General features: G+C 41.2%; 1 protein-coding gene across 4 annotated transcripts; it reads right to left on the bottom strand.

Annotated features, from left to right (window-relative positions):
- Positions 1 to 19034: 19034 nt before the first annotated feature.
- On the bottom strand, positions 19035 to 59088 carry nek8 (NIMA-related kinase 8). Of its 4 annotated transcripts, none has more exons than XM_012956775.3 (15): positions 58970 to 59088; positions 52860 to 53065; positions 49407 to 49639; positions 47984 to 48115; positions 46520 to 46725; positions 45002 to 45084; positions 42588 to 42775; positions 38648 to 38795; positions 37792 to 37868; positions 35139 to 35256; positions 32774 to 32924; positions 27052 to 27215; positions 24666 to 24824; positions 22671 to 22829; positions 19035 to 21023 (listed from the first exon to the last, which is right to left on the bottom strand). In XM_012956775.3, exons 1-15 carry the CDS (start codon positions 59014 to 59016, stop codon positions 20998 to 21000), a joined length of 2097 nt encoding a protein of 698 aa, XP_012812229.1. In that variant the 5' UTR covers positions 59017 to 59088; the 3' UTR covers positions 19035 to 20997. The 4 variants fall into 4 exon arrangements, with proteins under 4 accessions (XP_012812229.1, XP_031751735.1, XP_031751736.1 ...); XM_031895875.1 differs by lacking the exon at positions 58970 to 59088 and adding an exon at positions 58663 to 58765; XM_031895876.1 differs by lacking the exon at positions 58970 to 59088 and adding an exon at positions 58663 to 58764 and having other exon boundaries at positions 45002 to 45081.
- Between the last annotated feature and the right edge of the window lie 12314 nt (positions 59089 to 71402).

Here is a 71402-nt window from a genome sequence, read left to right on the forward strand (position 1 = left end):
AAAAAATAAGCATATAGCAGCAGTAAAGAGGGTCATATAAGGGCCAGAAAAAGGCCCCCATTCCTTCAAGCCCAGCTATGTGGTTTTTAGCATTTCATTTTATAATCAAGTGCACAAGCACCATGTAATTAAATGTGATTACCTGGGAGATTCTGTCTTGCCCATAACATTTTATTATTATCACACAAATTATGTGCCAGCAATTAATTATCTCAGAGTGTAAATTAATTTTAAAGGGAAGTCAAAAGTGGCTACAGGATGTTGCTCCCAGCAGGAAGGCTGTTGGGGGCTGCTGGGACTTGGGGAGCTCAGCACCAGCTGCACCACTGCCCCGGGCGGACAAACAAGAGAGGGACAGAGGAATGGCATACTGTAGTTAATGATGGCAGTGATTACAAAGTATAATTTAAATGGGGCCTCCACTAAATTTTACAGAATTTCCCTCGAAAATTTTGCGGTTGTGGCAAAAAAAGGCGTACACGTCAAAAAAAGCGCAGCATATGTTTCCCCGTTTTGAGAATTTTTTCATAGTTTCGCTAATTTTTCGCCAAAGCCAAATGGGACTGATCTCATCACTAGCCTCCACTCCTATTTTGTTATAGTGAAAGAAAATGTCATTCTAGACAATTTTAAATGATACATTAATTACCAATTTTCAATTTGACTTTAAAAGTATCTGTTATGTAATTGCTGTTAAAAGTAGTATCCGCCTGGTTATTCTCTGCACTGCTGTCTCTGACTCCTGAAACAACGTGGTATGCTGCTGATTAACAGACCTAGAGGAGACCTGTTACATTGTTTTAAAGGGGTGGGTAACCTTCAGGTTAACTTTAAGTATGCTATGGAATGGCCTGTTCTTAGCAACTTTTTAATTAAATATTTTTTATGGTTTTTGATTTTTGAATCGAAATTTCATCTCCTCTAGTACAGTCCCCCCTCGCCCCCCCTCCAACACAAAAAAAACTGTGGAGGGGCAAGGGGGTGGCATTCCCTAGGCCACCTCAGAGCAGCACTAGGGGCCAAAAAGCCCCTGCTAGCAGATAGATAGAGAGATAGATAGATAGATAGATAGATAGATAGATGATAGATAGATAGATAGAGAGAGAGAGAGAGAGATAGATAGATAGATAGATAGATAGATAGATAGATGATAGACTCTGAATGGAGAATGGCAGTCCCATTTCCTGCTTTATTAGAATCTGGGTCAAAAATACATTTTCACATGATGTAAGAGATTTTCTTGACATCCATAACCATGTCATTAGAACCACACACTACCCTTTCACTCCCCATTGCTATATTTGCTTTGTACATTCACAGATCTATTCTCCCAGGCTTATTCACACATCTGTGTATCATGAATTCATGTCTGTGCTGTATGCCAAGCACGGTTTCTTTCTCAGGTTGACTGCATTTTACCTCCTTCCCACAGATCTGGCAACAAAGGGTGGAGAAAATATCTTACCCGTAACGCCAAGCAGGTTGTTTCTTTCATCACATTCACTACTATGCGCTGACCATCCCGCTTCCCATCCTGTTTGTTATAGTGTTGTGCGATACGATAACTGGTTTGTGTGTCAGTCCATTAGTCATCTACACAAAGCCAATTCACCATGGCAGCCTTCTATGGCTTCTAATCAAAAAGCAATTGAATAAAGTGTAATCACTAAAGCTAACATAAACCCAGCCTACGCCATAGTAGTGACACAAAGTTATGTGTCTTTGTTATGTGTGGTGTGTATTATTCTTGTCCTGTAATGTGTAAAAGGAAAATGTATTTATAGCTAAAGCACATTTTATTGATTAGGAGTGAAGCAATGACAAATGGGGGAATCCCTGAATGCTGTGCGCCCGTATCATACTACTAAATAAAGTTGGTTCCCTTGCAAAGGAGCAGAATCATTTCTGTGGATATGCACTGGCCCCTTCCTTGTAAACATGGCACTTTGGCACCACAATTTTCCACAAATCTGAAAAATAAAGGGCCTGATCTAAGAACAACTTCCTGTGGTTTATTGCTAGACTCCATTAAATCCATGGAGAAATATGGGACTGAATTTGGAGTTAAGCTCTCTTTGTGGCCCAAAATGCAGATGTCAGTGTCTAGGGAGATGGCCGTAGGAAAGTGGCTCTTACTTGGTGGTTTTTAATATAGTTTGGTGAGAGACAGCTCCTGGCAACATAATTACTGATGCTAAATGATGTTACAAACTGAAATTATACACTGGCACTATCAGTGTCTCCTATGCAGTGGCATTACTATTGAGAAAGCAGACCCCCAGTTGCAGGGGGGCCCAGGGGACAGGGGGCCTTGAACCACAGGGTCAGCTTCTTCTATAGTTGTAGAAATCCCCTTCCCCCAGCCATGCTCCCCCCTAAAAGTGAGTGGTTGGCATGAGCTGGTGGGGAGTGGGGGACATGAACAGAGTGGGTGGCGTAGTGGGTGGTGTTGTGGGGGGGGAGAGGTTGCAGTGTGTGCGTCAGCATATATGACTGGCAAGCCCCATTTTCTGCTTGATGATTTGCCATGACCCCCTTAAGCTCAGCTTCTCAACTGCTGCCCAGAACTCACTGAGCATGTGCAGTGTCACTGACACTCCTGTGGCTCATGTAAGACCTTTGGCCTGGATCATTACTACTATAGTGGTGCTAAACCTTTAGGCTGGTGCAATAAGTTCAGTATATCAAATATGGCATTTCTTTATATATTGATTTTTAGGGTTTAGTTCTCCTTTAAAGACTTTGCTGGCATAATCAAACTGGATTAATTATAGCTGTTCACAGTGGGTGCATGAAGGCCCTACCTACAAACCAACAACAATCTAATTGTTTAAATAATTAAATTAATTAAATATTATTATATCAGTGAGTCAGTGAACTCTCCCATGTGTACATCCTGGGTGTCTGTGCCATGTGCACTGCCATTATGCTACCAAAGTACTCACCTGGTACACAGACAGCTTTAGACAACAGTCTTTCTCTCTACTTAAAGGGACAGTGACATGTTCCACATAACCCCTAGCGCCGCTATTGCTTCCTAATTAATGTGCTGCCCTGCCTCCCCCCAGCTCACCCCATACTAACCTGTCTCTGACATGGCTTGAAATTGAGCAGCTTTTTGAGTGACACTGCGCTTGGGGGCGGGGCAACATTCTGATAGGCTGGAGGATAAATGTAAACAGTGCCCCAACCTATGAGAATATTGTCCCACCCCCAAGCGTGCTGTCACTCAGGAAGCTGTTCAACTTCAAGCTGTGCCAACACAGGTTAGTATGGGGTGAGTTGGGGGGAGGCGGGGGGGCACACCAGTTAGGAAACAAGTAGGCATAGTGACATGTTTCTATTAAAATTGGAACATGTCACTATCCCTTTAAATAATATACCTGCTACATTTCAGGTAATCCTATGTGCCATGTCAGTCTTTGAATGCTTATCCATTATCAGTCTCTCAGTTACAGCATGGCTGTTGGGCATACTGAATGTGACACTGCAAGAGATTTTTAGAGCCCCCAGACTTTACATTGTAATACTCTCACTAATCCCACTCACTCTATGGAAACAGCTAAACAGTGCTGCATTACAACCCACACATACACACATATAATACCATAGAAATGTTCTACACTTAAGCTGGCCATACACGCACCGATAATATATTCGGTGCGTGTATGGCATGTCAGCGAGTCGACCGATATCGCAGGAAGCTGCTGAAATCGGTCGACTCGCCGATCGCCAGGTTAGAAAATTTTGATCGGGCGCCATAGAAGGCGCCTGACCAAAATCTGCCGTTAGGGCTGAATCGGCAGAAGGAGGTAGAAATCCTATTGTTTCTACCTCCTTATCTGCTGTTTCAGCCCTGAACGGTGTGTGGCAGATCTGACGATGTTTTGTGCGACTAATGGTCGCACGAAACATCGTCAGATCGCCACGTGTGTGGCCATACATGCTAAGATCCACTCACTTGGCGAGGTCGCCAAATGAGCGGATCTTCTCCCAATATCCCTACCTATGGGTGGGTGATATTGGGCTAATTTGGTCATTTGGGCTGAATTAGAACGACAGGTATAGGCGTCCGTCGGTTCGGGGGCTGCATCAACAAGCCGATGTGGTCCCCGATCCAACTAAAAATCAAACCTGCCCTATAGTCCCCTTCGTGCTCACTAGACTCGAATCTACCCTTCGAAATCCCTCCTCCAAAAAGCTGATCACCACACTATATTCCCTGCTCCTCTCCACCCTCCAGTCTCCCTTCCATACAGCCCAAAAAGCCTGGTACCAAGACATACCGGACCTAAACAGTGAAGATTGGGAGGAAGCGACAGATAGGGCCTATGACTATCTGATCTCCACAAGAGACAGATTAATCCAGTTCAAAATTATACATAAACTCCATCTGACCCCGTTACGACTATATCGAATGGGAATCCGTGACTCGTCTCAGTGCCCCAAATGTAATGCCCCAGAGGCCAATTACTTTCACTTAATGTGGTCATGCCCACAAATAAATAACTTTTGGAACCAGGTCCTAGACCACATCCAAAACACAACATCTCTACCTAAAATAATCAACCCCAAGGTTTGCCTGCTTGGCATTGTGGATGACACTATTCCCACAATAGCACCACGCATCCTCTATAGAACACTGCTGTTTTATGCCAGGAAAACCATCCTCTCTCAATGGATGGCACACACTCCCCCAACAATTGCTCACTGGCTCAATTTACTAAAAACCCTCCTGCCGTTGATACAACTCACCTACATAGCAAGAGGATGCCCTCAAAAGTATGACAAGGTATGGGGAACATGGGCTGAAACCATGGAATGATGTCGCAGGGTCACCCTAGGGAACCTGAACCCCCACCGGCAATCCCAACCCTTCCCTCCTGTAATAAGAAATTGAACACTATTCCGAGTAGGACATCACTGATTATCTAACCTAATGTAACACTGTATCCTGGCATGTAAAGAACGCGTCTGTAGAACCAATGTCAATGTTTTATGATGTTTTATGTTGTTCTATGTTATAAATGCATAAATAAACACCTTTGAAAAAAAAAAAAATCAAACCTGCCCGATCGAGATCTGGCCGATTTCAGGCCAGATGTTGGTCAGGCAGGCCGTCGTTAGTGCCCATACACGGCTGATAAGCTGCTGAATCGGTCTAAGGGTCCAATATCGGCAGCTAGAATCGGCCCGTGTATGGGGACCTTTACATGACATGCTTGATAAAAATTGGATGGGTAGTGTTCATGTCGGGACTGGTACGCATTTAAGTACCTAGAGGCCCGTTGCCATATGCCCTATAAATAGTGACTGTCTATGGCATCAGCATCCACAGATTGCCAGTTCGGGCCTGGTTGTGTCATATACTGAGACTCTCCTCTGTGTTTCGCAATAAATAATATATATAGAGCAAGAGAGTTTAGACCTTTCCGTCTGTTAATAAATATTATAGCTCACGCCTTTCCTCCACTCCCTGTATAAAATAAATATAGCTAATTCTTTTCCCTCGCACCCTGCTCTCTATATGAAATAAATATTACTTACTCCTTTTCTTACTCCCTATATAAAATAATCATAATTCTCTAGTTTGGCATATGCCCAGTATAAAATCAATCACACCAAAAGCCAGTCAAGCTCTAATTGTACACATGTCCCTAGAGCTTAGTTAGCAAGAACACATTATAGCATGAATGGTTCTGTGCTGAGCAGCCCCAGTCTCATATTCCTGGTCTCAAGTGAGCACTGAGAATGCTACGGAAGGGATGAAACCACTGAATGTATAACCACTAGACTGGATGTGGAACTGAACATTGAGGAGAATGTCTCTGTGCCAAGCAACATGGCAGACACATAGAGCACACATGCAAATACCGTAAGCCTGCAAGCCATGCTCTCAACATTTCTAGTATATTTAATGAACAAAATTAACTTTGGAACTTTTTATATAGCATTTTTCTTCCATAGGGCACAAATCACTTTTATAACAAGCAAGGCAGCCATTATAGCCGCACTAAGAATGCCACAGCACCAGGAGTTGCCACAGGGAATCAAACCAGGGTCTCTAGTACAAGATCCCACATTAAAGACTGATCACTTAACCTCTTCTGAAAATAGGCATAGTTTCCCTTTAACTCTTCCCTATAACCAAATCACCTATATTAAAATTGACAAGTTGATTTTATGGACTGTATCTCATGAGAAGAAAAATCGACATGGCCCTCTCTTTGCCTCCCCTACTAGCAACCTTGAAGCTTTACAGCCATAAAGCCAAATGGTATGTACGTTATGCAAAAAAAACCCAAAAACACCACTAAACAGTGTTCACAGAGGAAGCCTTGTGCCTCAGGAATAAGGTGCAGGTCAGATCTTCCAGGCCAAAGATGACAGTGCAGCATTGCAGGAATGAAGCTACACTGACTATATGGCATGTTGGCCATAGCATTTACCTGCTACATGTGGCCCCTGCCCCACTACCCCCAAACCTCACAGCTTATGGCTGCCACACTATCTCTGATACCCACTGAGTGATGCATTGCCACTCTAAAGGCAATATTTACCATTTATGGGATGGGGTTGTCTGTATAAACATTAAATAATGAACTCTTATACCTTCTGCACCCTGCCCTAGGTTCTTAATCAAAACCAAGGTGCACAGCCTGCACAGGCCATTGCTTAATGTACATCTGTTAAGGAGTGCAATGCAGTACCCATCAGTCATGCACCTGGAGCACTGCTACATGAGTCCTTACATATGTAAGGAGTATAGAATAGATAGGGGCATTGTACCTGGGACAGTCTTGTTTAATAAATGCCCATGCTACCTGCATGTCATTGTGACTTTCAAGCTCTGCTGGGCTAGTGATTCTGAATTCTTCTTGGAAATACATAGTAATTATGAAGTGAACAGAAAAGCTTTTACTGAAATTCCACAGTCACTTCACACTCTGTTGCACCCAAGAGCAGAATTATTGCATTTATATGACAGCATGACCACTAACCCAGAGATACTTTATATGGATTATCCCTAAGGCTTTTTTTATATCACAAAATATTGAAAAAGCCCTATTAAATAAAATGTTTGGTGTCTTTTTTAGTGTGATATCAAAGATTCTTGAGTACATAAGTGGTATTTAAGACAGATGGCATGGCCTCTTATTCTGTTTCCCATAATATGCCAAATAATCTAAGGAAATGGCCCTCCCTTTGCAGAATACACTTATTTAGTTATTGCCCATAAGACATTAAGGATCCCTGTAATGTATTATTTTTCTGTTGAACTGTGTTTAGCACAGAATAAACCGGAATAGTATGTAGAGAAATCCAACACTGTATCTCAATATGATGGCTGTGACCAGACTTAGGGGGTTGTTTCTGTATTTTCTGTCCCTGTATTATCCATTACGATCCATTTCTAACTGGTCATCCCAGTTACAGTGGCATTCTTACTGCTGGGTTGGATCTTGTAAGGAAAGTATAGAATTGTGGGTTGGTTGTGTTTAAACCATAACAAAACAGTGGAATCTAATGCAAAGCTGAATCTGTGAGCAGAATGAGCAATAACTTCCCAGAAGCTAAAAAAAGGCAAAACAAAGGGTAAGTGATTATACATTAGCCTACTAATATTTCCATTTGACATATACAAATGGTAAATAAACAAGAAACAAACTTCCTGTCAAGAGCAGAACTAGACAAGGGATTTTGGACAGACAGACAGTAATGCTTTTGTCGGCAGTCTCTACACAAAAACAGCCAAACCATTAATAACATGGAAGTTTGCTTTATGAAAAAGGAATAACATGCAAACCTAAGTAGTTACAGAACACGCCACAGAGAAAGCATTTATTATTAGAATCTTTCTACAAAGAGGTTCTGAAAGGGTTAGAACTGTTATCCCTCCCCTCTAGTTAAAGGTTACGGCCTTGGCACCCAGACCCAATGTCATTACTGGCAATAACACTATAAGACCTGTGCCTCTGGTGAGGCTTCTGTACCAGCCCAAGGCAACCACAGCCCTTTAGCAGGAAGATCTGAGCCCCCACAGATGTCCCAGTAGCCCGCAAGCTTCTTTTCTGCTGATTCACTGCCCATGCTCTGTGCTGCTGTCACTTACTGGGCTTAGGGGCCAATGCACAATATACTGTGTTTATAAAATATAAATGTCATGATAAAAGGTGGAATAGTCATTAATTAAGATTCTCTTTACATAGCAGCTCAGAAACTAGGACAATTTGCATGAGAATTTAATAATCAGCCCTGTAGCATCACGATCTATGGCAGATATGATCTCACTTTCTGCTAAAATTCTGATGATTTCAGGTAAGGCTGATGCTACACGAGGCGTAGGGCTGATATTTTCGGCAAACGGAAAAACGCTTGGCGAAAATACAGCCCTACGCCTGCTACTTGTGTCTGCACCCGAATGAATGAGATACGCTCTGGTGCAGGCACATGTAGCCGATATACGCATGAAAACGCGCGAGAATGCAAAGTCTCGCGTTTTCACGCGTATATCGGCTACGTGTGCCTGCACCTGAGCGTATCCCATTCATTCGGGTGCAGGCACAAGTAGCAGGCGTAGGGCTGTATTTTCTCCAAGCGTTTTTCTGTTTGCCGAAAATATCAGCCCTACGCCTCATGTGGCATCAGCCTAAGCCCTAAACTCAATGGCAGCACAGAGCACACTGAGCAGATGCACAGATTTTGCCAACTAATAAAACAGACCCACTGAGACTAGTGTTGCCACCTCACCCCTTTAATACTGGCCACATATTAAATTCAAATCCTGAATAGCAAATTAGCAAATAGTTAAGATGCATGCTGCAGACTGAACTGATTTATGTGCAGCCATGCAGCATGGATCTAAATGTATTGCTAACTAGCCATGCAGGATGTGGACTCAATATGTGGCTGGTATTAAAGGGGTGAGGTGGCAACCCTAACTGAGGCAGGGACTGATAGGAATGATATATAATTTCTGTAACGCGCTGCAGAATATGTTGGTGCTATATACAGTAATAATAGCAAGATCCATGATAGGGAGTTCCTGTAAACATTTAAAAACATGGATCATTTGTATTATAAGGCTACTGACCCTCTGGGCTACTGCAGTAAATTCAGTATATAACATACAGCATTCTAGCCATATTTGTTTTTAGGTTTAGTTCTCCTTTAAGGCAAAACACTAGAATTGCTGGCATTGCATGTACAGTACAAACAATGTGAGTTACAGCAGCCTCTCTGGGTTTCTGGGCCAGGCTTTGTCCCCTGTAACCCTAACAAGCCCTGACTTGCATTTCTCAGCTCCATCTAAGTGCTCCATTGTTCCTTCCCCTTTGACAAGTTCAATAGAAATATATATTTACAGTAGTGTTGACTTTGGCCAGAGAGAAAGAATGCAGTTATTGAACATCATGTTTCAGCCTCTCCACCATTATACACTGCACAACAAGCCTGTCATTTCAAATCTTAGATAAACCTAAAGAGGGGTAGTCTCCCATGAAAACTGCACTTAGGATGAACGAAAGTTGTTTCTATTTTCGTGCTTGGTCTTTAAACATCAAAAGCCAGGCCTACTGTCAAGGCCAAAAATATTGGCATCTTAGCACCTTTTTCAAGTAATAAATTGATCTGCTGCAAAGTAAGTTCATTTGACCAACCGGATCTACACAATTCCTTGTTTGGCTATGAATAATACAGAACTTCATTACATTCAGAACCTAGCATATCCTTTTATAGAGATACATATCACTGCTAAATGTATTGACACACAGGGCAGATTTATCAAAATGAGAGTTTAGAGCTTCATACATAAAAGCACACCCACATTCTGTTTATTCCTATGGGATTTTTAGAAATGTATTTATCAAGTGGTAAATTCTTTCACCCATTGATAAATAGTTTTATTAAAAAGCTCATAGGAATGAATACAATGTGGTTTAGTTTTTATGTATTATTATTATTTATACAGCGCCATTAATTTACGCAGCGCTTTACAGAATACTGGGGTACAAAAGACATACCAGTTAACATGCAAACATAAACAATGCACAAAAATGGTTTGCAGTTACATAAGGATGAGGATCGGAGACACTAGGGGGAGGGCCTTGCTCGCAAGAGCTTACATTCTAAAAAATAAGCAGTAAACTCACGTGAAAACTCACAATCTGCCCCTTAGTATTTGGTAGTGTGTTCTTTAGAAAGAATAACTAAAATGAAGCACTTCCTTCTCCCTACTGACAGTTTGGGCCACTCTTCTTTTGCAAACTGCTACAGTTCTCCGAGATTTGAAAGGTACCTTCTCACAGATCCACGGGTGGGAATTTAGATCTGGATTCATTGCTGGTCAGTTCAGAAGAGTCCAGCATGTTGTATTTAACCATTTCTGGGTGCTTTCATGTTATTGTTCTCCTGGAAGACCCATGATCTGCCAGGGAGACCCAGATTTCTGACACTGGGTTCAGTATTGAGCGCCAAATGCTATGTTCATCTTTCATGATGCCAAGCACAGACTCTCGGCACCAGTTCCACAATCTGCAAAGAAACCACAAAACATCACTAAATCTTTCCATGTTTGACTGTAGGAATGGTGACCTTTTTTATGAAGGCTTCATTTTTCACCTTCTAAACAAAGAGCTATTGTGTTTTACAAAACAGCTCTACTTTCATCTCATCTGTCCACAGGACATTTTCTCAGCAGGATTTTAGCTCATTCAGGTCAAACTCCATTTGAACTTTCTTATGTCTCTTTCAGCAGTGAGGTCTTCCATGGTCTCTGCCCATAAAGCCCCCTCTCACTGAGTTTGCAACAGATAGTGTTAGTTGAAACTGTCGTACCTTGTGTCTGAAGATCAGCTTGAACCTATCAGCTGATTGTGGTTCTTTCACAGCAATCAAATTCTGCAATCTTCAATCAATGTTTCTCTTCCATCCATATTCAGGAAGATTGGCTAGAGTTCCATGAGCCTCAAACATCTTGCTAACATTGCATGCAATGGATATGAAATTGTAGCCTTGATATTTTTGAACTATAATAACCTACCAACAGCCAATGTTAAACAATATCTGGGTGGCTGGGGGCACTTGCCTTTGCAAAATTATGTGATCCTCAAAAATAAGTAAGTGCTTGGACAGAACATTGATGGTTGGGCAGCTACAAACAGGTTGCTTGCCTCTTATTTGGCTAATCAGGCTACAGACAGACTGGCTGGATATGGCCAGGTTTGACTTTCCACATGTTTGGTTAAACAGCATTTGATAAAAGTGAAAGGGAGCTGCAAAACTTCACCAATGCTTCATCAACACATCGGGCATCAGCAGATGACATTTTCTGTCCAAACAGTCTAACTGCAGTAAAACAGGATCAATCACTGGATGGTCTTGTGAAATTGGCCCAATACATGACCACATATGCCAAGATGATCACGGCTTGCATAGCTGGCAGCACTGGCTATGCTGCAGGACACTGGATGGTCAGACAGATATTAGACTGTTTTGTTTATAGACATGGGTGACCAAACTACTCTTGTCAGACAGGTAGGCCTTTAGACCCATCAGCCATATCAGTGGAAGTGTAAGATTATGCGATTTTAGGTCAGGTGATGATCACCTCTTTCCTCCCCAGTAAACTTTCATTTCATGGCTCATTGGAGTAGGGTTCACAAATATATGCATTTTGATACATTATTTGCTAGCTGGTTGTGCAAGGCTGTAAAACTATAAACTGTTAGCTAAGAAAACATTAGAATGTGAGGAATGTGAGTACACATGTGGGCTGGAGTTGAAACTGTAGCTTGGGGGGGGGGGCTTATTATATCAGCTACTAAGGCAGGGCCTGCTGCAGTTTTAGCCCTGTTTCATTTACAGTGCATGCTTTAATTGTCAATGTGATCCAAAAATAAGTGCTCACAGGTGCATGGCTATCCCCTTTGTCCATATAGTGTTTGCAGGCTTTAGATAGTGGTTATTGAACAATTTGCCTTTATACCCCATCCAATGTGAAACTTCCAACCCTATCTGGTTTCTAGAGTCAGCGGCCTCAGCAGCCATAATGCAAATCTACTGGAAAGATATTACAGGCATGGGACCGGGGATGACTTTGACATAGTTGGCCAGCATGAAGTATATTGCAATATATGGACAAACAATCCCTGTTTTGCTTACAGGATAGGAATTTCTTAGTAGCTTAATGTCCTATATATGTTGAGTGCAGAGGGTCTCTTGTTGTTGTCTATATGTATATATATTTATATCCAGGTTGCAAGCAATTAAGATTATATATGATGAATAATGGAGTGTGTGTGAGTTTTACTGTAAATGTTTCCAGTTGTGTGTGTGCAGTAAGATTTAGAGCATGACAAATACTGCAATATCCTTTACCCCCAGAGCATTAATGATTCAGGCTGGGCATGGGGACACTCTCGGAATGCATAACGAGTAGAGAAATAATGATGTCTCCTATGCCTGCATGACCCAGACATCCTCGGAGACATTCTGTGCTCAGAAACATTATGTCAGTAATAAACGAAGAATCACAAAAAAGAAGGCAAAACTCAAGCAATGCTCAAAATCCATGAAATGAGATTGATGGCGCAGTCATGAGAAGGGGCATTTTATCAAGCTGTTTCCCCAAATAAACATCTGCTACAGGCAAAGGCACTAAACATAAGAGCTCTTGCCATTCTGAGTGACAGCCCAATGTTTGGAAGGATCAGGCCAAACAAGCTGAGTGTTTAGTCATTACAAGGGGTTCACCTGTGGGACTTTACGCTATAGGAAGTGTGTGCTGGATTTTTCTATAGAATTTCTTATTTTGCATTGTTTTCTGTAAAGCGACAAGGATAAACAAGACACTTCTATGTATTTATCCTGCTCCTGTTGTCCATCGGCAGATATTGTTCCTTTAGGGAAAACTTTCCCACCACAGAACAACTAAATTATGAATTCTTGTCTTAGTTTGTCCCAGTTCTGAAGATTTTGCTTTGTTGAAACTATTTACATTCTGTACAATTACACAAAAGCCGCCACGGCTCAGTTTACATGCGAGAAGCTCTTTGAGGTATTACTGTTGCTAGGCAAGGCTGCTAGAGGTCAAGTTGCACCTGAAGGTGACCGAGTAGGTGTCAGGAAAATGAAATGTTTGAGTAACACAGGAGCTGTCAGGAGTCTGTATTGTTTTCACAAGCTGCATAAACTGAATTGTTGTTGAGAGGGTCCTCACACATTGATTCATTTTTCTCTGTTATTTGTATATTGCTTGATGTATATCCCCTTCTATAGTACTGCACTGTGGTTTATGTTGTCTCTTCATGAATAGGTGTTGATAATAAAGTGTTTTAGCAAATCTCTGTAGTAAATACCTGAGGGACAGGGGGATGGTGGGCAGGGGACCAGGCCAAGTCGAGTTGCCTTGGGCACTAATGCTGTTAGGCCCAGCTCTGCATCTAAAGGCCATCTTTATATGTGCTACCTCACCTTGGCTACCAGATCAGGGACACTTTTAATCAATACAGATGTTTGGGTGGTACTGACTGCAAACTGATCTGCCCCTTATGCTTTGTGGTTCTGTACCAGCCCAAGGCGACCACAGCCTTTATCTGCCATATCTAATGGTTTAGATCTCCTTTAAATGATTTGAAGTAAGTACTGCCATCCTAATTGGATTCTTTAGAAGTGCACATAATCTAGTAACCATAACTCATAAGCGAGCCACAGGCCCAGACTGGCAATCTGTGGGTTCTGGCAAATGCCAGAGGGGCTGCTGTAAGATGCCATAGACACTCACTGTTTATTGGGCTGGTGGGGGCTGTTTGGGCCTCTGTGAACTTGAGGCCTGGGCCTATTTTGCATGCCATAATGTTATCCTTTTTCATACTCTGTTGCCAAAATAAATGGGTTAAACACCATTTAAGAGCAAAAGTATGCGTGGCTCCTAATTCACACTCACAGTGTGCAAAGTGCAAAAATGAGCCACAAGCAGGCATTTTTTTTCACTTTGGCCACTTTGTGGGGCTTTGTGCAAGTAGCTGCAGGCCTTTGCGCTCCATGTCGGAGGGCAGATTGAATTGAGTAATTCTAGGTTCTAGGTTATTCTAGGATGGGGTTAAAAAGTGGGCTGATAAATAACAAGTGTACCCATAAGGTGGGCATATTGAGGAAAAGCCTAGCCAAACGAGCCGCTCTTTAAGTGTATGGCCATGATGAGAATATACACTAAGGGGAACATTTATTATAGTGTGTAAGCCAACATAACTAGTGATGCTGCCCATAGCAGTCAATCAGATCTTTGCTTTTGTTTGCTAACTAGATGACAGTTCAAATCTAATTGCTAATTGGTTGCTATGGGCAACATTACAGGTGATGTTGGCTTACACACTACAATAAATATGCCCCTAACTCAATTGCCTTCAGTGAAGAGGTATAGAGATTCTGTATGTATCATGCTAATTTATGTATGTGAATATATCCTTGACATGTCTACCAATGTTATGTAGTTATGTTTCCATGGTTAACACTCCCCCCATCCTTGTTTGTCTTGCTATTTATCATTTCCTCTTAGATCCAGTGGTTTGAATGAATTCAGGATTTTCACAGTATGTTTGGCATGGAATATCTGTGACAACACCTCTTAATTTATGTGTATTTATGTAGGGTGTTACTAACCTGAATATTCATTGGAATGTGAAGATTTTTCTTCTTTACTTTGTATTAAGGCTTGAATTTTGTTCGGTACAAATAATAGATTTAATACAGCATTCTCATTCTTTTTTTTTGAGACAATATCCCCTTTTTAACACTCTGGTGCATATTTATAAAGCTGTGTAAAAATACAGTGTTGAAATACAATAAACCTTGTCACCTTAACCCCATAATATGCCATGCTAATGGAACAGCAAACCAGCCAGTTCTCAGGGCCGGAATCAACCACAATGATGGTTGCGCCTTGGGATTTGTAGTATTTTTCTGTAATACAGAATCCTCTGGTTTGGATAAAATCCTAATTTGCAAAGGAAAATCTGAAAAAAAACTGTAAACCAAAAATATCCCACCATCTTATTGTACAGCGCTGTGGAATATGTTGGCACTTTATAAATAAATGTTAATAATAATAATAATAGTCCAGAGCTCTTGTGTTTAGGGCTGCACAGAATCCCAGATTTGTTTCAGGATTTGGCAAAATCCAAGTGTTTCTCTTTTTTGAGGGATTTATTAGTCCTGGATAACCTGAAACCAAACCCTAAATATCATGTGATTTTTAACCACGTGACAACTAAAGGCGATCATTTTTTGTTGCTGCTATTTTTGGGGATGAGTTTGCTTATTTGTCTATGCAGATTTGGTATTTAGTCGATTTGGTTTGTAGTCTAAACTAAAATTCTGGAATCAATGTGTCCCTACTAAAGGTATAAAATACAGGGGTTCAGACAAACAGAGTGCTTGACATAGTGCATCCCTAGTTACATAGTGCACCCTCTTTAAATCTCCTGTGTTCCAGAGGGGTATAATCAGTTTCTGCTCTACTTTTGTAGAACAGTTTGGGGGCTTAAGGTGATGATACAAGGGCAGATTTAAGCTTCCAATTCATGTCCTTCAGGCAAATTCATCAGCTTATCTGCCCAAGTATGGGGACTCCCGAAGGGCCTACTTGACTGACATCTAGCCTAAAATTAGTCAGATGTCGATTGGGCAGGTTTAAATTTTTCCATCAGATCGTGGAGCACATCAGCACATTGATGTGGTCCTTTCTCCGACAGGTTCTATTCCCGTCACTGGATTACTTCAATATCAGCCACCTTAGGTGGGCATATTGGTGGAAAGATCTTATTATATTGTACGACCACCTTTAGCCAGGCTCTGTCTCACAGACTGGAATATCACTATGTAGAGACTGTGCCCATCTCCAAGTACTAGGGACCCAACAGAGCTCAGTTACAGCCTGCCCTGTTAGAGTAAGAATTATCACTAATGCCATAATAAAAACTATAAAATGTTTTAGTGAGAGATCCTGAATTGCCTTTTGCAATTTGAGTCTCAGTCTGTAAAATATCTATTCTTCTGATAGCAATTTTTTGGCCCACTCTTCAATTATATAGATTCATTTCTTTTGAAGTTACTGTGTTCTTGGATATTTCCCAGCAAAGGTAAATGTATATGAGGGTTAATTTCTGTTGAATGCAGCAGCCACCCTTTCCCCCAGGGTAGAACCTGAACTGAATATTGTGTTCATCTGCCAAAATAAATCACTGACCTACTTCTGTTTTATATGCGCCTTTCATCTCGGGATTATAAAACAATTCCATTTCCAATGCTTCAGTGGCCATGACCTTTTGTATATAAAAATAAAAAGTATTTTCTCCATTCCTCCCACTCGTTTGTTCGCTACATAAAGAGTGAAAAGAACCAAGATTTAATTTGGGAGATGAAGATTTAGCCCATCAGTAAATGTACAAAAACCTGCAATATGTACTGTTTGGTTATCAGGAGATAAACCCCTGGCAAGTACCAGTAGGCCCAGACCAGCAATCTGTAGATACTGGCAAATGCCAGAGGGGCTCCTGTAAGATGCCATAGACCAGTGATCCCCAACCAGTGGCTCGTGAGCAACATGTTGCTCCCCAACCCCTTGGATGTTGCTCTCAGTGCCCCCAAACCAGGGAGTTATTTTTGAATTCCTGACTTGGGGGCAAGTTTTGGCTGAATAAAAACAAGATTTACTACCAAATAAAGCCTCCTGTAAGCTGATAGTGTGCATAGAGGCTGCCTAATAGCCAATCACAGCCCTTATTTGGCACCTCCATTAACTTTTATGGTGCTTGTGTTGCTCTCAAAGGCTTTTTACATTTGACTGTGTCTCACAAGTAAGAAAGGTTGGGGGTCCCTGCCATAAACTGCGGGGGACTGTGTTGGTCTCTGATCTTAAAATCCCAGTCAATACCAGAGTGCCTCCATGGGTGCCTTCAATCCCCGGTGTGGATATGAAGAACAATTATGGGCCTGATGAGTAACAAACTGGCAGTAAAACAGTAGAACCAGACTGCCCAAACTGTCTAAAAGAGAAAATGATGAGCACTATGCAAGTCTGACGGAGATAAACACGAGGATTAAGCCAAACTGAGTCAACAGGAATTAGGATAAGAAGTAGGAATTACAGGTGGAAGGTACAGACAAGTGGGAATAATTTTTGAAATTATTATGTTCACTGAATCACTTTGTATACAAGCTGCAGAACCTGTACCTTGGGCAGTGAGGTCAGATGACTGAGGGTACATTAGCCTTATAACCTCCACCTTAGACAGCAAGGTCAGATGACTGAGGGCTAAAAGCAGCCTTTACTCTTTGCCAATTAACTGCAACCCAGGAATAGCAGAGTTAAAGCAGAGAATGGAACCCCTATATCCACTACTTTATTAGGATCCAGTCTGTCTGTGTGTTTTTGTACCATCAAGGAATCCTGAGCACCCAGAGAAGACAAACACACATTTTGGAAAAAAAAATACGCTGAGGCAGCAAGTTTAGGCACCCTACACCAATTTCTATGTAAGAACAGGCACAGTAGCTTCCAACAATAGTCGCCTCGGCCTACAGTTATACAAAGCAATGTGAGGTCACTAACCTGCGCTTCTTTGGGAGGTACAATCACAACAGGCAATTAGTGAGTCTGGGTGAGGCCAGATTATATAATATCTGATCAACCGGCCCATCTGTGGCCACTGAAAGATGGATATATTCAGGGGAAATGAGTATGTAAAATGAATAGAGAAAGTTATTGGTATAATACTATCTATATATTAGTACTGACAGCTAATTTACCCCATTATATATTTGGCTCCAAGAGATGATTTATCAAAGTTCAAATTTGAGTTTATGCAGTGATTCAAGCTTTTTTTGCGCTTCAACGTATGAATTTGAACAAGGGTTCCCAAAACTCAAATGTTCAATATTTATTAACCGCAAAATATTAGAAAAACTCAAAAGTAAAACTTTGGTATCTTCATGCATTAGCCCAGGGGTCCCCAACCTTTCTTACTCGTGAGCAACAGTCAATTGTAAAAAGACTTGGAGAGGAACACAAGAACCATAAAAGTTCATGAAGGTGCCAAATAAGGGCTAAGATTGGCTATTAGGGGCCTTTATTCACACTATCAGCTTACAGGAGGCTTTATTTGTTAGTACCGAGAGCAACATCCAAGGATTTGGTGAGCAACACAAGCCACTGGTTGGGGATTACTGGGCTAGACGGATTCATCCTCCAGCCTATCCATTCGCTGTGCAGCTGTACTGGGTGAGCAACATGTTGCCCCCGAGCCACTGGTTGGGGATCACTGCATTAGCCAATGGGAGTTGTTCTACGCAAAATTTATGTGTTTTCAATTCTATTTTTTTTCGAATTTTTCAAGAGTTTGTAGACCCATTAAAAATGATGATTCACAAATCAGAATGCTGATAAATAAGCCTCTAAATGTACTAAACTAACTAAAGGGACTGAAAAAACTTACATCTCTAGATTACATAAATAATTCTGTATCTGAGAATACAAGGATTGGATGTCATGAGCGCAGTGATTTTTTTTAATCTATACTGAACTGTAGAATTGCTTTTCTTTCCTAAAATCTCATACAATCAGGCTTTATAGCAGCAGCGTATGAGCTAATCCATACAGACGTCTGAGCAAATACAAAGAGAAACAAGCCGAACCTGCAGGCACAGAACTACAGACGTGGCGCAGATCATTGCCCATTACGGTCAGAAGGACGTGCGCGAGTTACGACACAGGGGCGCAGCGGAGTGACTGTACCATCCGTATGTCATGATGGTGGGTTGCTTTTGCCAGAGACAGAGGCCAGATATCAGCTCCGATATTCAGAAATACTGATTTTTATCAAGTTTTCCATAAATGACGCGCTATAAACTGTCAGATTAGGGAAACACGTTTCTACCTTCATAATGTAATGGTTTCTTCAGTGTAAGAACAGTCAGTGGAAACTGTACCTTTAAAGGGAAAGTCCAAATGATGCAAAAAGAGAAGAGCTGTTTTGCTGCTGGATTTCAGCATATAAATGGTATTTATTCATACTTTTTCAATGAACACATTACAGGGATTTTGGTTCAGAAGCCAGAGTTCTCCTTTAATAAAAATAGACAAGCAACTTATCCAGTCAACTACTAACTAACTAATTAGAAAGTGGGTAACCAACTAAACAACAGCTTTTTAAATGAACCTGATGGGTCTTTGGACCAACAATCAGCCAGGCAGACTTTGAAAAGTGCACCCGATTTGCCACAAAGTAAAGGTGCATCCTGGCAAATTGGAAGCAATTGTGGTGGGCACAGGACTCTGAATTCTGGGGGGGAAAAATGGCAATTGTGCTCAAAATTGCACTTATACTGCATCTAGCTAAGTGACAGTGCCCGAGAATGCAATCAGGGTAATGGCTCTTCCTATAGTGGTGTAAGACCTGCTACCCCCCTGGCCTCAGGTTCAAAATATCAACCCACTGAACTGATCAATCAGGTGCCAATTCATATTTACAAAGGGCTGATGTGCACACCAGCCTCAGGACTCTTCCTGTCTTTTATTTCACCTGAAGAAATGCCCAAAACAGCATCATTCCTTAATGAATAATTGGCACAACAGCCTATTGAGCTCTTCAATGGATTAGTTCTATGTATATGGGAATTTGCACAGGGATGGGCTGGTATACTAGGGTACGAGAAGATCCCCAGCTTAGGAGTGGTATGAAAGGGAGGCCATCAGATTCTGTGTTGGGACCAAGTCCAACACTGAGGATGCTTTCATGGAAAACAAATAACCCAAAAATAAGGATTGTGCTTATAGGTGAAAGTCAGCCTTGAGTCAATAGAATTGGTCAAATGTATTTTTTGACCAGTGTCCACAATTTTTCTCTGCATCTTTTCATACCAAAGTAGTTGATTCAGTAAAGTCTGAGGCCCATGTCGGTGCCTATCCATAAAAGATGGCTTGATTATAATATTGTATGAGGCCTGGTCATTCAGCCCGAGACATGATCCAAGATGGATTTGTGCATTTTAGTAATTACCTGTGTTGATAAATACCACATATCCAGTTGCTCAGTTATCACCTATAATGGCTGAATCAGCAAGTTGCTCAGTTATCACCTATAATGGCTGAATCAGCATATTAGGGGCTAAATGTTGGGGGCTGTAGTGGCCCTTTAATCAAACACTGATACAATAGAAAGGGTTTGGTAGGCAAGTTTCCATTATAGAAAATACTAAATTTCGCACAAGTACAATACTGCCTGGCATTTTCAAATAAAAGATACACAATAAATAGATGGACAATTGAAATAAATTCAAATATGTACATAACGTATAAAACATACAGTATTAGAATAAGAAAAAAACTAAATGCAAATGTCCTTTTGGCTGGTAGATTTGGCTAAAATCTTGGCGCCCAAAATACTGATGCAGAACAGAAAGCATGCTGGGATACCTGGCAGTGCAGGAACATTTTGGTATTGAATTTTATAAAAATATTAACTCCATAAAGCCCAACCTGTGACCCTCCAGCTTTTACTGAACTCCCATACCTTCCCATAGCAAATGCACTTTGTGCCCTGCATTATGTACAATGGCAGAAAGGTATTGCTGGCTCCCATACCATGGTGGGGGTGTGTATTATGTGTTAGATGTATATAATCATTCTGCACCCAGCAACACAGTATATTTTACTGAGAACAGATGCATTTCAGTCTGGTTTCAGCCAGGTTACCTTCAGTACACTAAAGAAGGTAACAGCTTTTCATGGCTTTGCTCTCTCTGGTGGCACCAATTGTGAGGCTATGATGCCCCGGTCTGTCAGAGATAAGATCTAGTTACACTCTCTCTCTCTATCTTGCAGGGAAAAGCAGCGCTGCTCCAGAAGATCAGTCATAAGGAGGGCTCATTTGAATGTGACTTGTCAATGCTGCCTTCCCACACAGACGTGTGTCCTGACATCTATCTGAAATCCTTGCTTCACACAGAAATATCTTCCAGACTTGCTGAAATGCAAAGAAAGAAACAATGAATTAACAAACAGAATAGACAAGGCATCTCCCACAGTGAGAACAACATGGCTTATTATCAGGCACCCAGCAAGAAACGGTAACTGTTCCATACTGAACATGTATGGCTATAGGGAGTATGAAAAAACGGAGTAAAATTAAGATATTACTGTTTATGCCCTAAGTACCCTTGGCAACCAAATGATATCTAATCATATAAAAGGTAAGAATAAAACATTGCATAATAAATAGAGGAATGCCCCTACGGCTGCTAAAGCAATGCACTCTTGTCATTATGCCAAAACACACAAAAACTTGGATGAAACAATCCCAGGACAAATGCAGATACTTGATAATCCAGAGGGGTAAAGTACATGTGTCCCATCTGACCTTAAATAACTTAAAGGCAGAGGTACTGAGAATAAAGAATTATCTAATAGGTATATTGACTCTTTATAGGCCAACATGGAGTCAAATACAATAGGATGTCTATGAAGGCAGCTGCAGTCAATTCACTGAGGTTATAGACAAAAATATAACAGACATGTTGACTCACTTGCATTTTTTGGGAGTCACTTTAATTTAACCCCCAATCATCATCAATAACAGACTTGCCACCCACTAAAAGTAATTTGCAGCTGAATCCTTAACCACTGCATTGAAATGCATAGAAACTCTACCCAAAACTCTCCGAACAACCAAGCACGATGAAAGGGTGGGATGAACTTGGGTGTTGTTGGGTCAAGGACATCGCAACTAGAGCCAAGATGCACCTGGGTCACTTCTGATCTAGGCTGCCATCTCTGCTATAAGTACACTCTTTCTACCTCCTTGTTATGCACCAGGGTATCTGAGAGTAGCGAAGGAACATATATATATATATATTTCCAGTAATTATGCGCACTCCATCTTCCATCAATTACCGTAACTTTATTGTATTTCACTACATGATTAAAACATCAACGTTTCGGTCCTGGTCTAGGACCTTGTTCACAATGTCAAACCCCAACGATATAAATATATATATATATATATAGTTCCTCTAGCCACCAGTTTGATAGCAAAGCATATAAAATATATCTTGAACCCAATCTACAAATGTGATGTAAGTACTTGAGTCTCTTTGATCCTTATCAAATATAAGGTGGGCCCAAAAATGTAGCATATGGAGCATCTGGCACACATGGTCACACCCTTTCCCCATGGAAAGGAAGTGTGTGTAATGATCATGAAAGAGATGTATTAAGCCTGGTACATCTGTATAAATAAAGAATAATAATAGTCTGTGTCACATAAACCATGGCCAACATTCCTTTACACTTCTTTAACAGTTAATAGATGATTACTTTCAGCTCTTGGCTACTTTGTTGTAAGTGGATCAGTGTGCATGACACAGATGGAATCACCCTTTACATCCCAAGAGTACCTTAAGCTGGCGGCCTTGCCATAAAAGCGGATACTTCATAAATATGCCCACCTTGAGGTGGGCAATATCGGGCTGATCTGATCATTGGGCCCATGGCAGGCAGTTGGATCAAGGACCACATCGACAAACAGATGCAGTCCTTGATGGTTAGATATCAGACAGGTAAGCCCATTGGAGGGTCCCATATACATGCACACATAAATAAGGAATTTACTTACGTTTCACAGCTAATAAAGTATTTCCATGGCAACAAGCCACTGATGTTACAACATAGGAGTGGTTTTCTTCCAGCTGCACAATTTTGGGTATTCCAATTCCCTCGTCCCTACGTCCCAAACGTCCCCTGGCTCCCTTTCCCCATGTGAATACTTGTCCCTCTGCAAAGAGAAAGCAAAATGGATGAGCTAATTGTTATAATGTGACAGTGGCTTTCAAGCTGTAGCTTAGCTCTAATTACCCACAGCTTTGAAAGAGCCATTTGTACAGCAGTGCAGCTGCAGCTTTTGTGATCCCGGCTTAACACCCAAGTGCAAAAATAGGAATGCTTACACACGTGCTGCACACTTGTCATTACATTTTACTGGCGAGTTTTTGGCACGGATTTGTCAGACAGTGTTAAATAAAAGTCGCAAAAAAAACCAGATAAAACGAGTTTGAATTTTAGGTGGCCATATATAGGCTGCCCTTCCAGTTATCTGCCAGATCTGTTGAGATTGTAGTTCATGTTTATTAACACTAAAGCTGGCCATACACGTGGCAATCTAACGATGAAACATCGTCAGATCCGCCACACACATTCAGGGCTGAAACAGCAGATTCAGCAGAAACAATAGGATTTCTACCTCCTTCTGCCGATTCAGCCCTGACGGCAGATTTTGGTCAGGCGCCTTCTATGGCACCCGATCAAAATTTTCTAACCTGGGTGATCGGCGAGTCGACCGATATCAGCAGCTTCCTGCGATATCGGTCGACTCGCCGACATGCCATACACGCACCAAATATCGTACGAAGATAGTATCGGTGCGTGTATGGCCAGCTTAATGCAAGTCAATTGATTTTCCTATTAACTGATTTGCCAGTCATTGCCATGTTATTTGAGTTTTCATAATCCAGATATCATAATTGTCAAGATTTCATATATAGTGAACTCACATGACTGCAAGTTTTGATCTCCTGTGATATGGGAAGTGGATGTTTTTATTTTAGGATTTTTTTCCCACCAAAACACAAATATTAGAGATTTGAGCTAAGCCATACATGGCTGGAGGCCGTTTGATTATGACAGAACGTGAACACAGCCCTTCCAGTGCCAAGCGCTAAGCCACTTCTTCTCCATCACTGGAAGTAACTTAGTCTGAAAAACTTTCCAATGTTTTCCCTTATTCTGATCTACCAAACTAAAGCCGGATCATTTATTTTACTTTCTGGAACTTTCTTCTGGTCAATGGATGACTTGGTAATGCAATACTGAACCTAATATGGATCTGCCATTTAGAGGGGACCTCTATATTAACAGTACTGCCAGACGGGTGCAGGGCAGGGTTTGTCCAAAACACTATGTAAATACGTATAATCACATACTGTTCTAAAACAAGGCTGTTATCCGTTCTGCAAATGTGGCTACACTTCCTGAACTAATGTCTCTGGCCTCTAACATCAAAATCAGTGTTTGCAAGTTACGTAAAATTCTGAATTAATTCAGTTTTGACCTAACAAATTTCCCTTTCATTACGAAGTTAGAAATCAGCTTAATTTAGTTATAAGCATAACTTACTTTACAGCCAGTGACGCAGATCCCATGACTGTGGGGGGATGCCCAGGGAGAGAGGGCATCATGCGCAGAGGATCATGGGTTGTATCCCTAAGAGCCTGCACTGATTGGAGGGGGCCTGAGTTTGTTTCTTTGTTGAGGGCCTGGGGCTATGGAGTGGTGCCCCTGTATACAGCTATTACATCCTGCAATAACACACTTGCCCTATAAAATCTGGAATTATATTGGAAATTGCTAGTGTAAATCTGTGACTGTCACGTTTTCTGACACAAATACATTTCACTCTGACCCATCCCAGGAAAATGTACTCTTATAAAATAATTCCACCATTAGCTTCAACTTAAGAGTCAGTCCTGGTATAGGTAAGTGATAGAAAAGAAGAGGCAACCTTTGTATAGATAATATAGATAATATCAGAAATCTTATTTCCTGTGTCGCTCACCTGCACCTACAGCGACAGTGTACGCATCCCCACATGCCACCATCGTCACCTTTACACCTTGCAGGGCACTCACAAGGCAAGGCACGCGGCTGTTTCGGTGAGCACTGGTACCGAGTTGACCATGTTGGTTACTGCCGAAGGTGTAACACTGACCTAATGCTGAAAAAGAGACGCTCATGTTAAAAAAATGGCTTGTAAAATTTTACACTTTGCAGCAATAATAAAGTCAAATCCCTTTCCCCACACATTAAAGGGGTTGTTCAACTCTCAGTTAACTTTTAGTATGATGTAGACCTGGGATCCCCAAACTTTTTTTATTATATAATAAGTGTTGGTGAGCCACATGGGCATGAAAAAGTTCTTTGGGGATGCCAAATAAGGGCTGTGATTGGCTATTTGGTAGCCCCATGTGGACTGCTGGCCTGCAGGAGGTTCTGATTGAAGTAAAACTGTGTCTCTGTGCTTCCAAAACTTGTCTCCAAGCCAGAAATTTAAAAATGGGCACCTAATGAGGCTACTGGGAGCAACATCAAAGAGGGTGGTGAACAACATGTTCCTAGTGAGCCAGTGGTTAGGGATCACTGATGTAGAGAATGCTATTCTGAGACAACTTGCAATTGGTCTTCATTTTTTATTACCGTATATACTCGAGTATAAGCCGATCCGAATATAAGCCGAGGTACCTAATTTTACCTAAGAAACCTGGAAAAACTTATTGACTTGAGTATAAGCCTAGGGTGGGAAATGCAGCAGCTACTGCTAAGTTTCATCAAAATAAATACCAATAAAATTAATTAATTACATTAAATGAGGCATCAGTGGGGTATATGTTTTTAAATATTTATTTCAAATAAAAACTGTAAATTGCTCTGTAAGTGGAGGGTCAACAAAAACAAATGTTTTATCAACAAAGATACCATAAGAGTACTCAATCAGCAACCAAGCTAAAACACAAAGAGTTAATATCCTTCAAAACTATAGTTTATATAGAATATAAAGTGCAATGTCTAGTGCAGAATGGGCCAGGTGAGGATGGTAGATGAAGATGAATTTGGGAGTGGGCCAGGCCACAGGAGGGTCTGGTTGTGGGTGGCCTAATTTGCACAAAAAGGGCAGAGGGTGCTAGTCTGGAGGGACTCATGGCACTCAACTCGAGTATAAGCCGTGTTCAGCAGCTCTCCATGTTTAAAATGTCACCAGCTATCTGGTTGATAGGGTTCAAATTACCTTAGCAACCAGGGAGTAGTTTAAAGGAGAGGCTGATATATTTATAGAAGAAGACCTGAATAGAAAGATAAGAAGTAACAATAACATTGTAGCCTCCGAGAACAACATTTTTTTTGGCTGCTGGGGTCAGTGACCCTCATTTGAAAATTAAAAACGAGTCAGAAGAAGAAGGTGGCACATCATTCAAAAACTATTAAAAAAAATTATAAAGACCAGTTGAAAAAATTTGCCTAAAATTGCCCATTCTATAACATAATGAAAGTTAATGCAAAGATGAACCACCCATTTAAGATGGCCATACAATGAAAGATCCGCTCATTTGACGAGAGGTCACACTGATGGTAATGCCAGCCGTCAGGGCAGGACCAGAACCACAAGATGATGCGGCGCTTGTACCTTGGCATTTTTAAACCTGCCCCTTCAACATCTGCCTAATTTTTGGCCAATTATCAGTTGGGTAGGCTCATCAGGGGGACCCATACATGGGCAGATAAGCTGCCTAATAGGGTGAAAGTTTAAATCTACAGTAGTGCTTAAAAATTTGTAAACCCTTTAAAATGCTCTGTATTTATATATGAATGTGACCTAAAACATCTGGGGCCCGATTCACTAAAGTCCGAAAAAAGGAGTGCTATTTATAGCATGCGTTAAAATTCTTATCACTTCTTATTTTTCGCTCGATTCACTAAAAGGACACTTGTCATAATTAAGAAGCGATGTTCTTGGCGTTATTTATCTTGCGACGACATATTTTCAAGCAATATATTACGCAGCGCACAACATATTACGCAGCACGTTGCTTGAAAATATGTCGTCGCAAGATATATAACGCCAAGAACATCGCTTCTTAATTATGACAAGTGTCCTTTTAGTGAATCGAGCGAAAAATAAGAAGTGATAAGAATTTTAACGCATGCTATAAATAGCACTCCTTATTTCGGACTTTAGTGAATCGGGCCCCTGATCTGTTCATGACTTGCTGTAAGGCGGCCATAGCAGTGGTAGATGTAAAATCTGTGAAGTACTAGAAGTTACTGGGCCCTAGAACAAAATAATTTTAAGGCCTTTGGGGAAAAGACATCTTCAAGAATCTGCTCATTAGTAAATGCCCCACTGGTCCCCCTATAGCTCCTGTTCTCCCAGTTATTGCATTACTTACCTGTTACGACTGCTGAATGTGAGGTGCCTACATCTGCACACAGGATGGCTTCTTGGTTCAGAGGTGCTGATTGGATAGGAGTGAAGGTATAAGCCTCTTCCACCTGGTCCTCCGAAGAAGGCTCACTTGCAGACAAGATGCGATCAAAGCCCAGCTTATTAAATCTAACAAAACCATTTCAAAAATGTAAGTTGACTGAAGTTATAGTCACTTTCTTCCTGGCAAATAGCATACAGAACACTTTTCATGCATTATGACTTATGCATTAGTCTTCCAAAAGACAATAAGTGGCATATTTGCTACCTGCCCAGGAAAGAGAAAGAAACATAGCATATTGCACCCTTTTTTTAATGACCCATCCTCTCTACTTGGCCCACTCCCCCCTTATTTACAAACCACATCCTATGGAAACCGCATTAACTAATGCTTCAACTTACAACTTACTAAGAATGAAGCCTAAGGCATTTCTGTCTTCTAAGCCTTCTTAGCTTAAATATGGCTAGAAAACCACTATTTTATGTGCTAAATGGTACCAGCAGAGGGGTTCAGCAGCCCTATAACAATAACAATCCAGCCGTTAAAGTTAACCAAAGGAGCTTGCCATCTTTTCAGTGCCACTGACACTCACATGCTCAGGATGTTTTGGGCTCCCATTGAGAAGCTAAGCATGGGGATTAGAGGAAATCACAAAATGCATAAAAGAAACCTAATACATCAGCACAGTCAGGAATTATTACTTATAAATACAGAATGTAAATTTCCATTAAGGGAGTAGAAATCAGTATAGAAACTGAAGGACAAAATATTTGAAGTTGGAAAATTATATACATAAAATGAATATATATATATATATATATATATATATATATATATATATATATATATATATATATAGATAGTTATTTCTTCAAACATTCAGCCTGAAAACTTAATTTGCAATGTCGAGAAGGTTATGGGCATTAAGATAGTCTTTAATCCATAGGACGATAACACATTCCAGAGTTGTTTAAGTGAGCTGGAAGAGCAAAGTTGGATGGCAGTTACTAGTAAAGAGGGGTCAAAGGCAGCCGACTTGGCATTACTTAGGTATGATTAAAAGAACAATGGAATGTGATGGAAAACAGAAAAGAATCTCAAATCTCTGTTCATGTAGGAGTGGGAACAGAAGAGCAAGGAGGAGGAGAAAGAAGATAATGAATGTCTGTGTTGTAGGTACGAAAAAGCTTTTTGGCCAGAGTCTTTATGTACTGAAAAGCCTGTGGGTTAATTCCATGGATGGCAAACCATTTCTCCCCCTTAGCCTGCCTGCTATTTGGATCAGCATCCTTACTCTCTGCGGGGCCTCACTCCCTAGGCTATTACTTAATGCTGCTTTTAAATAGCACAGTTAACATATATATTTTTAATGAATAATTTATAACTGCTTCCAGTAAATATGGATGTGCACTAATGTGATAAACGCAATGCCTGTTGCTATTTTAGTCAGATAAATGCTTTAAGAAGATATGAAGGCCGTTCAGACTGTGCGTACTAAAATTAGGGGGCACATTTAATCCTTAATTAAATAAACGGATTCCCAGAAGTTCCAATTTTATCACATTATCCCATTTATCAACACTGACGCACGTAAAAAAGGAGATGAATGTACGAACATGCTGAGTGGTCCTATACCATACTATATGGGGGTTAAAGCCCAATGGTGATGCTTCTCTTTTAGGTGCTGGAAGAAATCATTTCAGATTGGAAAAGAGACTGATACAATAGAGCCCTGGTTTTACATACACCAATTTTACGTTTTCCCAGAAACTACTGATTATATGCAGTCCAGCACTTGTAAGCAGCATTAGTTTCTTCCCACATGTTAAGTTTTCACTGAATTTACTTTTAGTGTTCCCTGGGGAAACGTAAAAACTTGCTTCTACTATAAATCTAAAGGAATCTTTTTTATTTTTTAAAAGGGTGACAACCATTGATACTATTCTATAAAAATACGGATTGACAGGGCCACCAGTAGAAATTATAGTGCCCCATACTACTAAGCAGGCATCACATCCAATGGGGGGGGGGGGCAGTTATTAGTTCCCTGCTTGTGTGGGCACCCTGAGTTGTGGGCCCAGTCAATAGGACTGCTTTAAGGTACCAGCGGGCCCTGGGCAAAATTCCATTGGTTGGCCTCTGCTGCCCCAAGAAAAATGTGATAGAGTAATCCTCAAGCATGTGAAATTCAATATGGTAAGGTGGGTAGTGAAGAAATGGTCTGTGCTTACTGAAGTATACATGATCCCCAGGTGTGCCGCCCAGGACCAACAGCTATGGCAGCAGAGAAACAAGCAAAGAAATGAAAATAACCATACTGTAGAACTCTTCTAGTTGCTTAAAATGTAGGATGCTTCTGCCAAAAGTTATCCCAGATTAACGGTGTGCTAGTGTGCCCCCCAATCCTGGACAAATGTCCCTTTGGCCCATTTATTAAAAATTCTATCATCCTTACGACCCCAACCTCCTAAGTAATACCCCATTATGTCCTGGACTCAACAATGATCCACCTGAAATCCCCGATTCAAGACCTGTCCTATCTGGGCCCTCTGACTGGGCTCCCTCCTGTACCCCACTGAAGACTGCCCTGCTGGTTTTTAATAAGTCTCCCCCTAGGACTGCATCTGAATTACTGGAATGAGTTGCCAGCTATCATACAGTTTTAATATCCCAACCTACACCAGAAGCCTGATTCATATGTTTCAGGGCTAAGAAAAAAAAAGTCTGCAAAACTGCACCTAGCTATAATTTTGCAAAGAGATTTTTGCAAAGAGGTAAAAACTGCTCCCTCATTGCACACCATTAGGTATTAAGATAAGTTAGAAGCCAAGTGAGTCTGGCACAGACCTAAAAGTAATGCCCTTGTGGGTTAATGGACTACTGGGTGCACAGGAAAAAAACTGTGTAAGAGACGACTGCCGTAAGGCAAACACAGTTAATGGAAAGATACAGAAACTCAGTGTTTGTACAAAGGTGCAGCAGTTTCTATTTACTACACAGAGTGCTGGTATGTGACTGCCCTTTCACGTATCAATGCGGAGCTTGTTATGGAGCAGAACAGAGTTTGTTATAGAGCTGGATCACATGCTCTCAGGTATTCTGAATGCAAATATCAAACCATGGATCACTATCTCAATGGATCTGTACACACAAGAACACAAGTTATTCTGTAAATGCAGAATAAAGATGGCCATACGCCAGCCATTCAATGCTGCCAATTGGACTCCTCTAGATCATGTTGGCAGCTTATTGGTCCTTGTATAGGGACCTCCCACTGGCACGCCATCCTGATATCTTGACAAAAAATTGGCCAAGTATCTATAGGGCAGGTTAGAAAATCCCATTGGTCTAGGAGCTCTCTGAGCTTCTGATCGGCGGCCTTGGGGGGTGCCAAATAATTGTATGAGCCCATTTCAGGTGTGGATCTATTTATATATGGCCTTATTTTTATGCATTAAGAGTGCTACGTAATAAGTATAAGTGATACGTAACTTGCTGGCGTTACATAGAGAAATGATGATGACCGTGACAAACATTATAAAATCAACATTCACAAAGGGATTAAACAGTGAAACACAACTAAAATATTTCACACTAAATCATGCATTTAAAAGGGTTGTTCATATTAAAATTACCTTTCAGTATGACGTAGAGAGTGATATTCTGAGACAATTTTTAAATGGTCTTCATTTTTTATTATTTGTGTTTGTTTTTTTTGTTTTTTTTAATAATTAGCTTCTTGTTCAACTCTCCAGTTTGGAATTACAGCACCTATCTGGTTGCTAGGGTCTAAGTCTAAGGACCCTAGCAACCAGGCAGTGGTTTAAATGAAAGATGGAAAGAATCAGAAGAAGAAAGCAAATCATTTAAAAACTATACAAAATAAAAAAATGAAAAGCAATTGAAAGTTGCTAAGAACTGGAAACTCTATAACGGGGTGGCCAGACTTTTTCCAACAGCAATCGACCAATGACTCCTCCCCCTAGACGCAGAGTACGTACACATTCACAGCGCACTTCCACATCCCTCGGGTTCATCATGGACCACCAGAAATCCACAGGGGATTGGCTGGTGGACCGCGATCAACGTCTTGGCCACCCTGCTCTATAACATAGTTAAACTTATCTTAAAGGTGAATTGCCCCTGTAATATGCTGAATGAAGATAAACTCCAAATTCTCTATTCATCAAGGGTTTGGATTCCGTTTCGGAATTTGACAGAATATTAGTAGTAGTGTGATTGAATGAGTTTATGTCAAAGAGGAGGGTATTTTTTCCTTTGGATGTAAGCCCTCAGAACCCCACTGCCGGTGTAGGCGTATGATAATTATGTGAGCTGCAGCTAGCCAATCCCTTGCAGGCAGAGGTAAATGCAACTTACAAGGGAAGTTCAGAGTGTGACACCGACCTGAATGAGCACATTTTTTAAAGTCATTTTTATCGCTCTCTTGACATAACCTGACTGTGGGAAAAATGCAAAAAAGTCACAAGTGGACCAGAACTGGTATTAATTCCTCTTTCAATCAGCAGATAGTCAAATGCCAAATTCATGAATATCTTAACAAACATAATAAAGTGGCTGTTTTGTATGACAAAAGTCTATGTAGGTTAATGACATCATGCATTATTCTGCCCAACTGAATAACAGAAAAGAGTTCTTTATTTTAAACCACCATAAGAGGGGTGGGTCATTTGTGTATTAAGAACAACTTTATGATGTAAGAGGTAAAGACAATGCATTCACTAGCAGCTCACATACACTTGTTCAGAAGTCCCTCTGTTAAAGGTACAGTAACACCAAAAATTAAAGTATAAAGTAATAACATATAATGTACTGTTGCCCTACACTGCTAGAAGTTGTGTGTTGCTTCAGCAAGACTACTATAGTTTATATAAATAAGCTGCTGTGTATCACTGGGAGCAGTCCTTCAAGTTGGAAAAAAGGAGAAAGGCACAGTTTACATAGCAGATAATAGATATGCCCTGTAGAATACAATGGCGTTTTACAGAGCTTATATGTTATGTCACCTGTGCCATTTAGCCCTATTCCAATTTAAATGGGTTCCCCCATGGCTACACATTTACTTTGTTTATATAAACTATAGTAGGGTTTCTGAAGCAAACACACGTTTTACCAGTGCTGGGCAATATTACATTATATTTTAATTACTTAAATACACTTATATTCTTTGACGTTATTGTTCATTTACCTACAGTGTGTAGCTGTTCTAAAAGCAATGCTGAGAGCTACCCCAGTGTATTTATACCCTTTGTAGTCTAATGTTTGTTTGAAAAACAAAGAAATACATTGTTATGAAAGAAAAGAACAGCACTGAAACTGTGCTAAACACCTTACATTACGTTATGATAGCAAATCTCTATAACAACACTCTGTTTATTGCTGCTGATGTGCCTCATATCTTAGGCATTGCAGGAAGTGCGTTTTTGTGCCAGTGCACCTACAAGGAGTGACGTTTGCCAAACACACTTTGTACCTAATGACGCTTTGTGTTTTCAAAACTTAGACATGTTAAGAGAGGAAGGTAAGTATCACGAAATCCATATTTAGAAAGAAAACATTCTATTCCTCACTAAAAAATGTACTGAATTATTAGACCTGAATTTTCACTTTTATATGACAGCAGCGGGGGGCCCTGACTGTTCCTGCAGCATGATGAAATGCTAACCTGTTACTCCCACAGGCCAAAAGCTGATTTGCCACTGTAAGTATCATGGAGCTGTCAATGCCACACACAACCCTCTGTGCTTCGTACTCCGGTGGGATGATGACTTGCTGGGGGGAGTTATAAGACTCCTGGCTGCCTAAACCGAGCCTCCCTGCCAAGAGAAAAAGATGGAAATAGCAGTGATTAGAAGTAACTTAAATACAATGGGCAAGGCTAAACGTTTTACATTAAAGAGGATGTAAACCCGAATACAAATGGGAGAAACAATAGGTTACCTGAAAGCAGTTCTAATGTGTAGCGCTGGCTCCTTCTGAAAGCTCAGACTCAGGCACAATGCACCTACACACCAATATTACAGCTAAAAAAATACATTGGTTGGTTCAATAATACAATTTTACATGGTAGAATGAATTATTTGTAATGTACACAGTGTACACACGTACTTTAGAAATAGAAACTACCCCATAGATATCATGACAGAATCACTCTAAATACACTAAAGATATTTATGCATGTAAAGGCCCCCATACACGGGCCGATAGAAGCTGACGATATCGGTCCCTTGGACCGACTCAGCAGCTTATCTGCCCGTGTAGGGGCAGAAACGAGCGGGCTGGCCGACCGATATCTGGCCTGAAATTGGCCAGATGTCGATCGGCCAGGTTAGAAAATCCAGTCGGATCGGGGACCGCATCGGCTCGTTGATGCGGTCCCCGAACTGACTGCCCCATGGCCGCAAATGTAATCCGATCGTTTGGCCCCAGGGCCAAACGATCTGATTTTTTTTTTTTAAGGCACTTGCTACCCGATATCGCCCACCAGTAGGTGGGGATATCGGGTGAAGATCCGCTCGCTTGGCGACATCGCCAATCGAGCGGATCTGCCCGTGTATGGCCAGCTTTACTGCCATTTAGGAGCATCTTTTGTCTGTCCTTTTCTACAATCATAGTTATTGAAACTATAGAGCAAAGCTAGGTCTCCTCCAGTTTCACAGGTCTGGCTGTTGGCTTCTGCTACATTGTTTTAATTTTCATAACCTCCACCACTTGCAATGTATAACAAGGGATGAAATAGAAAATACATTAACAAATAAAATCATCTAAAACCATGAATATATACTGTTAAGTTGCTTAGAATTCCATTTCTTATTATTATGCAAAATTCTGTTCTCGGCTTTACACCCCCCTTCAATGTTGTCACAGACTCTAATTATTCAGATTTGGGCTGCAGAGAGGCATTAGTATTATTCAGTTCATACCTAAATGAAAGAGAATGGCTACAAGGCAGTTTATTTGTAAAAACTATAGTAATGTTTCTAAAGAAACGCTCAGTATTTACCAGTGCAGAGTATCCATAATTGATATTTTAATGCATACTAATAAAATTAGTTTTTTGCTGTTAATGGTACGTCAATAATGATTAATAAAGTTTGCACTGTGTGAAAAGATAAAGAAAATGATTCATCTGCTATCTCTGGCACTTCAAAATCGTACAGGAATGGAATAAGTTATCCGGAAACCCCCTTATCCAGAAAGCTCCAAATTACAAAAAGGACATATTCCACAGACTCCATTTTAATCAAATAATTTACATTTTGAAAATAATTTCCTTTGTATCAGTAATAATAAAACAGTACCTTGTACTTGATCCCAACTAAGGTAGAATGAATCCTTATTGGAGGCAAAACAATCCTACTGAACTTATTTAATGCTTAAATAATTTTTAATAGACTTAAGGTATGGTGATTCAAATTACAGAAAGACCTCAGAAAACCCCAGGTCCCGAGCTTTCTGGATAACAGGTCCCACTGTAACTGAAAACTAAACTTTACAGTAAGACATTGTTCATAAACCTATACTGTTATTGACATCAGCCAGTGTCCCACTGGGCCCCCATCTACAGTTACATTAATAAAACAGAAACTAAATTACAATAATCAAGCCAGGGTAACTGCTATACAGAAGCATAAAGCAATACAGAAGTATAAGAAAATTAATAAAACTGTCCCTTAAAATACAAATATTGCATGATTGTCACTACCATATATTGATTTTCGTCATGCCTTCTCTTATCACTTGAATAGCCATCCAGCAACACTTAAGCAAGGGATAATCAGGATAGTCATAATATTTACAGTACTTTATAAATAGACAGCACAGAGGCAAAGGAGTGAGTGTTAAGTAAAGCCACTTTGCTGCCACCATAACCACCCAGTATTGCTGTGAGCTTCCTGCATCAAAACAATAGGCTGTTCATAGAGAGGTGATATGGGTTACGCATAATCTGCGTGATAATGGCAAGTTAACCAAGAAAGGCATTTCTGTCAGCAAAGATATACGTGCAGAAAGATGAGCACAAGCCTCACCATTGTCCCCGCGGCCCCAGGAAAACACCTCCTTTTCATTGGATACAGCAATGGCATGTGAAGCCCCGCAGGACACGTGAACTATCTCATAGCCCAGGAGATCCTCCACGATCTTAGGCTGTGGGAAGAGCAAAGAAAACTTCAGTCAAAAAAGTGCTAAATCAGATTGCTCACAGGGCTCTGATTCACTGTCTGACAGCAAGGTCACCGTCTCACCAACGTCAAAACTGACAGCCCCGTGCAAGCCTCTTTTTTAATTGTGCATTATCTAGAGGTTTTTTTGGATAGTTATTTTATTTTTTTAGGGATCAGGGATTATATATCTGATATATGTTAATGTTAATATGATGCAAACTGGAGACTGCTCAAGGCTGGGACTTTTTTACTCCAAAACAACTAAAAATGAAATAGGAACTATAACGGCAATGTTACATTTGGAGAATATTCCACAGCCTCTATCTGTTGTTGGACTATAGCCCCCAGTACCAGACAAGCAGCCATAAACTGCAGGACAGATATACTTCAGTTGCATCCCAGCCTTCCTGAACTGCCTGGCCCCCTCTGTATCTAAAGGTGGCCATTCACATTAAGATCCACTCATTAGGCAAAGTCACCAGACAAGAAAATCTTTTACCAATATGATTATTTCCAGGAAAAGTTAAGGAGATAAAATATGAATTTTACTTTATGGTTTAGTTTGATCAGTACAATTGTTTGTCTAGTGTTTCACAATCTAAAAAAATCTGTTAACAGGAAAGACTTATCAGCTGACCAAGAAATGGTATGTGATCTGGTAGGGCAACCTCTAATGGAAAAATGTGGTTTGGTAACTAGCTCTGATCCCCCTGTCATTGCAAGTGACAGATAAGGGCGTTGTAGAGAAACAGGGAATTAAAGCAGTTTGTATGCAAAGAGATAATCTGTTTGTAATAGGGAATTGTTGGGAAATGGGTGTCAGAAGAGGGGTTGGATTAGGTATAAGAGCCATTTGTGGGAAAGAATAAAGATTAGAGGGGCCAGGGTTTGAGTAGTACAAAAAAATGTGGTGGAATGAATAATGGTCAAATGCAAATGATATTAGTCCCATTTTGAAGCATAAATTGTACAGTGTGCATATACTGTATGTGGAGGGTAAATTGCATGCCTAAATTCCACTTTTTTCAGGTTAATAGCACAGGAGCAAACCCTCCTGTATACCACTTGTTATATTCTCTTGACAACATTTGCATTTCACTTTTCAGATCCAGCAAACAGTATTCCAGCCTATGGACTTGCAATCTATATTGTTGCTTTGGAAAGCAATCAATCAAAGGAAGCCTGCCAAGCAGGTCTGGACTGGGCTTCAAACTAGGCCCAGGCATTTCAAGTACAGAAGCGCAAACAGCCCTTTACCAGCCCAATAAATAGTGACTGTCTATGGCATCTTACGGCAGCCCTTCTGGCAAATGCCCACACATTGCCAGTCTGGGCCTGCTGCCAAGACATTATTAATGACACTGGAATGGTTAGTCTGTTGGCTTTCCTTTCATGCATACCTATGAGTTCTGTGGAATTAGATCAGGTGCCAATGTTTGCTTGCGTGGCTGTTTATAGGGGAATATTATGAATACTACTCCCACAGGACTGTTTTGAGTATACGCATTTACCGGGGTCCCCATGGTGTCATATTATTAAACTAGTTAATAACAGCCCACACACCGCCACTAAACCGTCTAACATAATTTTAGCTCACATAAGCAAATATTTAATTGCTTAGGGAAGTTGTGCTCTCATTTGGAAATATGAAAATCAGGATTTTGTTATTTGACAAACTCAAAAATTATGCAATCTGTATATGCGTAAGAATAACACGAGTTATAGGTACCGATAAAGGCAAGAAAATAATTACTAGTAATAAGCATCCTTGTCTAGACTTCTGTGCATTATATAAAGCACTGAGCCTGCGGCATTCCTACTGATCATGGGAGGAGATTTCTTGCCCTATATTTGAGCTGATGATACAGCATTCTATTAATATACTTAAGTGATGTCAAATCTGAAGACCATTGCTGTGAACTGAAGAGTAAAGGGATACTGTCATGATTTTTATGGGGTACTTTTCATTTCTAAATTACATTGTTTATAAGCAAATAATTCACTCTACCATTTAAAATGTTGTTCTCGAACCAACAAATGTATTTTTTTTAGTTGCAATATTGGTGTGTAGGCGCCATCTCAGTGCATTGTGCCTGAGTCTGAGCTTTCAGAAGGAGCCAGCGCTACACATTAGAACTGCTTTCAGGTAACCTACTGTTTCTCCTACTCCCATGTAACTGGAGGAGTCCCAAGCCAGACTTGGATTTCTTACTATTGAGTGCTATTCTGATACCTACTGGGAGCTGCTATCTTGCTACCTTCACATTGTTCTGCAGATCGGCTGCTGGATTCTGCTGCTGAAGATCTATTAACTGATGTGGAAAACATGTTCTCCCATGACAGTATTCCTTTAACAAGTAGTGTTGTTACTTATTTATAGTAATAATAATAATATTTATAATATTGGCAGCAGAGATAGCTTTTAATCTGACATATTGTCAAGGGCCCAAAGCTTGTGTCGCTGTGCTACTTAACCTTGTTAAAGATATGATATGGGATGCAATTGGCATGCTCTTACCTGAGTAACATCATTGAAATTGGCATGTCCCAGACAACCATTGCTCCCGCTACCAAAAGTCATAATAATACCTCTGTCTGGAAATAGGAAGATATATATTATCTGCATAAAAGAACATCTTTTATAGAACATTGGAGTTTGGGTTAGGAAGAAGTCACAACCGTCAAAAAGACAAAAACAGAGAGCAGTCACACAACATTAACACAGAAACCACAGAAACCAGACAGCAGTCTCAAATCGACTGCCAGAGAGAAACAAAGCTTGCTACTGTATCTGGCTCTGCAAACATTCAACATCGTCTAAAAACAGAAACCTTACACCCAAAAAGTTAGTATGATGCATTTCTCTCAGTACAGAATACAGCAGTGGTTCCCAAACTGCTGGGGTGCCCTACCTAGGAGGGCCCAGAGCCTTCCTGGAACTATGGCTGAATGACTAGTACAGTGATGTTTTCCTATTTGCAATCACCGTTCATTTTTTTTTTATTTGTGGTTGATAGGGTCTAAATTACCCTAGCAACCTGGCAGTGGTGTAAATGAGAGTCTGGAAGATTAATAGTAGAGGCCTGAACAGAAACTTAACAGTCTATAAAACTGAAGTCTCACAGAGCAATAGTTTTTTGGCTGCCAGGGTCAGCTACTCCCATCTAAAAGTTGGAAAAAGTCAGAAGAAGAAGGGAAATAACTCACAGGTCTTATAGCTTCAAATGTGTTAAGATAATAAATCGCAGTCAGAAGAAAACATTTTATAATTTACCTTTTTGAATTTGAGAGTAAAAAATAAAGGACACATCTCTGTAGCCAAGGTGGGCAGGCAGAAGATTAAATACATAGTAACAGAGCAACTAGGCACCTACCTGTAAGACAAGCGGTAAATAGGTCTCCACAAGACACGTGCTTGATTGTCACTCCAGACTGGCCCTCTAGGAAGCGGGAGATGAACTGAGGCTGGGCATGCTCAATGGATCCGGGGAGGGAAGGAGCCCCAGTTCCAACAGGAGTTGCCTGAAAATAACAGTATGTAACAGCCTTATGGGTAATTTAAACATATTTTGAACCAGATGTATCTTAAGTTTAAAAACAAAGGCAAATACTTCGGCCCAGTTTCAGGCACACGCGGCAGATATTGGTGAAGAAATGCAAGAGTTTGTATTTGGGAACATATATCTGCCACATGTGCCTGCACCCAGCCCCGTTCATTATTCCGGGCGCAGGCAAAGAAAAAGGCTGACGCCAGCTTATTCAGCCCCATGTGGTACAGTATGCATAAAATGCAAGAAAACTTCTCGGGGGATCATCCTCTCTTTCAGGAGGTAAACAACTACTTTATAAAACACTGGGACCCCATGTGCAATGTCCCTAATGTATCTTGGGCCCCTGTCTGCAGTTAGTTGATATTGCCATGTATTATTACTTTGGACATGAAACGCAACTAAATTTTCATGGATCATCCTCATTCTCACCTTCCATCAACAACTAATTTTGGTCCAACTAAACATCAACCACCCAAATCTGACCAATCTGATTTCTGCATTCCATATGGTACCAAGAGAATTCAAAGACGTGGAGCTGCTATCTGCTTACACTAAAATTACAGGCCTGCTGACCAAGGAGATTGTGATATTCCATGATATTGGTGCTTAGCAGTACATTGATTGTGGCAAAACATAAGGGGTTTATGGGTACTGTGCCTGGGTATAAGTCTGTAGCTCCAGGTTATGGCTATGTATCAGAAAATACATGTCTGATACCATTTCTGGTACATGAACATTTGCTATACACAGGGCCGCCATCAGGGGGGCACAGAGGGTACAATCGTCCCGGGCCCGGACGTTTTTAGCTTTAAAGGGGGCCCGGCCGCGCTAAAGTTATCTTAGCTCGGGCCCCCTTTAATCAAGTCTGGGCCCTCGCTTCCTCGGCTCTGGCGGTGTCCTCCGCTATGTGCCGATACTTCGGCGCTTTTATAAGGTTGCGCCCGTGCGCACTGACGTCACACGCACAGGGCGCAACCTTATAAAAGCGCCGAAGTAGCTGGGAGCCGCAGCACATATCGGAGGACACCATGGCAGCAGGCAGGCAGGCCCTGGGGGAAGCTGGAGAATGCTTTGGGGTGGGGGCCTAGGGGAAGCTGGAGAATGCTTTGTGGGGTGGTCCTGGGGGAAGCTGGAGAATGCGTTGTTGGGGGGCCCTGTTGGAAGCTGGAGAATGTTTTGGGGGGGGGCCCTGGGGGAAGCTGGAGAATGCATTGTGGGGGGGCCCTGTTGGAAGCTGGAGAATGCTTTGGGGTGGGGGCCTAGGAGAAGTTGGAGAATGCTTTGTGGGGGGGGCCCTGTTGGAAGCTGGAGAATGCTTTGGGGTGGGGGCCTAGGGGAAGCTGGAGAATGCTTTGTGGGGGGACCCTGGGGGAAGCTGGAGAATGCTTTGTGGGGGGGCCCTGGGGGAAGCTAGAGAATGCTTTGTGGGGGGGCCCTGGGGGAAGCTTTTTAGGGGGGCACTGGCTACCAAAGTTTTAGGGGGCCCTGGGCTGGCTAGCAATGATTTAGGGGGTACCTGCCCTGGCACCAATGCAAAATGTAACTCCTGGACACCAATGTTTTAGGGGGCCCTGGCTACCAAAGTTTTATATCCTTTGTATTGATGGGAGGGGTCACTTGGGGAGGGGCCATTGGGGTGTGGGAGGAGGGGGGGGGCCCAGAAAACTTTATTATGAGGGGCCCCGTGATTTCTGATGGCGGCCCTGGCTATACATATGCAACAGTCAGTGAGATACACACAACAATCCAGATACAGGCACAGAATGAAATTGTTTTTCTCACCTATGAGGAAGCCTTCAATCGCATGTGGTTGCAAACAGAAAAAATCATTTAGAGAAATTTTGATGTATGCAATGACAAATACATACAAAGCAAATTAAAACTACTATAATTACTAAATCTTGTCATAAATTCTTTATTAGTGTACATACGTGTTATGGTTATAAAATATTTGTGCACCATGATTCTTCCAGAACGCAGGAGCAAAAACTGGCTTTATTGCACCCATTAAAACAACTTACTAAGAGTGGGCCAAAGGGAACCCTGTACTTAGCTACACCACTTGCCTCAACATTAAGTACCCAGGACATCAGGGTTATCTCATTAACCACAAGGCTCTCAATGTTACACCACTTGTATGTAATTAATAGACATGTAGGTGTGCTGCCTACATGCTACTTACACAAAAGTTCATAACTGGAGCAAATCATTGTACCTCCTTCAGTAAATAAGTCCTGTAGTCTGAAAACAGACATTCAGTGACTACTGATAGGCTGATAGGTTGCAGTGACACTTTACTAATCAGCATTATTGACAATGGGTAGTACAGAATACAGGATTGCGCAGGACACACTGCTGCTTTGGGATGTGACTGCTGAGACCTTACTAGATTACATCAAGGGGTTTCAATTATGTGAGTCTTTCACTCCTACATTCTTGAAAAGCAGCAACAAAACTGCTAGTATAGCTTTGACCCCATATGGGTCTATCTGATGTAATTGGCACTGCTCTTAAACGGAAAATATTTATGACTACAATTTTTTTTCCATGTAATATTACATTTCAAAATGTGTGTGTTCTATATCTATTCTGGCGCAAAAGTTATGTCTGCTTTGTAACTGAAGCACAAGTTACTTAGCCATCAGTATTGGTTTTCCTCTTTGTGCAGTGTCACACAAAGGGAGTCCTGTACTTGCTGCCTGGTCAAGACAAGGGTAAAGTACAATGCTACCTTGCACCAGAGTGTGCTGTAACTTGTGACATACAAATCAACCCAACCACCAAATGCTGCTCAATTTCGGTACAGAGGAGCCATAAGTATCCCTTAACTATCTAGTCTTCACTTTTTTTCCCCATAAGACCAGAGTGATTTAAGTTGCTAAGCAAGGCCGAATGTAATGAATTTAAAATGCATTTAAGCTACATTACTGCAAAAATACAACAAAAAACTTCTGTCTGACCCTAGCATTTGGGCTTCTAGAAAAGGAAAACAAGCAATGGGAAGCACTGTCAGGAAATAAATTTCAATTTGACCAACGTGCCCATAATGCCATTAAACCCTAAGGCTAATTTATACCCTGGCAGATCCTCAATTTGTGGAGATGACTGCAACTGCCCAGATTTTATTTTTAGCTCTGCTAAAAACTCCTATTACTTTTCCCAGAGTAATATGGTAACTTAATCTAATGTGTTAGCTTTGTTATTCCCCCCTGGTCTGTTAATAGTAAATATCTGTCCAGGACAAAACTTTCTTTCAGATATGTAAGGCTGTATTTTGTCTGTATTTCTTCCAAGGACATGCCATTTATACATTTTTTCTGCAGCAGAAAACAACCAGTGCACCATTTCTTATTGCAGACAAAGAAAATACATCATGAAGACAGCACATCTGTGACATAAAAACATTTCAGGAGACCCTAACAAACACGTGCCATCTCTGTGGCCATTCTTACCTTTATATATTTGGTTATTCTAAAGAATGGCAGTAGCCATACAGTTCCATATCAGAGGAACCATAAAGTTTCATACATGCATCCCTATGGCACTGTAGCCCCCAAAGGCTATGCTGTCACAGAAACTGGATTTATATCTGCTTGACTTTATAAAGCAATTACTTCCCAGTTATCCCAGTTTCAGCTATCAACATTGCTTTCTAAAGTAAGACTTGATCAGTTTAATGTTGTTTTACTATTAAAACAGTATTTGACAATCACCTTCTCATTCTCCTTTATTATGCCTCACAACTGCATTGGCACCTACTTACCTCCCACATGATTAGTCGGCCGGATTTGGTGACTCCGGCCTTCTGAGTCCTCCCTGCTGAGACCTGCACAACTTCGGTGTTCAACATGGGGAGGCGTAAAGGGGTAGAAATCCCACTTCCCCAGGTGTATACAGAAGAGAGAGGAGGTGGGATACCTGGTTTTGCAGGAGAATGGCCAACCCGGCCACCTAGAACAAATCAGTACATGACAATTTAACCAAAGATCCAGTTAACAAGATTCTTAATAACAACACAAATGTACTAGCCAGTGGACACATTCCACAACTCTTGACAGAGTTTATACATGATTCACATCAGTCCTTGTCCACATTAGGGCCAATTTCAATAGGAACCAATTCAACTTTCCTAGAGGAAACCAGAGTATTTGGAGGAATCTCATGCAAGCACAAAGGGAACGTAAAAATTCCTTGCAAATGCCCTGGCTGGAAGTAAAACTATGACCTCAGAACTGCAAGGCAACAACAATAACCATTGCACCAATGTGCTGCCCCTGTTGAAAGATATTTGATATGTTTTAGCAAAAGACAACACTATAATCTCTTGGATATGACCAAATACATGCATATTTTTGCATAGAGAAATCACAGTACAAGTGCCAATTGTTGAACTGCCCTACACAATATCTAAAGCTGGCCATACAGTATAAGATCAGCTCATTTGCCCACTTTTCCCCAATAAATTCACCTATGGTAGGCAATATCAGGCTAGTCCTGCATCAGGTTACGAAAACATGAATACGAGTCATCAGAGCTAGGACCATATAAATGAGCTGATGCGGTCCTCAGGAAAATCTGCCCGATCAACATCTTGACGATTTTTGTCTAAATATTAGTCGGGGAGTCCCAAAGCAGTCTAAAGAAGCAGCATTGGCAGCTTAAATCTGCCCTTGCAGCAGCATCAGATTACTATTACAAAATCATAGAAATGCAAGATAGCACAATCTGCAGGCAAGCAAAAAGGCTGATGCCGCCCCGTGTGGCACTAACCTTAAACTCATAAGCAGGACTGCACAATGACAGCCTAATTCTGCATTTAGTAAATATTACAGACTCATAGGGAAAAAAGTAATGGAGCATGTGAGGACAAAAAATAATGATGTGCATGTCAAAGAAAATGCAGGGGGAATTTCAGTATGTGACAGCATTTACACTTAGGGGCTGATTTACTAACCCACGAATCCGACCCGAATTGGAAAAGTTCCGACTTGAAAACGAACATTTTGCAACTTTTTCGTATGTTTTGCGATTTTTTCGGCGTCTTTACGAATTTTTCGTTACCAATACGATTTTTGCGTAAAAACGCGAGTTTTTCGTAGCCTTTACGAAAGTTGCGTAAAATCTTGCGCTTTTTCCGTAGCGTTAAAACTTACGCGAAAAGTTGCGCCTTTTTCGTAGCGTTAAAACTTAAAAGGTGCGAAGTTTTGCGTAAGTTTTAACGCTACGAAAAAAGCGCAACTTTTTGCGCAAGTTTTAACGCTACGAAAAATCGCAAGATTTTACGCAACTTTCGTAATGGCTACGAAAAACTCGCGTTTTTACGCAAAAATTGTATTGGTAACGAAAAATTCGTAAAGACGCCGAAAAAATCGCAAAAAATACGAAAAAAATCGCAAAATACCGATCTTTACGAAAAAAACGCAATCGGACTCATTTCGACCCGTTCGTGGGTTAGTAAATGTGCCCCTTAGTGTCTTACGTATGTAGAAGGCCTTCTGGCGGCGAGCTGTTAAGAAAAAAATATTCATGCACAATGGAAATTATATTATTGTTAGAGTAAACGACATGTGCAATTAATTTTTAAAATAACTTCCAGCTAGAGCTTTAAAAAAAGAGACTTTGACTGTTGAAAAATTAAACTATAAGTTAAAAATAGCTTACTATGTTTTTTTTTGTCATATGAAAACCATTGTATATGCAATATTTTCCTGCATTTCACATATGGTGCAAAGAGAGGAACATTCTTCTTTTGTATGTGGCTTGTTAGTGGTGAATGGCTATGACAGACAAGAGGCACCAGTGTCGGACTGGGACCCCAGGGGCCCACCAGAAAACCTTAGACTATAGGCCAACTCTCCAAACTATTTCCACCCCCTTTCCTCACTCAAGATCTTTATTCTCCTAGTCTCTTTTATTTACATGCTAGCATCTATTCTTCCATCTATTTCTCTCCATTGTTCCCATTCAAAAATAGGGAACGATCGTGAAGCAAGCCAAATGGTTAGGAGCAGGAGGGCCCAATGACACCTGGGCCCACCGGGAGTTTCCCTGGTATCCTGGTGGGCCAGTCCGACACTGGAAGGCACAACTAAAGATCTACTGTAGTGCTTCCAGTCTGCCCTGTGCTGCCCATAAGAAGTTAACATGCCTGCAGAATTCAACACCAGCCATTCTCACCTCTGGATCTTGCACTAGGGATCCTTGATGCAGGGCGTACCCGACTCACTGCTGGTACTGAAGCAAGAGGCTTTTCAACCCTGCTGGCCAGTAATAAAAAAAAAAAAGATATAAGCATAATTTAATATGAGGAACTACACAGGTACTTATTTACAGGTCTTGACTGGGATTCAAAATATTCTCTGGCATTCTAAGTATCCAGAGGCCCAAACAGCCCCCACAGGCCCAATAAATAGTGACTGTCTATGGCATTTTACATCAACCCCTCTGGCATTTGCCAGAACTCACAGATTGCTAGTCCGGGCCTGCTCATACAGTGTAAGAATTTTAGAAAGTTTACACGCAGATTTGTGAATGTTTTAAAAACAAACATACTTGATGTGAGGTTCCCGTATACGTCTTTGTCCTGGCAGGAGGGCTCCCACGGATTACTAAATTTACAGTTTGCGGTCAGGAACCCTTACACTTGAATTATTTGGCTAAGGACCCACGGAGCAGTTCAGTCGCCCGCAATACATCTCTGCTATCACGGGCAACTAACCGATGGGAAATAGGAGTCACTGGTGTAAAGCCCTTCGCATTGCTGCAGGAGGAAACTTTTCACAACTGTGGAGAGGTTAGCCGCCCGTGATAGCAGAGATATATTGCAGACGGCTGAACCGTACCCTAATAATACAAGGTTTGTATTATTATTTAATCAGGATAGCACAAGTGGTCCGGCCCCCATAGGGTGCAGGATCAAAGCAAATATCAAAAAACCTCCTCCCTAGGGTGGCATGCCACAGTGGCATGCTGGAGGATCCTAGAAGAAAAGTGGGTGTACAGTGCAGCTATGATTAAAGAACACCACCAGTTCTATGTATAAAGCAAGTCTGCAAAGAATTGATGCCTTATGTTAAAGGAGAGCTATCATGAAAATGTAAATTTCAAATAAGCTTTATCTGACACAAATAAGAAACTTTCTAAATATGAAAAATGTAAAAATTCTGGCCTGTTTCTGAAACAGCCAAGCTTCTCTTCATTTCCCCCCCTCAGCATCTTTCTCCTATGTATCTCTTTTTATGCAAGAGGTGGAGTCAGGTTTTGATTGACAATTAGTTAGGTCTAATACATACGTTGCATCATTTGCCTAAAAGAGGTTTTAGAGCTCACACTATCAAAATAACCAGCCTTTGCAGAAATCCTGTTTCTCTAAATGCAGAATTTAGTTTGTACCATAATTGGTTATTTGCATTAGCACTAATACACCTGCTAGGAAAGGAAGGTCCCCCTAAAAAAGATGTATTAGACCTACCTGTCAATCAAAATCTGACCCCAACTTCAGCATGAAGGGAAAATGAAGAGAGATTTTTGCAAAAATTCCACTTTAAGGTGGTAAAATGAACTCAGTATTTTAATACGTCAATCTATATCTCTATACCCTCCAAAGGACATTGGAGGGAATTATATATATATAACAGCAATTAAAATATATCTAATATAGTGCAGAATCATGCATTAGCTCACACAAACACTCACCGCATCTTTACACTACCAATATCACTGTATAGGTTGAGAAGTGCTGGGATACAGATGGGATGAGCCATTATTTCATTTAACTGAGGTCTCTTGGACGGGTCAAGGTTCAGCATGCTAAGTATGAGATGTCGGAGCTCAGGGCTATAACGGTCAGAGATGGGGGCAAATGTTCCACTCATGATCTTCAGAACCAGGGCAGGCAAGTTCTGAAAACACACAATAAAGTACAGTAGGTATACAATGCACATCTTGCATTGAGAACAAGTCTAATAACCCTCTAAACTGCCAATAAAGTATGAGACACATCTGTTGCTTGCTCTGTTATATTTTACCATGTGTTTATAGGAAAATGTTAGTTATGACATAAAATCATATTTCACATAAATGACAGCTGCCTTTATTGTAATAAGTCTAATGCTAATTATGGAATGTACAGAAAGAGAAACAAATTAATGGCTAAATTATAAGTTTTGATAGATTTTCTGGAAATCACCTGGTTCCTCCCCAAAATGTCACTACTTTTACTTATATAATTTATGATACAGCAATATTTCGGATTCCTCTGGCACCAAGGCAATCAAATCATAGATAACATCTACCTTGTAGGAAGCATGCTTCCCCAGAAAAGACAAGAATGTCAGGTTACAAGTATGATAAATACTTTAAAATATGAAGGTATTTCTTGTTTTTTTTTTTTTTAATAATTATATAATTGCCAGAAGGCAGAAATGCTGCTTGTATGGGAAAACTGCCAGTGAAAACAATGTCAGAAAGAAAGTTATTAAAGGGGTGGTTGGCCTTTAACTTAGCTTTTAGTATGTAATTCTAGATTGTAATTGTTAGATTGTAAGCTCTACGGGGCAGGGACCTCCTTCCTACTGTGTCTTATACCACATGGCACTTATATATATATATATATATATATATATATATTTATTGTATTGATTGTACAGCGCTGCGGAATATGTTGGCGCTTTATAAATAAATGTTAATGTAATGTAATGTAATGTATTTATTTATTATATCACTTGTCCTCCCTGTGTGTAATTTTGTATTCTGTAAGATTGTACAGCGCTGCATACCCTTGGGGCGCTTTATAAATAAAGTTATACCTACATACATACTATTCCTTTCAACTTTTCATTGTTTATTTGTTATAGATTTTAAATTATTTTCCTACCTGTTCTGCCTCTTTCCAGCTTTCAAATAGTGGTCAGCCAAAAATCTACTGCTCTGTGATGCTACAATTGTTATTGCTACTTTTTATTACTTATCTACCTGTTCATTTTTTTTTTATTCTAGGTGGAGGAAAATTCATTATTTAGTAACTTGGAATTCCCACCACCAAAAAAAAATATGTACCCTGCAAAAGAGCTCAGAATAGCAATATACATGAATTTGTTTTGAAGGGTTACATATAGTTGAAATGAAATAGCATGAACTAAGTTTGTAGGTATTCCTTACAGCAGCTTCAAATGCCCTCTTAAGGCTTGTTAGTTCATAGAGAACACATCCCAATGCCCAGATGTCGCTCTTCTGGTTATATGGTTTTCCCTCACAAAGCTCTGGCGAGATGTAGCATGGAGTCCCCACAACCTGCAGAAAAGAGAAAAGCAGAGCAGTTTAGCAAAAAATTATATTACTCCACTCAGAAACTATTTTTAAAGCTGTTATTATGACTGTTACATTATTTCTATGCAATGTACTAAAAACCTATTGCCTTCTAGGTAAGAAAGTATTTTGTTTGTTGTTACATTGAAGTCTATTGATGACATGTTACTTTTCTTCTACAATGGATGGCTAAACCCCCTATTAATTTTTAAAAAATGCCATAAATGTGATGCTTGAAATTGGATAATGGACCCCTGTATCTGAAAGTGCAAATCAGAAATAAGATTATAATGGACGTTTCTAGGTGCCTCCGTGAGAATTGTCTAAAGTATGAGGAAATAGTAAAAAAGTGAATGCTGCAGTGATTAACCTAACTGGAATGGAAAGAAGCTGCCTTTAATTACATGGAAATAGCTTTGGGCTGAATCAGAAAGCAACTGCCCCTATAATGTTTCCTTCCTGACCTTGATTTACCTTGAAGAGAAAACCACTGTAATAAATGGACACTATAATTTGTATCTGTACCTGATAACAACCTATAATACATATATAATAAATATGCTGGCAGCAGAAGGCCAAACTGTCTGATAATGACTATTGTTTAAAAGGAAGTCACATATGAAAACATATATGTGAAGGGTTAAAAGGGTCGTTCACCTTTATATTAACTTTTAGTATGATGTAGAGAGACATATATTCTGAGACAAAATTGGTCTTCCATTTTTATTATTTGTGTTTCTTTTATTATTTAGTCTTTTATGTAGCAGCTCTTCACTTTGGAATTTAAGCAGATATCTGGTTGCTAGGGTGCAAATTACCCTAGCTACCAGGCATCAACAAGAGACTGGAATATGAGTAGTTGCACAACTGGAGCAACTCAAAATGTTATTATGCCCACAATGCACCTTTTGCCGTTTACACCAGCAAATCTGATGCAACATGCAGAGAGAAGCATGCACTGCCCTGTGGGTATGGCACAAGTGCTTAATGTAGGGAAAGGTGAGCAGAGTTGTTTTTTTTTTGTTTTGTTTTTTTAAAGATTTTATTTTGCATTTTTCAAGTTGAACAACATAAGGGAACAATCCCTTTAAGGAAAATAAGAAAAGAAGTAAGAAGATCAAGAAGAGTCAGGAAAGGAAGAAGAAGGAAGGGGGAAATGAGCTGGGGGTGTGGTGTAAGGTGAGCAGAGTTAGCTATAACAGACAATGCAGAATGAAGGAGCAGGGCAAAAAAAATTCCCTTCATCCTGTGTAGTCTTTCAGCACCTCATACTCACTGTGTAAGCTTTACTCTTGCTACTCAAAATCTTTGAGATTCCAAAGTCCCCAATCTTGACAATCATTTGGTGTTTGTCCAGCAGGATGTTCTGGGTCTTCAGATCCCTGTGTAAGATAAGCTTGGTATGGACGTGATGAAGAGCCAAAAGGATCTGGACAAAGAAATGCAGTATGGTATCCTCATCTAACAATGAATTACAGCGCTTCTGGATATACTCTGCCAATGTTCCACCTACAAACCAAACAAAGCAAAACTTTATTATATTATTTATATAATGGTGCTCATGTTATCTCCCAGAGATCTGTGATGGCATAATGTACTGTTCTTACTGATCTTATACCTAATCCACTCAAATCTCACAATGCACATAGTGTGATATATTCATCAAGGAAATCAGTGAAGATGTTCAAGAATATAACATGAGAATATAATAGGAGAATGAATGCACAATTTGCTTTTTCTGAAAGAGAATAAACTCATCTAAACCAATCTCAATTGATATCTGGGATTTCAAAAAAGTTGGGACACCTTGTAAAATGTAAATTAAAAAGAGAATGAGATGATTTTCAAATTATTTAAACCCTATATTTAATTGCAAATAGTACAAAGACAAGAGATGAAATTTTGAAACTGAGGATTTTTTTTTTGTTTTCTGAAGTATATATGCTCATTTTGAATTTGATGCCAGCAACATGTATCTGGTCTCTAAGGTACAATTTACCCTGGCAACTAGGCAGTGAATGAAATACTGGAATATGAACAGGAGAGGGCTAAAGATAAGTAATACAAAATAACAATAACAATGCAATTGTAGCCTCCATCTGAGAGCTTGAAAAGGCTGAAGACAATTAAATAATTCAAAAAAATATTAAAAAAAAAAAATAAAGAATCAGATGCACATGTCATCTTGATGCCGAACAATTCAAATGATATCATCAGGACTTCATGCATCGTCTGCAACTGTGTTGCATCAGCAACCTCAAGACTGCTATTGCACTTTGTTTGTGCCTTGTGGGTAAAAAACTTATTAACTTGCCCTTGAAAATGCACACTGCATTTGAGTTCATAAATGAGCCCTCATGTGTGACATGGCCCTTAGGCCAGTATTGTAGCTGGCGTTTCCTATTCAAGGGAAACCACAGGGGTGATTCTGGGCACTTTTCCCACAGCTGAAATATGCAGGTGGAGAAAAGGACCTGTGTGAAATTAACCATACAACTATCGGTCAGAAGACATTTTTTTACCTATGGGCAGTGTATAGAAAAATGCAGACAGCAGACTATGATGTCAGTCAAGGTGATCTGAAGATAAAACCTGATGCCCACTGAATGCTGAAGTGTTTTTACACTACAGAAATCTGTTTGCAGATGAGATTAATGCTCATAGGGGTGCTTATGCAGCGCAAGTAGAGGCCACATTCCAATAATAATTGTAGTGCCTATCTAACACAACAATGACCTTCCCTGTGTCAACAATATGAGTCACACTAGTTTCTGGCCAGCATTTGCATTGGAAGTTAGTTTCGGGCCCTGTTATCAGGTCACAAGTAACAATGTGAAAAACAACTCCTGACAACAAGAGCCAGACACTGTCAGCTGGATACAAGGAAAAACAGGGGGTTAAAAAATCATAACAATTGAAAATCAGAAAGAATTAAATAAGTAAATGACACCTGTATCTTCATAAATAAACCTGTTTGCATACTAGGGGGTTATTTACTAAAAGGCACTAAGTTTGCCCAGGCGCATTAACCAATAGAAACCAATCAGCTGGTAGAATTTTTCTGGTCACCTGTTAAAAAGCAAACATTTTATTGGTCGCTATGGGTTACTGCTACTGGGCAAATTTAATGTCTTTTATTACATATGTGGGTTTATAAAAGAGGGATTAGGTAAAGCACCTATAGAGTGAGTATGAAACACCCAAGAAGAAACATTATATTGGAGGAAAAAAGCAATAATACACAAATGACTTAAAGTTTAAGTAAAAGGATTAGATTAAACACAGAGTCACTGGGCATTAAAGGAATCAGCAGGGCACTGCAACTGCTGATCTGTTGTATTGTGACGCCATCTATTGCTGATTGCTTTACAAGCTGCTGCCAGACAGAATTAGATTAGGTTTATGGTCCTACATTAAAGGGCACTATAAATGTCAGTTTATTTAAGCTGGCGGCACAGAAAGTGTTGAAAGCAAGGAGAGTGCAGTTATGCAAGATCTAGCACAATACAGAAAGGGTTTAGTTCAATATTTCCTTAGAAGACATTGGTAGTGTAGCAAATCACATCCAGACTAAAATCCCTTTTTGTTGAGTGCATCCTTTGCGCATAGTATAAAGCATACTAGATGATGACATTCTGTGAAAAGAAGTTAAAGCAAAAAATGCAGAAAATGTTCAAGGGATACTTTGATCAGTTATTTACTGAAAGTAGCAAAGGCTGAAACTGTCAGTGTGACAATAGCCCAGGCCCTCAAGACACCAGGAAAAAACAACCCAGTGGGCCCCAGCCCTCATGGGCTCCTCCAACACAGGACTGGTCCCTGCCAGGATCTGCAGGCGCTCCTCCCAAAAGAGACCCAAAGTTTTCAGGGGGAGCAGGAGGTAAAGGTACACATCGTGTTGAGTAAGGCGGATGTCAAAAGGGAGGAAGTTTGTACCAGGCATAGGGCAAGTGGCCCCTTGATGTTTGGGCCTCAACACCAGAGCAGCAATCTGTGGATACTGGCAAATCCCAGGCAGGCAGCTGAAAGAAGCCATAGACAGTCAGTCTTTAGTGGGCTGGTGGGGGGGCTCTTTGGGCATTTGTTGACCTGAAATGTCAGGGCCTATTTTAAATACCAGCCTAAGCCTGCACCCCAGTCCAACCCTGTATTAGCCTTTTGGGCATTGGAAGACTGGCTAATTCTGGGTGGACTGCCATTTTTCTAATGACATTTCCAATAAAATCTGCCTTACAAATGACTGCATGAATGCTTTTAAGCAACCTCTATACCAGGCAATAGGGGCAGAGTCCATGTGATCTTGCACTGCCTCCCTGACTGCTTAATACTGTGTCAACAGATTTCAGGCACATTTGGCATTAAAACAGCTGAAGTTTCATACTATTTAACCCATTAAGCTTGTTTGAAACGCAAGCTCCTGCAATGGCAAGGCAATACAAGCTACAAACTATGCACTGCTACAAGAAAATCACCACATTCACGCGGAACTTACAGCTCACGAATGGAGGTCAACATCTTTGGACTGAGCTGAAAAGCAGGCCCTGGCATTTCAATTACACAGAGGCACAAAAAGGCCCCCACCAGCCCCCTGTCTATGGCTTCTTACAGCAGCCCCACTGACATTTGCCATAACTAACAAATTTCCAGTCTGAGCCTAATGGTCAAAGTATCTTACTGAGTCAATTCAAGCAACATAATAATGCATATAAAAGGAATCACAGGAGCTCACCTGGAGCATACTCCATGACAATCATAAGGGCCTTGTCTTCCAAGAAGTTTTCATAGTATTCAATGATGTTTGGATGGCTGAGCAACTTTAATACTTGGCATTCATTCTGAGCAGCTAGGCGCTCATCTTTGGTCATCTGTTCCACGGGTATCTGTTTTATTATGACCAGCTTCTGGTCAGCTTTACGAAGGCACAGGTGCACGATTCTGTAAGCAGATCATACAAGATTTAGGCAGATCCTACATATAGATAAGAACCTGCAACACAAGAAATTCTTTGCTGCTAACATAGAAGAAAGTTGTGGAAGATAATAAGGGTATTATGATACCTGTACGGCTCTGGCCATAAACTTGCACTATCCATCTAACTGGCCCATGGGCCGAATTGATGGATAGCGCATGAGGGTCATACACAGTATGGCCGCCTTGCAATTGTTCTGATCATTTAGGCGTGCAACCCAAATTATGGGAACAGCAGAAAGTGAGCCACTTATGCACCATATATTAGCCACTACAGGTATAGGACCTGTAATACATAGTAACATAGTAAGTTGGGTTGAAAAAAGACATACGTCCATCACGTTCAACCATAATGCCTATATATAACTTGCCTAACTTCTAGTTGATCCAGAGGAAGGCAAAAACCCCCATCTGAAGCCTTTCTAATTTGCCGCAGAGGGGAAAAAATTCCTTCCTGACTCCAAGATGGCAATCGGACCAGTCCCTGGATCAACTTGTACTAAGAGCTATCTCCCATAACCCTGTATTCTCTCACTTGCTAAGAAGCCATGAGTGTAAATCGCTGGTGGAATGGAATACCCGGCGCTGCAATTTGCCGAAGTCGCCAAAGTTGCCTTGAGAGGAAACTTTGGCAAATGGCGCCGCCCTGTATGCCATCCCACCGGCGATTTACATTCTAGCCAGTGGGATGGCATTTTGGGGAGTGTAGTCGCCCGCGACAAGGAAGATTTGTCGCGCGGCAACTAATCTCCCCTTGAGTCACAGCCCTTATAGGTAAATGTATGGCCAACATTCATTTTAGGTGCCTGCAGTGCGTATTTAAGCAGTAGAGTACCTCCCTGGTAATCTGCCTATCAGTAATGCAGGAGAGCTGTAAAGAGGGGGACCAAAATATACAAAAAAAAAGAGCTGAGAAGGGAGGGCTATAGCACAGAAGCACATATGCAGGGCTTATCTGACCTTTAAAATAAATAAGCAATGAAACTGGCAAAACTGCAAGATGTTTCATGAATAAAAGGTCAAGATTTGCCCCTAAAGGTTGGCATGTCGGAATGGGAAATTTTCAAGAGCAGTCCCATTGAACTAAGCACTCACAGAACACAAGCTGTGGCAATCAGGCAGTAAAGTATTACAAATACAGGCTATACTAATTCTGTAAGTATCTGTTATTTATTTCCACTCTTTACTGGGTAGTTATCAGTGGTTCTGTTACACATATAATTAATTGTTAATCTCATAATCCAGAATTTTAATATTCCTTTGGCCTTATAATTTCATAGACTGGGGTTTGTTTATTGCTTATATCTAGCAGCTGTGTGCAATGTATTCTAGACATAGACGATAAATGCTTGACATAACTAGATGCTACTGGGCTTTAGAGCAAACTCAATCTAGGGCCAAAAAATACTGGCAAAATGACCAATTCTACTAAGATACATTGAAATTGCTCATTAATTAGGGACTTTCTGGGCCCCCTACAACCACAGGGTCTGCTTCCTTTGTACTTATATCCCGCTTGGCACACACAATGAATAACTGGCATACACATGTATATGCTTTGGAAAGTGATATTTTATTTGCATGTTATTTGTGTCAAAATGCAGGCTCCAAATGCTAGAAATGCATTTGTCATATATGTCCTTAGACATCAGTTAGACTTCAGAGTGCATGCATAAGAAGCAAAGAAGTAATAAATAAATATTATTACAGAAAAAAAGAAAGTAATTTTAAAAAATTGGAATTATTTGCTTATAATGGATAACGGGTTTCCAGATAACTGGTCTCATACCTGTACTATTTATTTAATACAGTTATAGGACCCATTATCCAGAATGCTCGGGACCAAGGGTGTTCCAGATAAGGGGTCTTTCCTTAATTTGGATCTCCATACCTTAAGTCTACTAAAAAATCAATAAAACATTAATTAAACCCAATAGGGTTGTTTTGCATCCATTAAGGATTATTTATATCTTAGTTGGGATCAATTACAAGGTACTGTTCTATTATTACAGAGAAAAAGGAAATCTGAATTATTTGATTAAAATGGAGTCTATGGGAGATGGGCTTTCCATAATTCAGAGCTTTCTGGATAATGGGTTTCTGGATAAGGGATCCCATACCTGTAGTCTAAAAACCCAGTTTCTACTCGCCCTCGTAGTGCACATTGCCAAGATTTCATCATAAGAGCAAAGGTGCTCCAGTAAGTGGATGAGTAACACTGAATGCTACAGCAGTATGTACATAGCCTCCAAGCATGCTGGCATTCCAGGAAATGGGTTTACAAACCAATAGTTATAATTACATGTTATGCAACGGTGAATGCTATGCATTGTGAAGGCGATAGAACTTCTCACTTTAAACAAACAATTTGTTTCTGAGGACAGTCATTCAATTCAATGCATTATTCATGACTACAGTTTATAGAAATAAAATATACACCTACAAAGTTTCTTCTTGGTTGAAAGCCCCACAACACACTCCAAGGTTCTTACATTATGGGGTGACTTCACAAAACTTATGGAAATGGTAGTAAGCCAATGCAATTAATCAGCAAGTTGTTCTTTTGACTTTATTTTGGTAAGGATTTTTACTTTTTTATATTGGCATGTTTAAATGTGAGGCCATTTCCACTGTAATTGCATAGGTTCTTATAGAATGCATCCAGTATGAAGGGGTTTCGGGGAAGAATAACAAAAGGACTCCCACTCCATCCTCCACTGTCTCTGACTGGCATTCTAATTACCTTCCCAGCATGTTTAGGGTTGCCAACAACCAATTCTCTAAGATAAAAATATACTTAAAACAGGGTTAATGCATCCCTTAAAAGTCGGTAACCTTACATGTGAGAGCCAGAACAGATTACCCCCGATGCTCAAAAGCTAGGTGAATATTGGAGTAACTACAGACCAAAGGGCCATGTCTCCAAACACCATTGCCCTTCCCGCAGAATCACTTTCCAAATAACAAGCAGTTATGCATAGAATTATTGTTCTTAAACCACTGCAAGTGCCTGATGTTAAAGCTAATGTATGTGTGAGAGTCAGAAAAGATCACCCCCAACATTCAAAAGCAAGATGAACAGGAGAGTAACTAGAGACCATTGCCCTGAAGCACTTTCCTTATAATAAACAGTTATGCATAAAAGTATTGTTCTTAAACCTCTGCAGTACTACATAATGGGTATTCCATTTCCAGTGCAAATATAATATGAAATATGCTTGATGTTAAAGCTACAAGGAGATATGAACAGTAGTGTCCAAATGGAACCAAGGAAGGCAGAAAAAGCCATTCTGTTATGGCTCTATATATGTCCCAGGGCTCCAGTATTTAGTGCAGTGATCCTCAACCAGTGGCTCGTCAGCAATGTGTTGCTCACCAAGCCCTCTCAGTGCCCCCACACCAGGTAGTTTTTTTTTAATTCCTGACTTGGTGGCAACAAGATTTGTTACAAAATAAAGCCCCTGTAAGCTGATAGTGTGCATAGAGGCTGCCTAATAGCCAATCTTAGCCCTTATTTGGCACCTCCATGAACTATTATGATGCTTGTGTTGCTCTCTAAGGGGGAGATTTACTAATCCACGAATGGTCCGAAGGCGTCCGAATACGTTTTTTTTGTATGTTCCGCAACTTTTTCGTATATTTTCCACCATTTTTTTGTTGCCGTCGCGAAAAAATCGGATTGGTTTTTCCGGCGTTAACAATCGCTCAATAAGAAAAAATCGCGACGGCGACAAAAAAGTCGCAAAATTTTCGTTTCCAATCCGATTTTTTCCCTTTCGGGATTCGGATTCGTGGATTAGTAAATCTCCCCCTAAGTCTTTTTACATTTAACTGTGGCTAAAGAGTAAAAAGGTTGGGGATCCCTGATTTACTGTATTACATTATAATTTCAATACATCTCAACCCATAAACATTTGGAAGCTCATACAGTATATCTTCTGCCAAAAGTTAAACAGTATTGTTTTTCACAATTCCCTTTACAATACTGGCCTATGTTATCCTCTTAACTACAACCTTCAGCGCTCTATAGGGAATCTGAACACCTTCATATTCAGTGAAGCTCATTTATTCTAATATATGCTCAATAATGCTCCTGTGCTGTAACCTGCAGGAACAAATCTGTCAATACCTTTGGTTGTGTCAGCACAGACAGAATAATGGAAGACTATTAGGGTGACCAGATCACTTGTAAATTCAGGGACACGTCTAATAAATGCATGTTGTAGGGTCACACTTGCAATTTGAAAGTGATCTGGTCTCCCTAGATCAGGGATCCCCAAAGTTTTATACCCTGAGCCACATTTAAATAGGAAAAGTACTGGGGAGCAATACAAGTGTGAAAAAGGTTCCTGGGGGTGCCAATAAGAACTATTATTGGCTTTTAATAGCCCCTATATGGACTGGCAGCCTACAGAAGGCTCTGTTTGGCATTATACTTGGTTTTTATGCAACCAACACTTGCCTCATCAGAAAATCAAAAATAAGCACGAGCTTTGAGGCCACTGAGAGCAACATCCAAGGGGTTGGGGAGCAACATGTTGCTTTGGAGGCACTGGTTGGGGATCCCTGCCCTAGATTATATCTGACTGGTTTACCATGAGCAGCTGCAGTTATGTTCATAACAATGTTGATATTTTTAGACAGTAAATATTCCCTTTGGCTATTGAACAGATAGAAATGTACACCAGGGTGTTCACAGCTACTGATGAAACATCACTGAATGTAAATGTGTCCTGAGAAATTAACAAATGTCACATGCCTTGTGAAAATACAGTGTATGAATGGTTTTAAATGATGATGCCCACTTCCACCGAATCCTCCTATAAATATAACAGTGAAATGACAATATCCAGGGCTGAGTCCCCTGACAATTACTTTTATAGGTCTATGAAGATTCTCATTCATCCAGGTCATGATATACAGTATCTAGTAGAATTAAGTCTAAAACAACTAGACTTTTCTGAGTTTTTCTTGAAAACGTTTCACCACTCATCCGAGTGGCTTCTTCAGTTCAAATGACTGGTAGGGAATTCCCCGGTATTTAAACTCTTGATGGTAGTAGAGTCACAGACATCCAATCACAATGGTTCCATTGAACTTGTTCAGTTAGGTGTTAGCTGAAACTGACAGGTGTAAGAAGGTATGATCCAATCACAATGGTACCTTCTTACACCTGTCAGTTTCAGCTAACACCTAACTGAACAAGTTCAATGGAACCATTGTGATTGGATGTCTGTGACTCTACTACCATCAAGAGTTTAAATACCGGGGAATTCCCTACCAGTCATTTGAACTGAAGAAGCCATTCGGATGAGTGGTGAAACGTTTTCAAGAAAAACTCAGAAAAGTCCAGTTGTTTTAGACTTAATTCTACTAGATACTGTACTTTTATAGGGCCCCTATCTAAAGCATTAAAAATGCACAAATCAGCAACCTGCCAGCTGTTGTTGTACTACAACACCCAGAATTCCAGCTACAGCCAAAAACAGTCCAACAGCAGCTGGGGGGGAAGGTTGGACACGTAAATAATGTAAAAAAATGTTGGTACCAAAGGTAATTCCTACTTGCATTAACTTTTCGCCATACCAGGGCCCCATGTCACTATGTTGGACAGAACCATGTAACAGACAGGGTGACAAAGTCTCCGCCTACAAGAATCTGTATCTAATCCAATAGCAGCCAGGGTTCGGTAAATCATGTGACCTATACTACAGAGCGGTATCAGCTACTGATTAGCGGAGCCTTGATATCACTGCGACTCAAATACCGATGGAATGTGTAAGTCAAAGCAGTGACAAGGCTTAATGCTTGTATACCTGCGGAGGCAAATAGTGCATTTCCCCCACACCCCCCGCACCCAGAAGCTCTCACCCAAATGCCCCACGGCCGACTACCCGGATCTTCTTGTATTTCTCCATCTTTCAGCCCCTTAGGCATGGATTCCCCGCAGTCTCCATGGAAACGCATCCGGGATCTTTTGGGCGGTCTTTGGAGCATGAAGTAGTTGTACGTGGAAAGCGCATGCGCAGAACTCTGCATTAGGGTAGAACAGCGAAAACTTTCATTGACGCTGTGTGTGTGACAGGGCTGGAGCTGAACATGGCAAAGCCCAGAAGGCTATATGCATTAAAACGATTCAATTATTTCACACGTTTGTTTTTTTGTTTGTTTTATTACCTTCAATTTAACAAGATAGATAGTCATTATTCCAAAGTTACCAGGGGTGGCAAAAAGCTGCTTCTGGTAACTTTAAAGAGCCAAATCACACCAGGGTGAGCATTGATTTTGTTATTAATTTGGCTAGTGGGTGGGGGTTTGCCTCTAGCACTGGAAACGCCAGGGCCTATTTTGGGTCTCAGCCCAGATCTGGTCCCTACCAGCCTTGGACTGGGATTCAAAATAGGTTCTGGCATTTCAAGTTCATAGACCCCAAACAGCCCAGCCCCCCAACCAGGCCACATAATAGACTGTCTATGACAGGGATCCCCAACCTTTGGTGAGCCACACAGGCATGAAAAGAGTTCTTTGGGGATGCCAAGTAAAGGCTGTGATTGGTTATTTGGTAGCCCCATGTGGCCTGCAGGAGGCTCTGCTTGGAGTAAAACAATGTCTGCCTTCCAAAACTTGCCTCCAAGCCAGAGATTTAAAAATGGCACCTACTTTGAGGCCACTGGGAACAACATCAAAGAGGGTAGTAAGCATCATGTTGATTACAAACAACTGGTCTATGGCATCTTACAGCAGCCCCTTAGGCATTTGCCAGAATCCACAGATTGCCAGTCTGGGCCTGGTCCCTGCCCCAGTGGAGCTTACAGTTTAGGGCAGGGATGCCCAACCAGTGGCTCGGGCAGGGCCGCCATCAGAAATCACGGGGCCCCTCACAACAAAATTTTCTGGGCCCCCCTCCCACCAGTACAAAGGACTCACGGACATGAGACATTGGTAGCCAGCAGGGCCCCCCCTAGTTCATTGGTAGCCAGCAGTGCCCCCCCTTGTACACTGGTAGCCAGCAGGGCCCCCCCTAGTTCATTGGTAGCCAGCAGTGCCCCCCCCCTTGTACATTGGTAGCCAGCAATGCCCCCTAGTACATTGGTAACCAGCAGGGCCCCCCCTAGTTCATTGGTAGCCAGCAGGGGCCCCCCTTGTACATTGGTAGCCAGCAATGCCCCCCTAGTACATTGGTAGCCAGCAGTGCCCCCCCTAGTTCATTGGTAGCCAGCAGTGCCCCCCCTTGTACATTGGTAGCCAGCAGTGCCCCCCCTAGTACATTGGTAGCCAGCAGTGCCCCCCCTTGTACATTGGTAGCCAGCAATGCCCCCCTAGTACATTGGTAGCCAGCAGTGCCCCCCCCTAGTACATTGGTAGCCAGCAGGGTCCCCCTTGTACATTGGTAGCCAGCAGTGCCCCCCTTGTACATTGGTAGCCAGCAATGCCCCCCTAGTACATTGGTAGCCAGCAGTGCCCCCCCTAGTACATTGGTAGCCAGCAGTGCCCCCCTAGTACATTGGTAGCCAGCAGTGCCCCCCCCTAGTACATTGGTAGCCAGCAGTGCCCCCCCCTAGTACATTGGTAGCCAGCAGTGCCCCCCCTAGTACATTGGTAGCCAGCAGTGCCCCCCCTAGTTCATTGGTAGCCAGCAGTGCCCCCCCTTGTACATTGGTAGCCAGCAATGCCCCCCTAGTACATTGGTAGCCAGCAGTGCCCCCCCTAGTACATTGGTAGCCAGCAGTGCCCCCCCTAGTTCATTGGTAGCCAGCAGTGCCCCCCCTTGTACATTGGTAGCCAGCAATGCCCCCCTAGTACATTGGTAGCCAGCAATGCCCCCCTAGTACATTGGTAGCCAGCAGGGTCCCCCTTGTACATTGGTAGCCAGCACAGCCCTGCACAGAACGGAATAGCACAGCCCAGCCCCCCTTGGCTGCGGCGGCTCCTCCGGCGAGGTACTTCGTTGACGGTTCCTCTACAAGTCTGAGTGCCGAAAGACGCCAGCCCTTTTATAAGGTTGCGCCCTGTGCGTACTGACGTGCATGTACGCACAGGGCGCGACCAATAGGATCACCCGCTGACCACCAATGACAGGGCCCGGAATTCATTAAAGGGGGCCCGAGCTACTAAGTAAACTGTAGCACCGCCGGGCCCCCTTTTAAAGTTAGAATCGTCCGGGCCCGGGACGGCTGTACCCCCCTGATGGCAGCCCTGGGCTCGGGTGCAACATGTTGCTCACCAACACTTTGGCTCCCAGTGGCCTCTAAGCAGGTGCTTGTTTTGAATTCCTGGCTTGGAGGCGAGTTTGGTTGCATAAAACCTGATGTACCACCAAACAGAGCCTCCTTAAGACTGCCAGTACATACAGGGGCCAATTACAGCCCTTATTTGGCACCCCCAGGAACTTTATCATGCTTGTCTTGTTCCCTAATTCTTTTTACAACTGTGGCTCACAGGTTACAAAGGTTGGGGACCCCGGTCTAAAGGTCCCTATCACACACACTAGGGTCAATTTCATCAGGAGCCAATTAACCTGCCTGTATGTTCTTAAAGGAGAAGGAAAGGTAAAAACTAAGTAAGCTTTATCAGAAAGGTCTATGTATATACAGCCATAAGCACAGAAACGCTGCACTGAGTCCTCTGTCAAAAGATTTGTTGTCTTTGTTTTCCTGTGCCAGAGACACGCAGCTCGCTCCCACGCTCTGCTCCCCCCCCCCCCTTAGGAATGTGTGATCTGAGCCAATCAGCAGGAAACTTCCTCATAGACTTACAAACTGAGCATTTAGGGCTCTGGTACACGGGGAGATTAGTCGCCCGCGGCAAAACTCCCTGCTCGCGGGCGACTAATCTCCCCGAGTTGCCTTCCCCCTGCCATCCCACCGGCGAACATGTAAGTCGCCGGCGGGATGGCAGACGCGGCGGGGCGATTTCGGGAAATCGCCGAAAAAGCCTCGCAAGTCTTTTTCGGCGATTTGCGCGAAATCGCGCCGCCGCGTCTGCCATCCCGCCGGCGACTTACATGTTCGCCGGTGGGATGGCAGGGGGAAGGCAACTCGGGGAGATTAGTCGACCGCGAGCAGGGAGTTTTGCCGCGGGCGACTAATCTCCCCGTGTACCAGAGCCCTTACACTGGTCTTGGTCTTGGTGCAGGAGCGAGGCTTTTCTTTCTTTACAGAGCTCATCATTTGTTTTTCCTATAAGGCTTCCGATTATCTGAATGGGAGAAATATGGGGAGACTTAAGGGCACTATTGAGAGAACTGAAGGTATGCCTGCAGCTTGAGATTAACTCTTTATTAGCCTTTCCTTCTCCTTTAAAGTGTGGGAGAAAAAGGGAGTACCTGGAGCAAACCCACACAAACACAGGGAAAACTTACAAACTCCATGATGAAAGTGCCCTGCCTGGAATCAAACCCAGGACATCAACACTGCAAGCCAAGAGCCCCCTGATTAACAGAGCTGTTAAGAAGCATTGTAGAATCTGGTGTCTTAGCTAGAGGACAGCTGCCTTCTCCTACTGTATATTGTTTCAAGAATTAAAACCAGCAGTGCATAAAGAGACAAAACAAATGCCGCTTTAATTTACAATTACATGTAAAAATAACATTAAAACTACTAAAACTTTTTTTTATGTATGTTGGAATTGCTTTGAACTTGTGCAAATAAATATTGGGATGAGTTTATTCCCTTATAGCTTATTTATCTAAATTAATATTTGCAAGTACATATGAAAATTAGACTGTATATTTGCCTTAGAAGCCAGTGTATGGCAAATAAGACAACAAACTTTGTGCTTCTGGGATCCCAGGACTCAGTGGATTTTGTAAGTGGCCCTGAATAATGCACAACTGAAATATATTTTTGCATAACAGATTATACTCCAGAAAGTTTGGGGATGGATGAACTGCATAAAAGAGTTAGCTATAGGACCAAGTACCCCAGGCTCAGACTGGCAATCTGTGGGTTCTGGCAAATGCCAGAGGGGCTGCTGTATGATGCCATAGACAGTCACTATTTATTGGGCTGGGGGGGTTGTTTGGGCCTCTGTGTACTTGAAATATCAGGGCCTATTTTAAATCCCAGTCCAGACCTGAAGTCCCCTTATTATAACATAGAGGCATTATCAGAATTAAAACTACAGGCTCTATGGAAGAAAGAAGAATACCCACAGGCTGCAGAGGCCAGCTCTAATTGCTAATTATAAGAAGTATTTTGTGCTGGTCCTGATTGCACATGTGGGGGGTAGGCTGAAAACAGAAGGAAACAATGTGAAACCTTTAACAGTTCATCCCCAGCTAATCAAATACCATTTTTATTGCCTTTAAATGTCCATGTGATGACATGTTGCTTGTGATTCATAATCTCTTGTAATTGCCACAGGCCCTAGAGTAATTAGCCACTGTCACATGGGTGTTTAGAAGGGAGTGAGAGTTTGTTGCTGAGGGGCCTGGGGGGATGGAGTCGCCTACGTTGTTTTTCAGACAATGCAAAAAGTGTCCTTTGTACATTAACAACCATGTACTAAAGCTAGAGACTGGGCAGTCTAGTCTGCTGGTGACCCAACACATCAAACAGGAGACACTGGTCTTGGCGGGTGGGGAGAAGAAGAAGCCTTTCATTCCAGTGATCATCAAAGCCAGTTGTAGGTGATCACTGCAATGGTATGACCTCTATGAATGCAGGACTGTTTTAAAGCAAACCCATTAACCAGTGTGGTGGCAGGTTTCATGAACTGGTTATCAGTGATCTATTTAATAGAAAAACTAAGTTTCATTGGCAGGATTTAAACATAAAACTAAATTATACAAAAAAGGTAAGCAAAACCCATCCCTTTACACACAGACCCATCTTTGCCCTTTTGAAGCAATGATGAGTTAGGGCTCATTTACAGCAGTTTAGCAAAGCTCAGTATTTGTTGCCCAAAATGCACATAGCCATTCCCAAGGCACTGAAGTCCTAGAATCCATATCTTCATATTGGAAAAAGGTGAGGGGCAAGTTGCTTGACACTGTGAGCCTAAAGGGGCAGATGGTTTCTAAAATTCATTATCATGATCCTTTCAATCTGTGGAACCAGGTATATCTTGTGAGCCAAAAACTACATTTATTTTTAATTCTGAAAGTATTTATATCTATTCACTGTTGCTTGAAAAACTGTAAGGTAAAGGATATTATTAGTGAATATGAAAGATCAGTTGTTAATGCATACCTAAATATTTCCTTCTAGTAGTGGGACAAGAATTAAGATGGCGATTCCAGGCTGACATAAGCTGCTGACTTATTTGGCCCATGTAGGGGGTCAGCCTCATGTAGGGTTGCCACCTGGCCTTCCTACATTTTTATTTATTTTTCCTATTAGTAACATTGGCATCAAGCATGATTTTTATTGTCCAGGTGGCAAAACTAAACTCATGTCCATTGGGCTGTTGATATAGTCTTCTTTTGATAGTTCTGTATGGGTTTGAATTATTATCAAGTCATAGGCCCAGAATCCTCGACTCAAATGATTCAATCTCCTCAATTTAGTCCTCTGTATGGATAGTAAAAATAGGTAATGACCAACTTACCAAATGAATAGATAGAACTTACCAAATGAATATTTCCTTTATATTTGGACCCCTCTTGCTTCTTGATATCGGGGGGCTATCAGGTGAAATAAGACAGGGGTTCTATAGCATTTACAAAAAAGACAAGAGCCAAAGGACATGCCAGTCTCATTCCACTTCTCCCAGTCTGAACGGATTCAAGATTGGTCCTAACCCTGCCTAGTGACTGTAAGTAGAAAAGGTTTAAACAGTTTAGACGAAGGACCAAATTTCATTCTTATCAGAACTTTCCACAAGTGCATCCATTCTATTGTTAGAGAAAAAAAGAAACCATCTTGTTTTTTGACACTATTGAGTCATGTGCCTAGCAAATATAAGCTGGTACTAGTACGTCATTCAGCTTCAGTGTCAGAATGTAATATCAGTGGTTCTGCTTTGTTTACAGAGGTCATCACTATAATGAATTTATTAGTAAGTACTCTAGCCAAAATTTTTATGGCGCTGGTTAGTAAGGAGAATGGGCAACATGAATCACAGAGCTCGACATTTTTACCAGGTTTATTATAAATACCTAAGAAAAGAGGGGGGAAGCCAGCAGCATCAAAGGAATTAGGGGGGTCTACTTTGGCCTTATACCATTAATTAGGTAGGCTGTTAAGGCCAGGGGGGGTCTTTAGAGGCCAGTTATTTTACTGCCCCAACAATCCCCTCCAGGATTAATACATTTTCTATTTAACTGGCCTGCTTTAAGCATATTTTAGGTACTGAGCAGGGGCTAGCCTGTTGAATGATGGTTACTGGCAATATTTATAAAGCTGAAAAGTAGTTAGCCAACTATTTTTTCAGTTCAAATGCATTGCTACTATTTAGAATTACATCAGAATTTTCTTTTAATGTATTGACTTAAGGCACGAGCCTTCACCCGAGCAGATCTTCACCCGATATCCCCACCTACGGATGGGCGATATCGGGGAGCGTGTAGGTAAAAAAAATAATAATTTGATTGTTTGGCCCTGGGGTCTAAGGGGCCGATATCAGCAGCTACTATCGGCCCGTGTATGGGGACCTTTAATCATGTAATGTCTAAGTCTTTTCCCAACCAAGTGGATAGCCATAATCCTGAGCAGACTGCCATTCCTTTCTATTCCTATTGCAATTCATATGCAGATGGATCACCAATTACTAAGGCCAAAAGCAACAGTTAGGTACCTGGTAGTCAGATATCAACCTCTTTGATGTTGCTCCCAGTGGCCTCAAAGTAGATGCTTATTTTTGAATTCCTTGGAAGCGAGTTTGGTTGCATAAAACCCAGGTGTACTGCCAAACAGAACCTCCTGTAGGGAGCAACCTCTGGAACTTTTTTCATGTTTGTGTTGCTCCCCAACTCGTTTTCCATTTCAGTGTGAATCACGAGTGTAAAAGGTTGGGGACCCCTGCTCTAGGCCCTTAAGCAAAAACACAGTGTTCACCACCAAATTTCACACTTAAATGATAATGCCACTCTAATCAGCCTCCTGGCTGAGCCCCCTGCCACTGCAATAGCCCCCAGCCTCACAGTTTGGAAACCAGTGCCCACGTGCATAGCCTCACAGTTTGGAAACCAGTGCCCACAATGGACACCTTTCTAATTGCAATAAGAATAATTATTGTACCTTCTCAATAGTTCCAGGTATTGATTTGAAGTCTCCCTTTCCACAATGCAAGTCAACAGTGCAGTTACCTGAACCTGCAACACAAGATGTTTGCCCAGTAACAGTACATTGCACCATACACAGGCCAGTAATGGCTGCCGCATTGTAATCTCCATAACATTTCTCTTTTTGTCTGGATTTTAATGCTTGTGTGGGAACAAACCAATGGTCTACCCAATTGACTGACCAATGACCACACTGACTCCAGTTTTTGACCCAGGGGCTAAATTATGGTCAGCCTGCCCGCCAGCCAGCAAACAGACAGCTCTTTGTTTTTATTTGCAGAAGGACTAATGGAATTAGACACCTGTATTATTAAATCAGAACCTCTATTTGAAATTAATTTATTGCTGAATGATCCTAAAGTGTGAAGTTCCTATCAGCACATTGGTGGGAATTTATTTTCAAAGCAAAAAATATTTAGGACACTGCAGCTACGAGTTGCACTTGAGGTATAACCTTACTCCGAAACCGTGTCCATGGATCCTTGATACTTTGAGACATTCCTAACATTACTGGCTACAAAGCTACTGATCAGCTGATCCTCTGCAGGGCATAAAGCTGACACTTATTAATGCAAACAAAATTGCCAGGAATTTTGACTGGTTTCATGCTATTTATTTTAAGGACCATTGCGCACCCTAGTGGCGAGCTAGGAACTTCTCATTTCTTTAGACACTGATGCTGTATTATTAAACTATGGTCAATATAATCACAGTGAAACTGATGCGTACCATAAAAAGTCAGGTGGGCATATCAGGAGAAGATCCGCTTGCTTGGTGACCTCGCCAAACATATAGTTTCATAGGGTTAAAAAAAGACCAGAGCCCATTAAGTTCAACCCTTCCAAGTAAACCCAGCACACACAAACCCATACTGACCTATCTATACACTCACATACATAAACCCTATATACCAACATCAATACTAACTGTAGATTTTAGTATCACAATAGCCTTGGATATTATGCTTGTTCAAGGACTCATCCAGGCTCATCCAGGCATTAACAGAATCTGCCATTACCACATCTCTAGGAAGGACATTCCCCAACCTCATTGCCCTCACCGTTCCTCTAATCTAAAGGGGGGGCCTCTGGTGCTGATTGTTTTTATGGGAAAAAAGAACCTCCCCTATCTGCCTATAATCTCCTCTAATGTACTTGTAACGAGTGGATCTTACAGCATATGGCCACCTTTAGGAACAGCTTATAAACACCCCAGGTGCCACTGGCTTCATGGTCCTAGATATTTCTGTTACCAGGCATGCATTTTGCAGGGCTAAGGCAAATGTTTCCCAAGTTTGTCCATAACTGTCAAAGCTCCTATAATTATTATTTACTAAATAATATCCTGCACAGTATTTATAATTAAAAGATGTTCAAATCCCTTTCTTAAATGGGATGTAAACCCTTTGAAATTCAGATTAAGCAGAACAAAATACTGGAGTGGGGTTTTTTTGCAGCACTTTTTAAAAAGCAGTATATAAAGGGAACCTATTGATAAAAGTTTGCTCCCCCTACTGGAGCTTTAGGGAAACAATATTTTTTCAAGAATGTGCTGTTCCCAGGCCCGGACTGGCAATCCTTGGGTTCTGGCAAATGGTTGGGCCTCTGAGTACTTCAAGTGCCAGGGCCTATTTTAAATCTCAGTTCAGGCCTGACTGTTCCACTGAGTGTTCTCCCCTTCTTTACCTTTTCCTAGTGTGTGCTACCATGCTGGGGCTACACATGTAGGGTTTTTCTTCTTTTAGTTTTCATATTAGCAGTTATGTAACAGGAGTGGCCTTATAAAAATCAGTCAGTTAAACTTTTGTTTTTCTGCCTGGCCCCTACCTGGACAGAAGAGCATGCATTTTACCAGTTAGGCACAGGTCCTAACATGTTGCAAGCCTCTGTAAATACTGCACTCAAGACTTTATTTTTGCTATATTTGCTATATTTTGCTATTATGACAGTACCTGAGAAGTCATGAAAACCTATGATACACAAAATCAGACGGTGTATTGAAAGGGGTGGTTCACCTTCAGGTTAATTTTTAGTAATGTTATAGAATGGCCTATAATTAGCAACTTTTTTTTTTTGGTTTTTATTTTTAATTTGTTAAAGTCTTTAAATGATTTACCTGGTGTCACTGACCTGGAAGTAAAAACAACAAAAAAAGGCTACCATTTTATTGTTATGGTTACATTTTATTACTTATGTTTTTATTTAGGACTGCCTATATTTATATTACTTTCTCTTTCAAACCAACGTCTGGCTGCTAGGTTAATTGGACCCTAGCAACTGGATAGCTGCTAGAATTCCAAACTGGAGAGTTAAATAATTCAAAAACAACAAATAAAATATGACGACTATTTGCACTCTCTACATCAGGGATCCCCAAGCTTTTAAACCTGTGAGCCACATTCAAATGGAAAAAGGTTTAGAGAGCAACACCAGAGGTGCCAGTGAGAGCTATAGTTGGCTAATTGATAGCCCTTATGTTGACTGGAAGCCTACAGGAAGCTCTGTTTGGCAATTACACTGGGTTTTTGTATAATCAAAGCTTGTCTCCTAACCAGCAATTAAAAAAAAAAGCACCTGCTTTGAGGCCTCTGGGAGCAAAATCCAAAGGGTTGGGGAGCAACATGTTACTCACGAGCCACTGGTTGGGGATCACTGCTGTACATCGTCAAGAGTTAAAGTTTAACAACCCCTTTAAGGTATTAAAGAATAAATTGTGTGTGTAGATTCACCCACAGAAACCTCTGACTCGGATGGATTCTGTTCTCAAGCTAACGTTAGTTACTTCAACTATGGCCTTGAAGACAGAACACCTATTTGGCAAAGAGCAGTTTCTTGTTTTCTGTGCTGTGAACAGATATTTCTATGCACGTACACTGGTAAACTGGTAATGCATTTGCTCATATGTTTCTTATGACGTGTGTGCTACTATGTCACAAAGTCTATATAAACCTGGTGCTGTCTTTGTTCTGTAGTTCTGACTTGGCTTTGCTCAGAACCCACGTACGTGTCTAATAAACCTTACCTATTTACCTCAAACAACTTTCGGTATCTGAAATTTCCACAACAAAGGGCACAGTCAACTAAGGACAAAAGAAATGCACGTTTAGTAGACTAGATCTGCCACTGGCCATAGATATTTTAATTGATTTTATTTTTACATTTTTTTAGGTCAGGTTGCTGTCACGTTACAGAAACAGTCCCTGCTGAATCGCTTGAGTTGAATGCTGGCCATGGCAGTGTGCTGAAGGGCATTCTGGCAGCAGGCAGAGGATAAAAATTATTACAGAGCTAAACTACATGATTAGTTTCCGACATGCTCATTTTTAAATCTACTAAAAAAATCCTTTTTGGTGATTATACCACCTGATGTACTACAAGACTTGCTGGGAAGCTATATCCCTGCGTCCCATCTGAAGCTTCCCTCTTCTATGGCGCCGACTGTGTAACTCTGGTTATGGCCATGCATATCCTGTTGGACAGGCAGTAAAGAGAAAATTACCCCAACAAAATTGTCCATGCCTGGATATTTCTAGTATACTTCCTTATGTTACTATTTAACAGAAAGCAAAATCACAAACTACTGCCTATCTGAACATTGGCAACTTAATCATGGCACAATGTGGAAAGGCAGCCATATTGCTTACATTGCTTTTCACCAATTACAGATTTTCAAAACTGGTCAATATTTAGACCTGGGTGCAGTATTTATAGGAAATAAAAGCCAATCCTATATGAAATGCCAGAAGGCAGGATCCTAAATGTTTAAAGCCTGCTTCAGACTCCCACCACCCCACAGCAGTTCCACCGAGTCTTTTCCAAATTGGACACCCAAGTGGCATCACAGTTGGTTAATATATTTGATGTTAAGGCCTTGGGGGTAATGCCCATATTCAATGAGAGCTCACAAAGCCATAAACCATGGATAACACCCATGGACATTGCAAGGAGACTTGGACCAGACCACATTTTGGACATACAAGAGAGACACACGGTCAGAACGTTTGTTGTAGAGGAATGCCACTGAGAAGTCATGTGGCATAACTTTTATAAGAGCAAGCATATACTGCAATGGGAAATATATAGCAGCTCTGAAATACTGTGGTGGAGAACTTTATATGCAGTTTATCTAATTTACATGCCAGTTTAGATGCAAGGCGGCATCCACCTTTTTCCCAAGTTTTTTAAGCTAACCAAGAAGCAACACAGCTGGCATTGCCTCCCAGCATCCCCTGTGATCCACTTGCTCTGCCATTGGGATGACCAGCATTTTATTTTCACCTCAGGATAAACAGCTTGTATATATACAGTTTTCCCTGGGGACCAAGCTCCTGAAACAGGGCCTCTTCCCAGGTAACAGGGGTCAGATGGGAAACTTATGATGGCATCGTACCAATAGATTGAGCCATGGGACACCATTTAGCACAGTTTCTAAGTATATAATTTACAGGATATTTAACCTTCATATTTTTCTTTTTAATCCAGCATCTTAAATCTCTACGTTTCAGCACTTTTCCCATTCATAAAACTAATTTTTCTTAAATTAACCCCTCCTGCAATCATCCACCTTCTTTAACTCTGCTCCTCTTTCCTCCATTTTTCTGTTGTCTTCTATGTTGATGTTCTCTCCCTTTCTCAAGAACACTCTTTTTCTGCTGTCAAGTGGGGAAGGTACCTACTTCCTGAAGACAGAACTGCAGCAAGAACCCCTGCAGAAGCCACAGCTGCACAGGCAGTTATGGGACTACATACTGCCATGATAGGGTTCTCCCACTTACCTAAAGCCAAACACCACAGATCATGTGGGCCATTTCCGAGAGGAGGTACATTGTAACAGATGATAGGTAATATGATTGGCTACTGCCCCTATGTGCAGAGGGAAGGTCTGCAAAATGAAAATGCCTATGTCCCAGTCAACTTTGTGGTTGGCAGATCAGCATGATGGGGACTTTACAGCGTTCAAACAAGTAAGCAAAGATGTTTCCTGGGGTCAGTTTTCCCTGGGGACCAAGCTCCTGAATTAGGGCCTCTTCCCAGGAAACAGGGGTCAGATGGTAAACCTTTGATGGTATCATACCAATCA

The sequence above is a fragment of the Xenopus tropicalis genome, chromosome 2, assembly GCF_000004195.4.
Source record: "Xenopus tropicalis strain Nigerian chromosome 2, UCB_Xtro_10.0, whole genome shotgun sequence".
In the NCBI taxonomy this organism is placed as follows: domain Eukaryota; kingdom Metazoa; phylum Chordata; class Amphibia; order Anura; family Pipidae; genus Xenopus; species Xenopus tropicalis.

What these genes read in the sequence shown, in the direction of transcription:
- nek8 (XM_012956775.3), bottom strand. Translation starts at nt 59,016, where the DNA reads ATGGAGAAATACAAGAAGATCCGGGTAGTCGGCCGTGGGGCATTTGG. An exon ending in GTCGGCCGTGGGGCATTTGG is followed by an intron (nt 53,066 to 58,969) that starts GTGAGAGCTTCT and finishes ATCTGCTTACAG; the next exon opens with AATCGTGCACCTGTGCCTTC. An exon ending in CACTGTCGCTGTAGGTGCAG is followed by an intron (nt 22,830 to 24,665) that starts GTGAGCGACACA and finishes TTCTCTTTGCAG; the next exon opens with AGGGACAAGTATTCACATGG.